Genomic DNA, 67,041 nt, shown 5'->3' on the forward strand with positions numbered 1-67,041 from the left:
GTGCATGAATAGTGAGTGGATGGATGGTGGGTGGATTGTCATGGCAGATGGAGAATGGTAAATAAATGCTCGCTGCTGTCTCTATACTCTGTCCTCAGCTCCTAGAACAATGTTTGGCACGTAGAAGGCAGTCAATAAATTTTTCTATGAATGGATGCTAGACGGTACTTGGATGGATTTTGGATGAATAGTGAATTATGGCTGGATGATGGGTGGATAGATAGAGGATGTTGTGAGATGGACAATGAATGAGTAGATACGTGGTGGATGTGGATAAGAGGTGGTGATGGTAGGCTGGGTGCGGTGCTCATGCCTGCAATCCCAGCACTTTGGGATGCCAAGGCAGGTGGATCACCTGAGGTCAGGAGTTCAAGACCAGGCTGACCAATATGGTGAAACCCCATCTCTACTAAAAATACAAAAATTAGCTAGGCGTGGTGATTGGCACCTATAATCTCAGTTACTTGGGAAGCTGAGGTAAGAAAATTGCTTGAACCTAGAGGTGGAAGTTGCAGTGAGCCGAGATCTCACCATTGCACTCCAGCCTGGGTGACTGAGTGAGACTTGGTCTCAAAACAAAAACAAAAACAAAGAAACAAAAAGAGATGATGATGTTAGATGGTTGGTGGATGAATGGAGGAATGCAGTTCATAGAAATATGAATGAATGAATGGCAAATGGTGAGCAACTGGTGGGTGAATTGTAGATGGGTGAATTGTAGTCGATTGGATGGAGGCTAATGGATAAATTGGGATAAATGAATCGTAAATAGTAGATTGATAATTCACAATTAGATACGTGGATGGAGATGTGAATGGTAGATGTGTTAAATTTTTGATGGAAAGCTGTTTTATAGTGAGTGGTAGATGGATAGGTGGTGGATGGATGCTGAATGAATGTCGGACTGATGGATATTTAGTGATGTAGTGATGCTTGGTAAATGATGGGTGCTGTGGTGAATGGACGAGTGCATGGTGGATGGGTGGTGGTTGGATAGGGGATGGTGCCTGGGGATGGATAGTTAATGGACATTGGATTCTGGACAGTGGTTGAGTGCTGGATGGTGAATGGATGACTGGTGGTTGCATGGGGGAAGGTAGATGGTGGGTTATGGATGGGATGGATGTTGGGTTATTGATGGTGGATGGTGGATTGTGGATGGGATGGACATTGGGCTATTGATGGTAGAAGGTGGATTGTGGACGAGATGGATGTTGGGCTATTGATGGTAGATGGTGGATTATGGACGGGATGGACGTTGGGCTGTTGATGGTGGATGGTGGATTGTGGACGAGATGGATGTTGGGTTATTGATGGTGGATGGTGGATTGTGGACGGGATGGACGTTGGGTTATTGATGGTGGATGGTGGATTGTGGACGGGATGAATGTTGGGTTATTATTGATGGTAGATGGTGGATTGTGGACGAGATGGATGTTGGGTTATTGATGGTGGATGGTGGATTGTGGACGGGATGAATGTTGGGTTACTATCAATGGTGAATTGTGGATGAGATGGATATTGGGTTATTGATGGTAGATGGTAGATTGTGGATGGGATGGATGTTGGGTTATTATTGATGGTAGATGGATTGTGGACGGGATGGATGTTGGGTTATTGATGGTGGATGGTGGATTGTGGACGGGATGAATGTTGGGTTACTATCAATGGTGAATTGTGGATGAGATGGATGTTGGGTTATTGATGGTAGATGGTGGATTGTGGATGGATTGGATGTTGGGTTATTATTGATGGTAGATGGTGGATTGTGGACGGGATGGATGTTGGATTATTAATGGTGCATGATGGATGCCGATGGTGGGTCTCAGATGGTGGTGGGATGGCAAAGATAGATGAACAGCTGTGAATGGTGGCTGGACAGTGGCTGGCCTGTGGATATGGAACAGAAGTGGGATGATAGATTAGTGATGATGGAGGGTTCCCGGTTGCAGGCTGGGAATTACACCCACCATAGATTGTGCACCTTGGTCTCAGGTGTCAGGTCTGCCACTGGACCGAGTGAGACAGCTTGTCCCAGGGCTCTTTTGTTCCTTTTTGGGAATGGAGCTGGAAGTGAAGATGAGAGGAGCGTTGCGGGGTGACCCCCCGTCCTGCGGCCCATTCCAGTTTGGGGGCTTTTTTGTCCATTTTATTCCTCTCTTCTAGTCCCCAGCCCTCTACATGTCTGGCCCCAGTAAATTCTGCACCCCAGATTCCTGGACGCAAATCTTGAGGCTCAGTCTCAGGTGGCCAGGGGCAGGTCCTGGGGGAGGGGTCGGCTCAAGGGAAGACGAGGCCGGGGCTGTACCCGGGGGCTGGCGCTGGGAGGGCGGAGCGAGGGCGGAGCAAGGGCCGTGGCGGCCTCGCGGAGGGCGTGACTGCGAGGTAGGCCGAGAGAGCTAGTGTGGGCGGGGAGCGCGGGGCGGAGGGTGAGCCGGGCGCGCGCGGAGCCCGCGGAGCGCGGAGGTCCCGGCGCCAGCAGCCGCGCGGGCGGTGAGTGTGAGTGAGTGTAGGGTAGGGTCACCCCCTCCCCAGCCTCGCCCCAGCCGTGCGGGGCCCCAGCCGTGCGGGCCCCCAGCGCGAGCGCGCCCTGACGACCAGGTGCGGGGTGGGTGGGAGTGGGAGGAGTCTGGGGGGATTTGGGGAGTTTTGAGTCGAGCTTTCTGCGGAAGGGGAGCGCGTGGGTTGGCGGGGTCAGCCCGGCTGTGGGACGTCATGCTTCTACGGGCTTGTGCCCCTGGGGCCGTGCTCGGCAAGACCTGGGATCCTGGGCGCTGGGGGTGGGGGGCGCCCTGGATGTGCGGTGCCCCGGCTGGCGGTGGACCCTGGCGCTGGGCAGGGCAAAGCAGCCCTTGGGCACTTGCTCCCTGACTGCCTGCCCCGCCCCCATGGCTCAGGGTGACAGCTCTATCATCTGCCTCTGTCATCCCTCTCTCGGCCCAGTGTCATCTGCGGGTCTGTTTCTATCTCTCTCTGTCTTCTGCTCTGTCTCCAGCTCAGTCACCTCTTGCCTGGTCTCTGTGGCAGTGTTTTTCCTGCCTCTCCCTCTGCCTCCTTCCCAAGGCTGGCTGGGTCTCTGTCCTGGCTGCCCTGGACTCTTGGATTCTGGGTCCTGGGATAGGATCCAGGAGAGGCTCGCTGGAGGGCCAGACCTGTGAGCAGCGGGGCACTGAGGCAGCCCGGGGCTCTGGGGTTGGGTGGAGGAGCCAGAGGGTGTGGGTTCGCTGCCCGCAGCCCCGAGAGGCCTCCTGCATGTGTGCCCCTCAGCCTTCCCTGGGCCTCAGTAGGACCACAGCTGACCCGAGCAGGGTGTTTGGTGAAAGAAACCTCACTTCCCAGAATAGCAGCCCTCTGCTTTGCTGACAGCCACAGGACCACCCTCGTCCACCCCAGCAGGGCGTAACAGGTATTCCATTCTGCTGGTCTCTGCTTTTCCACTGCCCAGTCCCCTTCCTGCAGGGCTGTCCCCGGCCCGAGGCCCCTGCTGCCTGCATGCCAGCCACCACCAGACTCCACCCCCATTTCTGCCTCTGACCTGGTCGTGGCCCCAAGGGAGCCCACACAACCTGAGTGCAGGTGAAGGGTCTGCGGCTGGCGCCGACTCCTGGCAGCGGCTCTCTTTCCAGAGTCCTTGCTGCCAGAGCGCCCGCAGGCTCCCTCTGCTGTGGCCAGCCTGCGTGGGCGTGGCCAAGTGCAGGCAGGATGTCAGTTTCCCTGGGGCTGTGGGTGCTGAGGGCCTGGCCCAGGGTGTGCAAGGTGCATGCTCTCGAGGAGGAAATGGGCACCTTGGTCTCTGGCTAACTTGAACCCAGTCTGTACCACTCCCAGCCTCCTGTCTCAGAAACCTGTTTGGACCCCTTGGATGCTCCGTGTCCTTCCTGCACTGTTCCCTGTCTCAGAATGTGCTTCGGTCCTCCCAGCCGGCCTGGCTACCTCCTGCTCATCCCTAAGCCTTCCCAGATCTCCCCTCCTGCCCGTGCCCTCTTGCAGGCACATTGTGTGGCCACGGTCCAGCGCCCCCTCTGGCAGCAGGCTCCAGCAGGGAGCAGCCGATAGAGGTCCAGCTGGAGCCATGGGCACTGGGTCTGGGTGGAGTGGAGTGGGGTGGGCTCAGCGCCTGAAGCCTTCGGAGGAGGGTGGATCCAGCATCAGGCCAGCAGCAGACACCCCATTTCTGCTTCCAGTCCTTGTGCAGCTCAGTGGTGCAGTGGCAGCAGCAGCATGAGTATTCCCCGGCCTGCTCCGCCACAGCCAGGCCCTGCCCAGGGGGCTGGAGGCCCCGAGGGGAAGGTATGTGCTTGGGGCCCTGGGGCTCAGGAGGGAGCCAGCCTCAAACTCTGTCCCATGACTTGGGGCATGCCTTGCCTTGCTGTTGGCCTCAGTTTACACATCTGGGTGGGGGAGGTTGTTGCTTATTTATTTTTGACTCGGAGTCTTGCTCTGTCCCCCAGGCTGGAGTGTAGTGGCATGATCTCGACTTACCGCAACCTCCACTTACCAGGTTCAGGCAATTCTCCTGCCTCAGCCTCCTGAGTAACTAGGATTACAGACGCCCACCACCATGCCTGGCTAATTTTTGATTTTTTGTAGAGATGGGGTTTTTGCCATGTTGGCCAGGCTGGTCTTGACCTCCTGACCTCAGGTGATCCACCCACCTTGGCCTCCCAAAGTGCTGGGATTACAGGCGTGAGCCACTGCCCCCGGCTCGTTGCTCTTTTATAAAAGTATAATGGATAAAACAATTGAAGGCCAGCATTCCTGTCTTACTTAGCACCCTTGCTGATCTGAGGACCCCAGGGATTGCTCTCTGCTGAGAGCAAATGCCAGGGTCGCCTGCCCCTAGCACCACCTTTTCATGGAGGTGTTGATGAAGCTAAAATAACAAGCTCCCTACACAGGGTGGCAGCCTCAGTGCTCCGAGTTCTACAGCCCAGCCATTCTCTTTGTTGGGGAGCAGTGGGGCCAGAGAGGGGGACCAGCCTGGAGTCACGCAGGGACCAGTCTGGAACTTGGGGTTGCAGGCACAGCCTCCCAGGCAGGCAGACAGTGGCGAGCACCAGGCCTCGGAGCAGCAAATTCTGCTGGCCTGGGCCTCGCTCACCCCAGTGGGCAGACGTGGAGACCAGTGCCCTCGGTGGGGCAGGAAGGAGAATGGCACTTGGGGAGTGAGACCAGGCTGGGGAATGAGCCCCTGGGCTGGCAATGCCAGCATGAGGGGTGGTCCCGGGAGGGTCCAGCCTGTGGGGTAGGGGCGGGGGTCCCTGCTCTGCTGTCCTCTGACAGCACCTTCATTCCACAGATGTCCCAGTAACATCTATTCTCACACGTGAGGGTCACCTGTGGTCCTTGGTTCTAAGAGACTGGGCTGGAGCCCAGGACCATGCACTATTCATACCATTCAGCCAAGTCCTGCTCGTGGCCTGGCTGCCCTTCCTCATGACCCTCATGCTCTTTCGGGAAGGTGGACCCAGCCGCTTTCCTTCTCGGTGAAGAGATGGGAGACAGGGAGCTCCAGGCAGGGGCATCTGCCTGAGCACAGATGTGGAGGTAGGCCAGGGGGGCAAGTCAGGGCCACGGGGCACTGAGGGACGGAGTTCTGCACATAGCACTGCAGCCTTGAAGGCCCTGAATAGGGGGCGGAGATGCTGCGGGCACCGGGAGGGCCTGGGGACGCAGCCCCCGCATGCTCCTGTGGGCACTCAACAACGAGCCAAGAGCAAGCCCAGAGCCAGCCGATCCGGGGTTGCCATGGCAACTGCTTCCCAGCTCCTGTGAGCCCGGAGGAGGCCACAGGCCCAGCAGGGAAGACCCCAGGAAGGGGCTGGGAGGAATCCAGGTGCAGGAGGCAGTGGGGGGTGTGCAGAAGCCTGCGCTCGTTCCTGGTGACCTTAGTGTCTCCGGCCTCAGGCTCTGGCTGTGCAATGGGCTCCAGGGCTGAGCACAGCTGTGTCCTCCGGTGCCTTCTGAGAGCTGTGACTGCAGGGGCTGAGCACCCTACCCCCCAGGTTGGGACCGGGTCGGGGCTGGGAGCCCTCTCGGGGATGTGCCTATGCAAACACATGTGCCTACCCCTGCCCTGGAGACTGAGTGGGAAGGCTCCCTGAGCCCCTAGTGGGGCAGTGCACAGGACAGGGCTGGAAGACAGGAGGAGTGCCAGGCCTGGTATGACCATGATCCTGCTCACCCTCCCTGTAGGCTGTGGCAAGTGCCCAGGAGAAGGGCCCTCGGCTGGGCCAGCGGCTGCCATCAATTGTGGTGGAGCCCAGTGAGGTGGACCCTGTGGAGAGCGGGGAGCTGCGCTGGCCCCCGGAGCGTGCCCAGAGGGGCCCCTCTCAGAGCGGGGCTGCTGCTGGTGAGTGAGGGCGCCTGAGGGGGTGCTGAGAGGAGGAGGAGCCACTGCCAAGGTCAGAAGCAGGGCGTGGGTCCTTCGGCTTCAGCTGGCAAGGCCTTCCCACCTCCTGCCTGTTCTCACCCCGTCCTCCACCGGCCCCTGGAACCCCTGCCTGGGGCCCTAGGTGCTGCCTGGCCTTGACCCCCTCCCTAGCACCGTCCTCCCTCCCACCTGCAAGTGAGGTCCCTCATCCACTCTCAGCCCCAGGCCTGGGCAGAGGAGGTGCACGGCGCGTTCTTGCTGAATGAGTGACGGCACATTCTCATCCCTTGTCACCCAGTCCTCCCCCGTTGTCATCACCTTTGAAGCAAGTGTGCCTTGCTCACTAGGGCCTGGGAGGCTGTGAGGTGCAGGCGCATGTGCTGGGGGGATGGACTGGCCTGTTGGCAGGCCCCGTCTGGCTGCAGGTGCCCTGTTTAAAGGCTGAAGCAGGCTGGGTGCAGTGGCTCATGCCTGTAATCCCAGCACTTTGGGAGGCTGAGGCGGGCAGATCATTTGAGGTCAGGAGTTCGAGACCAGCCTGGCCAACATGGTGAAACCCCATCTCTACTAAAACAAAAATTAGCCAGGCATGGTGGCAGGCACCTGTAATCCCAGTTACTCGGGAGGCCGAGGCAGGAAAATCGCTTGAACCCTGGAGGTGGAGGTTGCAGTGAGCTGAGGTTGCACCACTGCGCTCCAGCCTGGGTGACAGAGTGAGACTCAGTCTCAAAATAAATAAATAAGTAAAGGCTAAAGCTCCGAGAGGAAGACCACGTGGGCAGGAAGGCACAGCCAGGGCCAGGTCCAAGGCATAGGAGAGGCAGCAGGCTGGGCTGTGGGGGCCTTATGGACGGCTCTGAGGGCCACTTCGGGCAGGGCGAGGGATGTGAGCTGTGCCCTGGGAGATCTTATCCCCTGGAGACCCCTGAGAGTCTGTTCCCTGAGGAGGAAATGAACTCGGCCGTCACTAGAGCTGCTCAGCACCCTGCCTGTCCTCTCCCCATCCCCAGACCTCAGCCTGTACTGGCCAGGAAACCCCTTTCAGAAGGGGTCTGTCTGGACCCATAACCTCCACCTCTGCCCAAAGGCCCCTCAACCTCTTGTCAGTTTCTGCCCAGGCCCCAGGACAGCATCAGAGACCACCCCTTGGGTCAATCCTGGGACTTGGGCTCTGGGAAGGCCCTTGAGTCTGCCCCGGACCTCCATTCCCTCTGCCACCCCTTCCTCTGGTGGATTTGGGAGCTGCTGCTGCTGGCAGAGCCCAGCCCCATTCTACCTCCCTGGCCGAGCACTCCTCCCCTTCTCATCACCCAAGGGGACCTCCTGGCCTGCCCCGGCCCAGCTGCCTGCCAAAGGTTCATCTCGGACCGCTGGGATCCTCTTGGGCTGCAGTCCTCCAACCAACACGGCCGCCTTTATGTTTCTGCAGCCCACTCCCCGAGACCCCTCGGAGAACCAGGGAGACCTGCAGATGATGCTGGCAGCAAGTGTGTCTGCTCTGAGGACCAGGCAGCCCCGGCCCGGGGATAGGACAAGGACGTGGCCAGGGTCTGCTGTCTGACTGCTGAGGGCCTCTGCCACAGGGTGGCTGGGATGGTGCACAGGAGGGCCGGGCCTGCCCCGACACCCTGCAGGCAGAGCCCAGAGGCTGCTTCCTCTCACAGGGTCCGCCAGGACCGCAGCCCTGCCCTCTTCTGCCTGTGGTCCAGGTCTGGATCACACCCCGCTTTGTTCCGTGGTTTGACGTAGAAATAAAGACACTTCCTGATGGCCAGTGGGCACACGTGGTGGGGATGCAGGTGCCTGAGAACAGTTTGGGTTCTGCCCGTGGCCTTCTAGGTGGGGGCCTCAGCTCCCAGCCCAGGCTGGCCAGTCCAGAGCACCTAGTGCGTGACCACTTAGGTGTGGCACTGGGGCAGGCTGGGCAGGGCTGAGCTGGCGCTGTGGCTGGTGCCTCTGCCCAGGGACCCTCTCTCTGCTTTGGCCAAGGCTGCCCAAGGCAGAACCAGCCTCCTCCAGGTGGCCTCCCAACCCTCCGTGGGCCTGCCTTGGGGCCAGGGTGAGACCCTGAAGGCTCTGCTACCTGCTTCCCCTGGGTGCAGGAGGGCACAGCGTGTGGCAGCCTGGCGTGGGCTGCCCCGTTCCAGGTTGGATCTCGTTAAATCCTTGTGAAGGTCCCATTTTACATGTGTAGGAACTGAGGTGCAAAGCGAGGTGCCCGAGGCGAGAGGCTGCCAGGGGAATCCCTGAGGTCAGGAAGCCACCAGGCTGCCACAGAGCCTATGTGGGAGGCTGGGTAAGCAGTCATCTCTTCCTGCCCTATGTGGGGGTCCATCGACATTATCTATGGGCTCTGTTCTACTGCAGAAGGGGAGCCCTGCTGCCTGGTTGCGGCTGGCATGGGGGGCAGAGCCTTGAGCGTGGCCCAGGGCCCACTCCCAGGGTGTGTCCCCCAACCTGGTCCCCTGCCCTTCGCTCATGTGCCAGGCCGAGGAACCTTAGGGCCAGGCAGTGGGACACCATAAATGCCAACTTCACCAAGTCGAAGGTCCGGGCAGGCGTGCCGGGGACCGGGGACCCGTGACCCTGAGCGAGGGAGGCAGGGGGCACTGCCCCTCTGTGCTTTCCTGCTGCCTCGCCAGCCTCCGGGACAAAGATGCACTTTCTCCTACCGCCTTCCTTCTAAAAATAGCCGTCCCTCCCGCAATGCTGGAGAGGTGGGAGACAGGTTCGGAAGCTCGCCTGGCAGCCTGCTTTAGTTTGAAACCTCAGGACCCCGTGGGCCCTGCCTTGGACTATAGCTCAGGCGAGGGGTGGGGCGGGCCTTCGAGGTCCTCTCCGTCCTCCTCCAGCGCTTCCTGCCGGTCCAGGATCGGGGACATGGGGCAGTTTTGTGAATGGGAACAGACATTTCGCAGAAAGCGCTGCGGACACGCGGGGTGTGGGGTCCAGGAGGCCGGCACGTGGGTGGGCTACGAGGCCCTTTACTGAGATTTGATTCCCACCACTCCGCTCCTGGGCGAGAATTACGGTACCCGTCTCAGCGCGGCTGCCCCGGACCCACACCGCGGAGCGGACGAGCTCGGGCGGAGTCCACCACGCCCCGTCCAGCAGGGCTGCCTTCGGGTGGAGGCGACCCCACCACAAGTCCCAGGACCCTGCGTACCCTGGAGCCGTGAGCGGGGAGGCGCGACCGCGGGGCGCTGCTCCACCCGGCCGCCCTCCCCAGCCAGCCGGCGCCGGGACAGCCCAGCCACGCCCAGAGCCCGTGGGCGGAGACGACAGGGGGCGGGGGCCTCGCTGGCCCCGCCCCCGCCCCGCCCCGCCCCCCAGCACGCGACGACTTGGGGGCCCCTGCGGGAGTTACCCTGCAGCTCCCCAGGATGTCGGCTGGGGCTCCCGCCCGGCTCCCACCTCAACCCTGCAATACGGGATTGGGGCAGAGAGGCCTGCTGGGCGCGGCCGGCAGCCTCGTCAGGGCCGGGAGGGAGCCCCGGCTTCTGGTTCTCACGCTGCGCTTCGCGCTGGGTCCTGCAGCACTGAGGGTGGAAGCCGCCGCCTCTGGCCTCTGCATCCCGGGTGGGGCAGCCTGGCCTCCCAGCGACCCCCAGGTCATGCAGGCTTCTGGTGGTGAGGGGCTTGCTCCCTGGCCTTCCCTACCTGGGAGCCAGGTCGTCAGCCAAGGCGAACCCACTTGATCCCGACGACAATCCCATTTTCTGGGGGAGTACCTACCCTGCCTTCTCCTGACCCCGGATCAACCCTGTGCCCTAGGGTTCTCTGAGACAAGGCTGGGGCTTTTCCAAAGGGATTTTACTGAGAAATTTGGGGGAAAACATGGACATAGAATGAAAGAAACATTGCAACCTTAGCTGAAAAGTGGGCACAGGCTCAGGTGGCCTTAGGGTGCAGATAGAGGTTGAGGGGATGTCCAGGAGCAGTCCCCAGGCCCTGGCCCCACCAGATTTTCAGGCACCTATGTGTTGAATGAAGTGACCAGTAATTGGAGGTCCTGGGACCCCGACATGCCCTGTGAGCTATGGGGTGGGAGAATCAGACCGGGAAGTCTTCAGTCCACCAGGGCCTGGCTCCATGGGAAGACCCAGTGCACAGAGCCAGAGGCATCGGGTGCAGTCCTGGCCTCTCTGGCCAGCTGTGTGGCGGTGAGCAGGTCACTGAGCCCCGGGAAGCCCTCCACCTTGGCCGGGCTGTCTCTGTTCAGTTATGCTTATTCCCTGTCACCCCTCATCTCTGCCTGTTGGAGACAGGTGGCGTGAGACTCAAGCCAGCAGGTGGGACTGGGCTGGGAGGAAGGGCCTATGGACTGCTGGGCATCTCTCGGGCTTGAACTGGGACTCTTAGCATCCCACTTCACAGAGGGAACCCAGGGCTCAGAGGGTAGTGACTCAAGTGGTTAATTGGTGGGCTTCCTGGAGGAGGTGCTGGCATCTTTGAGTCTAATCTGACCCCTCTGCAGATGCTGCTGCAGCATCTCAGGCACCTTCCAGTCTGTTATGTGCTGTTTTTCCCTGAAAAAATTCATATGTTGGGCTGGGCACGGTGGCTTGCCCCTGTAATCCAAGCACTTTGGGAGGGTAAGGTGGGCGGATCACCTGAGGTCGGGAGTTTGAGACCACCCTGACTAACATGGTGAAGCATGTCTCTACTAAAAATACGAAAACTAGCTGGGATTAGTGGTGGGCGCCTGTAATCCCAGCTACTTGGGAGGCTGAGGCAGGAGAATAGCTTGAAACTGGGAGGCACAGGTTGCAGTGAGCTGAGATTGTGCCACTGCACTCCAGCCCAGGTGGCAGAGTGACTAGGTCTAAAAAAAAAATTAGCCGGGCATGGTCATGGGTGCCTGTAGTCCCAGCTACTTGGGAGGCTGAGGCAGGAGAATGGCTTGAACCCAGGAGGTGGAGGTTGCGGTGAGCCTAGATCACACCACTGCACTCCAGCCTCGGTGACAGAGAGATTCTGTCTCCAAAAAAAAAAAAAAAAAAAAAAATTATGTGTTGAAGTCCCAACCTGAGAATGTGACTTTATTTGGAAAATTCCTTATAAAAATGCTTATTACCTTTAAAGAGGTAATACGTTGAAATTAAGTCACTAGGGTGGAGCCTAACCCATATGAAGAGGAAATATAGACACAGACATGAAGAGGGAAGACCCTGTGAAGACCTGGGAAGAAGAGGGCCACCTACAGCCTAGAAGAGAGCCCCGGGAGAAGCCTTGCTGCAGACCTCTGGCTTCCAGAACTCGCAGAGAATGAATGTCTGTCATTGAGGCTCAGTCCCTGGTCCTGCTGTGGCAGCCCTAGGACGCTGGGTGCACGGGGACATCCCTGCCCTGAGTCCTAGGATGCTGGAGCACAGGGCTGTCTCTGCCCTGAGCCCTAGGACTCTGGAGCACAGGGCCGTCTCTGCCCTGAGCCCTAGGACACTGGGTGCATGGGGCCATCCCTGCCCTGAGCCCTAGGACACTGGAGCACGGGGCCACCCCTGCCCTGAGTCCCAGGATGCTGGAGCACAGGGCCATCTCTGCCCTCAGCCCTAGGACGCTGGGTGCACGGGGCCACCCCTGCCCTCAGCTGGAGGATGCTGGTGCAGGAGGCTTTTTCTGCCCACGTCAGCACCCTGCAGCGGCCCTGTCACATACCCTGGTGGCCCCAGCCCAGGTTGAAACAGGTCTGGATCTGTTCTCCTTGGATTTTCCCTGATTTCTTTCCTAAGACGCCGGCTGCGGAATCCCCCTGTGCAGGGGTGAGGCTGCCTCTTCTGGGAAGTGTCAGTGGCCCTCCCCACAGCAGTTTGCCCACCTGACTCCTGTGTGGGCAGTGGGCCCCACCTCCACACCTTTGCCCCTGCCCAGGATGCTGTCCCTGCTCACTCCTGAGTGTGCCCCGTCTGTCCCCAGGGCCCTGTCCCTTACTCTAGCTCCTGAAGCCCCAGGGAACGGCACATGGCTCTCAACATGAGCGTCCCTGATGGGGGGTGCAGGATCTCGGGATGAACTCGATGAGCTGGCCTGTTCTCCTGCGTTAGCCTCCTGAGTAGCTGGGATTCTAGGCACCTACCACTACACCCGACTAATTTTTTTTTTTTTTTTGTATTTTTGGTGGAGACGGGGTTTCACCATCTTGGCCAGGCTGGTCTCGAACTCCTGACCCCGTGATCCAGTAGTCTCAGCCTCCCAAGTTATGGGATTACAGGTGGGAGCCACTGAACCCGGCTGAGTGATCCCATTTCTTAATCAGTGTAGCCCCAGGAAGGCTGGGGCTATTTACCAGGGTAGAAAAAGGAGCCTACCTCCCGCCTTTGGTCCTAAGTTCCTGCCCCCTCCCCTTCACACCATAACTAGGTAACAGTTTGATAACTAGAGAAGAAAGCAGAACAGTTGAGCAGCTGCCACATCCCCGCCAGTTGGGGCCTCACTCCAGGAAGGGGCCAGACTGACCCTCCTTTCTGCTATGGTGAGGAAGCTCCAGTCCTGCTGTCTGCCCAGCCCATCCTGCCTCCATGCTCCCTCTGGAGGCCTCTGGGCCTCCTCTAACGGGGGCTGGTGGGCACCAAGAACCAATGGAGTAGAGCCCTGGCTGGTAAGGGCCAAGTACCACCAGCTGCTTCTGGGAAGGGGTTTCTAATACTGGTCCATGTGCTATGGTTCCTGGGGTGCCCCCTCCACTGTCCTCACTTCAGTAACTGGGCCTTGCTAATCGGGTTGTCACTCAACAAAAGTGCTTTGGATTTAAGTTACTATCCTGGCTTTGCCCAACCTCAGCAACTTGTAAGACTGATAATGAAATAAATCATGTTAATCCTAAAAAAAAAAAAGATGAAGGCAGGAAGCACAGACAGACAGACACAGACCCAGCCCCGCTAGGGCACACTCCGGGCCAGCGTCACACACGCAGGGAGATGCTCTCAGCCCGACGCTCAGGTGTGTGAAAGCCGTGCACTCAAGTGTGCAGGGGCCAGGCGCTCACGCCCAGCATCGGGTTCGCTTTCCTGGTTTCCCCCGGAGACTGCAGAGTCTAGCCGTGGCTGGGGGCTGAGTCAGGCCCACCCCCTACCTGGGGCTCTCCTGGCCTCCAGGCTCCGTAACTGTCCCTCCATCAAGTCAAGGCCGGTGTGCCCAGGCCCGGAGCAGGAGGGGCTCACTATGGTAGGGGCTCAGCTGGTCAGGGAAGGCTTCTCAGGGGAGGAGCCATTTCTGCTGAGCTTTCAATACGTTGACATTGTAGGCAGAAAGGACAGTGCAAAGGTGTGGAGGAGAGGTGGGTACTTCTGAGTGTTCAGAGTGGAGGAAAGCTAGATGGGTCATTTTTTTTTTTTTTTGAAATTCAAGTAACTTTATTTAAATTCAAAACCAATTATTAAAACTGCATTTAGAGTCAAGACCCTTTTGTATTATAAAAATCACAAGTTTTTTTTTTTTTTTTTTTTTTAGGCAGAGTTTCGCTCTTGTTACCCAGGCTGGAGTGCAATGGCGCGATCTTGGCTCACCGCAACCTCCGCCTCCTGGGTTCAGGCAATTCCCCTGCCTCAGCCTCCTGAGTAGCTGGGATTACAGGCACGAGCCACCATGCCCAGCTAATTTTTTGTATTTTTAGTAGAGACGGGGTTTCACCATGGTGACCAGTATGGTCTTGATCTCTCGACCTCGTGATCCACCTGCCTCGGCCTCCCAAAGTGCTGGGATTACAGGCTTGAGCCACCGCACCCGGCCTACAAGTATTTTTAAGAGACAAAAATACTTCTAGGTTAATTAAACTGGATCTGACTTTGCAGAGATCTTTAAACAAACTGCAGAGAACAGAGAAAAATAGGTTATTTACAGATAACAATATCTACATATGTACTTAAAGGTACCAATTTGGTGACAGAAAAGACTTCAGTATATGCTGGCATCTCAGAAGCAGTCCTTAGAGAGCTTAGTTTTATTTTCTTGAATTTTAAGAATGCCTCTGATCCTTCATCCTCGATCTTGGGAGCCAGGTAGTACTTTAAGTGTCCCATATCAGCAATTTTATACTCTACAAGGGGTACATCTGCAGACATACTGAGTGTCACTGTGGCAGAGAGAGGAGTGGCTTTTGTGAAGAAGTTCGGGTACCTCAGTGCAAAAGTTAACTGAACTGGTTCATTCATCTCTATGGTAACAGCTTCCTCCTCTTTATCAGCTTCCCCTCCTCCAGGGCAGGTGCTAGAGCCTCTGCCCTGGAGGGGGGTCCTTCTAGGCTCAGGCACTGTAGGCTGAGTGTCCCCCCCAGGCCAGTGCCTGCTTCTCCTGGCCTCTGAGCAAAGGAGGGGCTGGTGGTGTTTTGAGGTCGCAGGTTCGTCCTCCGCTAGCTCTCCCCTCCCTCGTTCTCTGACCCTTGGCCTGAGCCCTGCGTTATCTGGAGTGGAAAGCTGGAGTGACTGCCTCTGGAATGAAAAAGAAGTGGGAACCTCTCTGAAAGTGAAAGTATGGGGTCCCGATGGAGGGCAGGGCTGTGGGTGGGGCCGGGTGGGCCTGGCAGGAGCTGACCATGGCTGGGAAGTCCCAGCTGTTAGTCACTTGCTTGGGCTGCTCCGGAGGCCCCATGGCCAGGGCCCGACTCTGAAGGCCCCAGGGGCCAGCTTCTCAGGCGGCTGCATTCTCCCTGGGCCGAGGCTTCGTGCTCAGCAGGTATGTCCTGGGAAGGTGGAGCAGGAGGGCATGGGGTGCTGTGGGCGGGTGGGGGCGACTCTCAGGCCTGAGGACCATTCCTGTTCCGCGTGTGGCCTTCCAGACCAAGGGCCTCACTCAGAGCCCAGGCTGCCCGGGCCAGAGCGGCAGCACAAATCACAACGGACACACACGCCCACACTCACCCCCGACACACAGGCAGACACACTCAGGCAGGAAGCACAGACAGACAGACGCAGACCCAGCCCCGCTAGGGCACACTCCGGGCCAGCGTCACACACGCAGGGAGACGCTCTCAGCCCGACGCTCAGGTGTGTGAAAGCCGTGCACTCAAGTGTGCAGGGGCCAGGCGCTCACGCCCAGCATCGGGTTCGCTGTCCTGGTTTCCCCCGGAGACTGCAGAGTCTAGCCGTGGCTGGGGGCTGAGTCAGGCCCACCCCCTGCCTGGGGCTCTCCTGGCCTCCAGGCTCGGTAACTGTCCCTTGTCAAGTCAAGGCCGGTGTGCCCAGGCCCGGCGCAGGAGGGGCTCACTATGGTAGGGGCTCAGCTGGTCAGGGAAGGCTTCTCAGGGGAGGAGCCATTTCTGCTGAGCTTTCAATACATTGACATTGTAGGCAGAAAGGACAGTGCAAAGGTGTGGAGGAGAGGTGGGTACTTCTGAGTGATCAGAGTGGAGGAAGCCAGATGGGTCATTATAAGAGGCCTTGAATCCCAAGCTAAGGAGGGCGCCGTGCCTCTTCCGAAGGTGACGGCAGCTCAGGGGGCTTATGCTCTGTTGCCCCTGGGAAGGGAAGTGTTGTAAGTGGCTCTCGCAGGCTTTGCTAGGGTATGGAAAAGTGTTGGCTGTATTTACATAAGCAACGCACACAACTTACTAAGCCTTTTTATTAGCTCCAATAATTTTGAGTCTCAGATTTTCTAAGTCAATAATCATATCACCTATGAATAACGACAGTTTAATCTGCTCCTTCCCAGTGTTTATAGTTCTTATTTATTTCTCTTTCCTTATTGCCTTAACTAGTTCTTCCAGGCAAATGTTGAGGAGCAAGCATGGTGAGACGACATCTCCTTGTCATTTGCCTTATTTTGAGGGGCTGGAAGGAAAAGAAAAGCTTGCAAGGAAAGTTTTCAAAGGCGGTTTATAGGGCCAGGCATGGTGGCTCACTCCTGTAATCCCAGCACTTTGGGAGGCTCAGGCAGGAGGATCACCGGGGGCCAGGAGTTTGAGAACAGCCTGGGCAACATAGTGAGACCCTGTTTCTACAAAAAATAAAAAAATTAGCCATGCATGGAGTTGCGCACCTGTAGTCCCAGCTACCTGGGAGGCTGAGATGGAAGTACTGCTTGAGTCCAGGAGTTCGAGGCTGCAGTGAGCTGTGATCGCACCCCTGTGCTCCAGCTGTGGGTGAGGTGACACAGCGAGACCTTTTCCCTTAAAAACGATAAACAAAGGAGGTTTACATTTTGGCAAGATTCTTAAGACTGATCATAGGAGGCGGCATTGAGGGCGCCTGGGAAGGAGAGCAGCTCGGAGGCTGTGATCAGGGGAGGTGGTGGCAGGTGGGGACATGAGGGGACCAGCCCTGCCAGGGCTTGCGCCCAGGGTGCAGTACAGGCAGTCACCTCAGAGGCTCCTTTTGAGCACTAAGGAGTGGAGTGATGGCCAGTCCCAGCGTAGGTGGGAGGCTGGGGAGTGGTGAGCACGTGGCCGGAGGATGAGGAGCGGCTGCAGGAGAGAAGGTCCAGGGGAAAGCAGGGAGGAGAAGCCGAGGCTGGGGCAGGCAGGGTGGGGAAGTCCAGGCTTGACTTCTCGGTCACGGCTAGGGTGGCCCAGGGTGGGAGCTCTCAGTGACTGTGTCTCTGGCTGGCTTCCTGCCCCTGCTGCTGGGCCAGGGTGTGTTAGCCTGACTGGGGAGAGTAGGCCCTGGGGCTCAGGCCGGGCTTGGTCTCCAGGGCCTTGCAGTCAGGGAGCGGCAGCACGGGAGCCGGGCCCCCTGGACCTTCCGGGCACTGGGACAGACAGACCCAGAGAGAAAGAGCCAGAGAGAGTCCATGGGTTATGGAGAGGCAGGCACAGGGACAGGCCAAGCGAGAGCCTTGGGAGGTGGAGGCGGGAGTGGAGAGAGGCCTTCAGGTCTCAGCCTGCAGGTATTAGCGCGGCAGCAGGCAGGCCAGCCCGGGGCGGGGGGCGACCCTGACATCGATGTCCCCCTTTCTAGGCTGTGCTCTGCGGTGACAGGGGTAGATGGACAGAGGCTGCCAGGCCAGGGCAGGGGGCCATGTCACCACAGGAACAGTCCCGAGTGCCCACTGAACAGACAGATGGTGACAGTGGGTGGTGCCAGGAATCTGTACCCAACGTCCTGAAACCCAGGTCAGATGTGAAGAACAAACAGGGGAAGGCCAGGACGGGGGGCAGCCGGAGGGGAAGCCGGAGGTCGGGCGTGCAGCTGGGAGGACAGAGGGAGGGCTGGGTGGGGTGCGGGTCATCCCTGAACCCTGGGGGAAGCTGCTAAGGTGGGGTCAGCGGGAGGTGGAGGTGGAGGGAGCTGGCTCCAGGATGGATGCACGGCTGTGGGGCTTGGGCAGGTGGGAACCACGGAACGGTTTAAAGTAGGGGAGTGACTTGGCTGGACTTCTGCTTTGGGAAGGTCCAGAATGGCTTGGGAAGCTGTCGGGAGCGGCTGGGTGGAAGGTGGCATGGCTGGAGGCTGAGGGGCTATCTGGGGACCTCGATGGCCCTTCAGTGCAGTTCTGGCTTGGGACAAAGGCAGGCTGAGCGGCTCTCAAGCCTCGGCCTGTGTAACCTCCTAAGACATTCACCGGCATAGCTGCCCCTCCTTACCCGGCCTTCCTCAGGGCCTCCTGGGAGAGGACCTCCACATCTGACCCCACTCTGGGACCTGCTGACACCCTGGGGTCTCAGCTGGGAGAAGGGGCTTCTGGGCGGCAACTCTGACTCCCTGGGGGTGGAGATATGGCGGGTCCCACTTCTGCTCCCGGCTCTGAGCTGTAGACTGGGAGCTTCAGGTTCCTCATCTGTGAAATGGACAAATGACACTGCCTATCTTTGTTGTCGCAGAAGCTGATCTGTGTCGGGCCTTGAGCTGGGCACACAGTGGGTGCTTACTAAGTGTGAGCTCTCCCAAACAAGAAGGCAGAGCCTGGCTCGCCCTTGCCCCACAGCCCGGGCCCCGCCCCCTCGACAGCAGAGGGTGAGCTGTGTGCTGAACCGTTCTCTTCACGACACCCTGCCCTGCTGGGTCCCTGCCCTGCTGGGCACCAGCCCCCATGCCAAGCATGGAGGGCACCAGGGAGAGAGGGGAGAGTGGAGGCTGGGACAGACGGTGCCCTGAAATGTGTGGGTCATGTCTGAATCAGGCAGGGTCTCTGAAGCCTGGTGCTGAGGGAAGTCGCCGACCTGTGGCCAGGGCAGGGCTGATAAAGTCCATTAACCACCTGGCTGTCGCTCCCACCTTGGGCCTCTGTCCAGCTGCTTGGCCGCTTCTGGGAACCTCAAGGAAGGTAGGTAGGCACCTTGCTGGAGGGTGAGGGTGAGTGGGGTCTGGGTCCTGCCCACCTTGGTGTCCTTCCACCCTGGCAAACTGGGGCCTGGGGAGACCCACTTCCTGTCTGATGTCACCCAGCAGTTGGGTGCTGGGTCTGGCTGGGGCTTTCGTCCTGGCACCTGGGTGGGGGGGCCCTGGGGCTGGGCTAGGGGCAGGTCCAGCTCTTCTTTGGCCCCAGTTTCTCCCAGGGGAAAGTGAGACTTTGCTGGCCTAATGCCCTCGCCTGCCCACGGCCCAGCTTCCACAGTGGGGTGGGCGGGAGGCCCCTCCTCTCTCCCAGCCTAAAGCCAGGAAAGCAAGCACAGCTCTGAAGGCTGGGGTGTGGGCAGAGCCTGGCAGGCCAGGTGCTGAGGCCATGGGGACAGGAGCAGTCCAGGCTCGGCACCCCCATGTCCCTGGGATCCCCCCATTCCCTGTGTCTGGGAGGGGCCAGAGCACACTGTGGTGGGAGGTGAGGGGGAAAGGCAATGGGGTGGGAAACAGTGTTGAGAACCTCCCCAGTCCCCAGTTAAATATAGACCCGAGGCTCCTCCTGCTGCTGCCCCTGCAGCTGCAAGGCCATGATAAGCCGCAGAGTGGCCTCGGCCAGTGCCCTCAGGCCCCACACCAGCTCCGCAGGCTCTGTGACACCCAGGGCAGGGGGTGGGCTCCCATGGGGATCCCTGCCCTCCCCTCTGAGCTAAAGTAATCAGGCCTTTTGGGCTGATGGGGGGTGAGCTGAGGGACCCGGAGGGCAGGGAAGGGGCTGGTAGCAGTTGGGGGAGGGGGTCAGGGATCCGGGAAGGCCTAGACGTGGCTGCGGGTCCTGCCCTCGGTGCTGTGAGCTGTGGCCTGGACTGCACCCCACAACCTGCACATCGACTCCCTCCTCCAATTCTAATGGGAGAGTCCCACCTGGCACTGGGCACCTGGGGAGACACTTTTTGGGGACGGTCTCGGGAAGGCTCCTGATGGCAGCAGCCATGTGTATCTGCATGCCCAGCTGTTGCCTGGTACACTGAGGGCTCTCGCTGAGTGGCCTGGTGACGCCGGTGGTGACGCTTTCTTCTGACAGCCTGAGGGCTGCCTCCTCTGGGCAGCCTCCCCTGACCAAGCCCCTGGGTGTGGCCAGGCCGCAAGGGCTGCACACAGTTCCCGGTTCCCTGCGGCTGCTCCTGGGCTGCGCCTCCAGGCCTGCTGAGCCTCCTTCTTGCCCCAGCTCTCCTGCTGCCAAGATGTCCTCACCGCGGACAGAGACTCCTGGGCCGGAACTGCAGAGCTCCAAGGAGGCCGAGGAGCCGCAGACTCCAGCGCACAGCTCCCGGCGAACAGGCAGCAGGAAAGAGCCCAGTGGCCACCGCGTTGATGGCACAAGGCTGGGCCTGGGCGCCCTGAAGCAGGCCTTCTCCCGGGCCAGCCAGCGGGCTTCGACCCAGGTCTCCAAGGAGGATGCAGGTCTGCTAAGGCGAAGCTCCTCCTCCCTGTTCCGGTCCCTCCGGCGAGCCCTGGACGAGGGCCCAGCTGCTGGCCATTCCCAGGCCACTCCTGAGGTGCCTTTGGAGGTCATGAATGCTGTCAGCCAGCAGGCACCTCCTGGGGCAGCGTCTGAGGAACTGAAACCCGAGGCAGGTAAGGAAGGCCCTCAGAAACACTAAGCATGAAAGGAAACGGGCCAGAGGTCGGGGCAGCTGAGCTGAGGCTTCTGGAAAGGCTCTCCTCCCCAGCTCCCCAAACCCTGGCCCGGACACGGGCACTTATTTATTTATTTATTTGAGACAGGGTTTCGCTCTGTCACCCAGGCTGGAGTGCAGTGGTGCAATCACAGCTCACTGTGACCTTGCCCTCCTAGGTTCAAAGAATCCTCCCGCCTCAGCCTCCCAAGCAGTTGAGACTACAGGCATGAGCCACTGCACCCGGCTAATTTTTAAAATGTATTTGTATTATTTTTGTAGAGGTAGGGTTCTTGCTCTGTTGCCCAGGCTGGCCTCTAACTCCTGAGCTCACCCAGTCCTCCAGCTGTGGCATCCTAAAGTGCCGGGATTACAGGCATGAGGCACCATGCCCAGCTGGACAATTGCACTTGAAATTCTTGCAGCATCCCTGCAATGGGAGCCCCCCCTCCACATTGGGCAGATGAGAAAAGTGAGGCTCAGAGAGGTGCAGTGACTTGCCTCAAGTCTCACAGCATGAAGAATGGGACTTGAACCCAGGTCTGCACGGCCCAGATCCCCAGCCTCTCCACGGCCTTTCACCACCGGCTCCGGGTCAAACTAGGGCCATGCGCACAGCTGGTCACAAGGTTGTAGACGGTGCAAGGCTCGCAGAGGTGCCAGGAGGAAGGTCAGGGGGATTGTCCAGAGGAGGATACACTGGCGGGGAGGGAAGAGGGGCCACCATAGAGGTGGAGGGCTCCTGTGGGGTGGAGGCTGGCAGAGAGCCGGGAGTAACAGGAATGTAAAAGTGCACACAGGCAGGACACGCCCTGCCTGAGCTCTGACCTTATTAGACCTGCAATCAAGGCTGTGCATGAAGCTATCAAGTCCTGCTGAGCCGGGTGTGGGAGCCAGGTGGAAGGCAGGGCTGATAAATGGCTCTGCTCAGCCAGGCTTGGGGTCCCAGGTTCTGCCTTTTCAAAGGTGGCTCTAAGGGAGGGCTCTGGCAGCTGCAGCCTGTTATTCCTGGAGCAGGCCTTCAGCTGGCCCAGCCTCGCGCAGAGGTCAGGCAGTCCAGCCGCGATAGATGGAGCCATGGCCTGCAGGTCTTCGTCCAGGTCGGGTGCTGAGGCGGTCCCTCTCACCACCCCTCTCACCGCCGCTCTTCTCGCCTGCCAGTGCAGAAGGTAAATCCGTGGCAGACCTCATTACTGAACGGCAACTGCTGGCAGCCTTGGAACAGCTTTTGCACCTGGAGAAGCGGCTGGTGGCCGAGAAAGCCTCGCGCACCTTTGAGCAGGACCCCACGGCCTTCGCCCGGCGCGCCATGGACGTGTGCCTGCATTACGACGGGCTGGCAGCTGAGATCGGGGCCATCGTGCGCGAGACGCTGGGCGCCGACGGCGTGGACGCCACCGTGCTGGCCGAGCTGGCCCGCGTGGTGCGCGCGGAGGAGGAGGCCCACCCCGCGCCCCCAGACGACGGCGACTTCCTGAGCACGCCACGCCGCTGGCGCCAGCACTGGGAGGAAGCGGTGAGGCGCAGCGCTCAGGAGCGCGTGCGGCGGCTGGGCACGGGGGAGGCCGAGGGCGCGTCGGAGGCCGAGAGCGCGTCGGGCCTGGCCCAGCTTCTGGCCGAGCTGGGTGGCTTGGTTCGCCGGGACCTGCAGAAGGTGTGGCAGGAGGTGCAGCCCGCGTACTCGGCGGCCGGCTTTCCGGCCTGGGAAGTCTACCTGCGTGCCTTCCACGGCGCTGTGGCCCAGCGCCTCCAGGAGCTCGCGCGCGATGCCCGCGGCTGCGAGCAGCTCTATCTCCTGCTGGACTGGGCGGCCAACGTGTACGGCAGGTGAGGCTCGGCCAGGGCACCAAGCGGCGAGGATGACTGCCGCTTCCCCCGCAGGCCTTGGGGAGCCCACTTTGAGGAGGATGGGGCCTTTCTTCTCCGTTCCCTCCCTGGGGGAGGGTTGAGAGCCGAGGATTTCGACATGCTTTCCTTCGCGGTTCAGTCCATGGGGAGCTGCTGCCCCAGGTTTTCTAGGGGTCACCCATACACAGTTCCAGAATTTGGGAAGTTTCCGCGGGGAGGTTCCCACGGGAGCAAGGCCTGTTCTGGTTCACCAGGTGCCTTTGGGCGCATCAGAAAAGGGCGCACCTCTTGGCCAGGCGCGGTGGCTCACGCCTATAATCCCAGTACTTTGGGAGGCTGAGGCTGGCGGATCACCTGAGGTCAGGAGTTTGAAACCAGACTTGCCAACATGGTGAAACCCCATCTCTATAAAAATACAAAAATTAGCTGAGCATGGTGGTGGCGGGTACCTGTAATCCCAGCTACTCGGGAGGGCGAGCCAGGACAATCGATTGAACCCGGGAGCTGAGATCTCGCCATTGCACTCCAGCCTGGGCAACACAGCAAGACTCCAAAAAAAAAAAAAAAAAGAAAAAGAGAAAGAGAGAGAAAGAGAGAGGAGAGAGAGAGGGGGGGGAGAGAGAGAGAGAGAGAAAGAGAGAGAGAGAGAGAGAGAGAGAGACCTCTCTAGGGTGGACTCGACCCCTACGGGCTCACAGCGCTTGGCGTGGGTTCACCAGCGCTTTCCCTTTTGGACAGGCATCTGGGTTCAGGGTACAGCTCGCGGGGAGTGGCCACTTCCCTCTCTGCGAGTGGGATGAGGATGAATTGCTTTCCCCAAGGAGTGGATCCCAGCCCCACCAGCAGGAGTGCCCACGGTGGGGGGTGTGGGGTGTGGGTTGTGGGGGTGTGGGGTGTGGGGAGGTTGCCTGAAGTCCCGCACTCCTTAAATTGGTCCTTAAATTGTGTGGCCTTCTTAAATTGTGTGTGTGAGAACAGATGCCCAGGTTCAGGGTTACACTGTGAGCCTGGCCAGAAGAGGGGCAGCGGCTGCAGCATCAGAGCCGCGCACCCTCAGCCCCCTGCCCTGCCTTCCAGTCCTGACTTCCTGGACGCCCCAGGCCTGGCGCTGCCCGCCGAGCCGCTGCCCCCGCTCCTGGCGCCCGACGTGTGGGCCCGACTGGAAAGTGACTACACTAGCTTCCTCGAGGTCAGTCCTGGTGGGCCAGGCTGGAGGGGGCAGGCTCCGGGGGGAGGTGCGGCGCCCAGGCGCGCGGCGGCCAGAGCTAGCGCTGGTTCACCCTGTGGCCCCTCGGCGCGGGCTTGTGACAAGACAGGGCGGCCCTCATCCCGGACGGCGCGCGCGACGGGGTCCGGGAGGGTCTCACCGCGGTCGTCCCTTCTCCCTGCAGGCCAAGATCGCAAGCTGCTTCGACCGTATCTTGCAGCTGGAGGAGAGTCGCTGGGCGACGGCCAAGGGCCCCGAGGTGCTGCAGGGCCTCTACCGGGCGCCGCTGTCCACGGACGTCCACATGGTGCGGCCCAGAGCAGGGGCTGGGAAGGGGCGCGTGTTCAAGCCTCACACACACGATGGGGACACCCAGAACGGTCCTAACCAACCCTTCCGTTAGATGGGAGCCTGAGGCCCCGCGTGGGGTAAAATCGGGACCTCGGGCACGTCGAGGGGCTGGGGGCAGCTGGACGGGGGTTTGCGGGAGTTGACTCTCGGGTTGTGCGGCTTTCCGACTGAGCGACACATCGGGGCTGGCTGAAGGCGTGGTGGAGCCGCCGGGTGAACTGCGGCCTGGGGTCGGCGGCTGGGACGCGCGCTCAGTGCGGGGCTTGGTTCGCAGCTCGTGGCCGAGCACGTGAAGGCGGCCGGCGCCATCTCCGCGGAGCTGGAGGCCACCACCCTGCGAATCTGCACGCGGGCGCTCGGCCTCTTCGTGCCCAGGTGCGGACTCATCCTCGGTAGGGGAGCGACCCGGCCCGGTGTGCTCTGCAGGTGGGAGGGAGGGTTCTGCGCGGGGACCTGATGGGAGGGTGGACCCAGGGTCATCGCGCAGCCAGGAAGGGTCCCCAAGGGCGCTATGTATCCTGCCCCAGGTTTGAAAAGGCTTTTCTGGCGTCGGAGGCGGTGAGCGACTCACACCTGGGCGCCTACATCAACGCCTGCGAGGAGCTCAGGTAGGGCTGGGCCGCTCCTGCGCAGGCGCAGCGCGGCCGGCAGGAGGCGCGCGAGCGCCGGGAACCCGGGTGAAGGGGAGTGCGCGCGCGTGGAGGGGGCAGAGGTGAGGAGTGTGTGTCTTTGTGTCCTGTGTTGGTGGATCTGAGGGGTGTGTGCGCGTGTGTGCATGTGTGTGTAGCAGAGTTGAGGGGTGTGTGTAGTGGAGCTGAGGGTGTGCATGTGCGTGTGTGCGTGTGCGGAACTGAGGTGTTTGTGTATATGCGGTGGAGCTAAGAAGTGTGTGTGTGCATGTGTGTGTGGTGGAGCTGAGTGGTGTGTGTGTGTGTGTGTGTGTGTGTGTGAGAGCTGAGGGGTGTGTGTCTCTGGTGTGTGTGTGTGCATGTGTGTGGGGTTGAGCTGAGTGGTGTATGTGTGTGTGTGTGTGTCAGAGCTGAGGGGGGTGTGTGTCTCCGGTGTGTGTGTGTGGGGGTGTGTGTGTGCCCATCCAAGCGGAGGCCCTGGGGGAGTGTGGGCAGCTCTTCGAGGCGGAGCAGAGGCCGAGGGTCCCAGCTCCCTGCCCGCTGCCTCCGTCTCCATTTTCCCTCCCTTCCTTCCAGACAGCATTTCTTCCTTTTTGGGACACCTCCTCCTCTGGGAAGCCTCCCTGAGCCTGAACCCTGGGCTGTGCTGGGGTGGGGTCTGGGTCTCTGTGCCCCTAGTAGGTGGAGGCCCTCCTTGTGGGTTGGCAGCGGCTGTCAGCCTTCTGTGCCCTCAGCTCCAGGCCAGGCCTCAGCAGATGCATCAGTGCTGAGGGCGGCCAGCACCGGCGGGCACAGACCGGGCCACCCACCTGGGTTCATCCTTTTTTTAAAGTTTGTAGATGTTAGTGTTCCGAAGTGCTCACTTCTCATTTATCTGATTTCAAAGAACAGCTGTGCCACCTGCTGGCTGTGTGCTCTGGGACAAGCCACATCCCTTCTGTCCCTTTTTTGCCACCTGTCAAATAGGATGAGAGCAGCTGCTCCCTGGGGCAGTGTGGAATGCTGTGCCTTAGGGGACTCAGCTCCCCTTGTCTCTTTGTGGGCACTTGTGAGTGCCAGGCACTGAGCAAGTGCCTCCCCTCCCTGATGAGTCTCATCCCAAGCACACACAGGTGGGTATACAGGCCTGGAAAGGAGGTGCTACTTGCCTGTAGTCACGCAGCCGGTAAGTGGTGGCGCTGGGACTTGAACCAGGCCTGCCTACCTCCAAAGCATGACCAAGAGGCACTGCTCTAACACTCTCTTGTCCTTAATCTGTGCCAGGCCTGTCCTTGGCACTGGGACCCTGGGTTTCAGCTCCAGGGAGCCTTCTCTGCCCGTTGGTAAGTCAGGCAGCCTCTGGCCAAACCCTTGATGGAACTCCAGCCTGGCCTACTGTGTCCCTGGCTGTGGGAACTGGGCGTAGCCTGTACCTTAGTTTCCTCAACAGTGAAATAGGGACATTGTCGTCTTCAGGGGGGTAGTTATGAGGCTGAAGGTATGGCTATGCCACACTGTTTATCACCAAAAGGGAGGGAAAGTCCGTCCCAGAGCTGCCAGAGGGGAATGGGCCAGCCGCCCGCTGCCCTGCCCTCTTCGACTGGCTCCGTGGCTTCTGTGCTGTCCCTCACTTGACTCTGCTCCCAGGCAGCTACACTGCAGCCCACAGGCTGCCCTTCACATTGCAGTCTAAGCGAGTGGAGCTGGAGCTTGTGCCCGGCCTTGTTCCCCAGCCTGCCCTCCCTTGCCCACCTCATTGCTGGTCCTGGCCCCTCCCCAGGACCAGTCTTCTCTCCAGGTTCCCAGGAACCCAAGAGGAGCTGGAGAAGCCCCTGGTGGCGGCCACCTGCAGCTTCCAGAAGCACCTGCTTCAGGGCCTGCAGCGTGACTTGCAGGTGACTGACAGGCCCTCTCTCCACACTGTCCATGCCCAGCAGGTACCCTGTATTCCTAGAGCCTGAGGGCCCAGGTCACAGCATTCATTTATTCCAGGGACCAGCTCATGGGTGTGTGTGAAGGGTAGTGGGCAGGGAACCCAGGGGAGGTCCCAGCTGAGCATGACGACTGGGAGACGCCTGCCTTCTCACTTCGGTCTCCAGCTGTTGGTGGTCACCCCGAAGCCTGGGATAGTGGGTCCCCGGATCCAGGCCTAGGCCCCTCACCCGGTCCCTCAAGGCATCCCTGGGGCACACCCTGAGCAAATCTCACTGGACAAAGTCAAACCCTGCCCCTGGAGCTTGGGGCCTGGGAGAGGCATTCTGGAAAAGGGCTCCTGACATCACCTGTGGCTAGGAGAGGGGATGGCCCCAGCCCAGAAGGGAAGGTGTCAGGAGTGTGCACTGGGCTTCGAGGGAGGGCTTGGGTCGGGGGAGTGCTTTGCAGACTCCCACCCACTCTGTCCCCAGCCGCTCTTCAGGGCCGTGTGGACCAGGGGCTGGCTGGCAGGGGACTGGCTGCAACCCCTCATGGACAAGGTGGTGGTCTTTGCTGGTCATCTCCAGCATGTGGCCCGGCCATGGGCACAGGTACCCCAAGGGTGAGGGCCCCGGCAGGGCTGTGCCCAGGGTTGGGGCTGCTGACCCTGACCCTGACCCTGACCTTAACTCTGGGCTGTCCAGGAGACTCTGCAGGAGGTGCACCGGTTCGTGGTCCGAGAGTACCTGGCGCAGGCGCTGAGGCCGCGGGAGCGGTTCCGGGGCATGGAGCGCTTGCGGGGCTCCCAGAAGATGAGTCTGGATGCCCAGGCCATCGGTGACACCTTCCAGGGCCTGGTAGGAGCGGTGTCTGCTGCCCGTGGGCATTTGCCTCTGTGCGCGGAGGGGGTGGCAGTGACTAGGGTCCTAATGCCAGGAGGGCTTTTGGCGGGAGCGGTTCTCCCCACTCTGGATCAGGTGGAGCAGGGACTGGGGAGCCTGTGGGGTTGGGGTGGGACCAGGTGGGAGGATGTCACTTTGCATACATGTGCATACAATTTGCAGGGTCATGGGGAAGCCGCGAGGGTCGCAGCCCCATCTCACAGGCAGGGCCTGTGGCAGGTGTCCCCCATTCAGGCCAGAGCCCTAAAGCGGAGGCACAGAGCCCCTGCACACCCCTTGTCTGGCCCGAGCACTCCCAGGCTGGCCTCGGTTTTCCTGTCAGAGCAGAGGCGGGAAGATGCCTGTGGAGATGGGACTGGAGGGGAGACGAAGGCTGAGGCCCTCGCTTTCGGCACACCTCCTGTCCAGTTTGGGGAAGGCAGTCCCAGCGCCGAGTTGCAGTGGCTGCGGGAGGGCTGACTCACACCCCTGGAGGAGCTGGAGCAGGGGCGGGGAGAAGTCTCCTGGGGCACGTAGTGGCTCTGTCTCACAGGGTTCTGAGGCCACATGGCTGGACCAAGCCATCCAGTGCGTGGCTGAGATCTTGGGCGAGACTTATAAAGACGACATCCAGCGGCACCTTGAGACTCTCATCCGGAGCTACCCTGACATCAGGTGTGAGCCCCATCTGCTCCGCTAACTTCAGGGCCAAGGGGGGCTGGTGTTGGAGGGGCCCTGGCCTGGACCTGACTGCCCAGGGGCCTGAAGACCAGCGGCTGGCGGTGGGCCTCGGACCCTCAGACCCTCGAGGCTGGAGGGGAACAGAGAGCACCCCTTCTCCTAATCTGTTCTCAGCCATCCTCCATCAGCCCCGCTGGGGGAGGGCATGCCTCCAGTCCTAGAATCTGAGGAGGGAGGTGACCCCGAACCCTTGGGGAGAAAGCCCTCTCTGAAAGCAAGGGGATTCTGAGACCGGGCCAGGTGGAAGGAGGCTTTGATCCCGGGGTGCGCTGGGGGGACAGTGAGTCATCCAAGTGCTTGGAAATCCCAGTTTGAATCTCCATTCCTTTGGAGATTCTGGGACGTGGAGTATACAGAAAGGTCCTGGTTCAGCCCCTTCTCTGGGCCACCCTGCTGTGGGGTGGGGGAGAATTCCTCATTCCCAGCCAGGCTGCCTTTTGGGCTATGGCTCAGAGGGAGGACCCTGGGCGTGTCCCTCCAATCCCCCCTCCCCGTTGCCGGCCCTGTCACCCACAGCTGCATCATCCCCTCCGTCCCTCTCCACCACCTGTCCCCGGGTCTCCCTCTGTGCCTCTACGCCTCTGTGTGGGCTGCTTCCCCACCCTGCAGACCCCTCTCCTGTGCCCCCTCAAGCCCAGCTGACCTGCCCTCCAGGCCCATGCTCCACTCCTCCCCTAGCACAGCTCTTCCTGGCCTCAGTCAATCTGACCCTGACGGACTCCTGGAATGCAGGGTGACTCATACTAACTCCCACGCCCACGAGTTCCCCCATCCTGGGGCTGGGGGTGCTGCGGAGGTGTGGGTCTCAGTGAGCGCCTGCATGTCTCTGCAGGCAGGACCACATACTGGCCATTCTGGCGCTGCGCCGCCTGGGTCGCCGGCGGAACCAGCATCTCTTGCAGCACACCCAAGATTTGCTGAGAGCTGCGGCGGGGGCTGCGGGTGTGGAGGCCCCCCGGGGCCGCGTGCTCTTCGAGGAGATCAAGGTGCCCAGTGCCATGGCGGTGCTGATCACCTGCGTCTAGTGCTCTCCGGCCAGAGAGGGGGCGGCCATTGGTGGGGAGCCGTGGGCCGTGGGGGTCAGCCAGAAGCCGAGGGAGTCACTCTCAGCCCTGCTCCCAACTCTGACACCACAGTTGGGGAATTTTTGTCGTCAGCAGCTGAGCACAGCTGCCAGGCCAGAAGGAGCAGCCGTGCTGGAGGCATTTCAGGCATGGGGGGAGTATGTTGTGTCCCAGAGCTCCCTTCAGTGCTGCCCGGCAGGGAGGGCCTCTGCCCCACTGCCCAGCTTCACCCTCCAGTCTGAAAGTGAAGAGCAGAGAATTTATTTTAAAAATAAATGTGAATTAAGATGGTGCCTCCCTAAGGAGTGGGCAGGGAACGGGAGGCCTGGGTCCGCATGTGCCAAAGGGTCGGGCCGGAGGCTCTCTGGTGACACCATTTGGTGGGTGGCCCTCTTCTGCCCGTGGAACTCATGGGGAGACTGAGGCAGGTCTGGAGCAGGGCAGGCGCATACCAGGGGCTGCCTCCACCACTGCCTGGGTCCGCTGGCCTTGTACCCGGTCAGCCTTGTGCAGCAGGGCTGGGCGCTGCTCTGTCCCAGCCAAGGCAGACTCAGGGCTTCCTGGGGACAAAAAGAGGCTAAGGCTGCTTCTGCAGCTTGAAGAATTCAGGTTAGATGTGGGAGGGACTTCCCAGCAGTGAAAGTTGTCAAGTTACTGTAGAGGGGGGTCCACTCCTGGCGTGTGTATGCGGACAAGCGCGAGCAGACTGCACCTCCGCTGTCTCCCACAACCGGCCACTGAAGCGTGGCTGTAGCCTGCGGCCCGCCGAGCTGCTGGGAAATCCGTTCGCGTTGGCAGCCAGGCTTGCTGGGGAGGCTGAAAGTTGAGATGGGGAGATTTCCAGGGAGCAGCTGAGACAGGTGGTGACAGATGCCCCTCCCGGCCCTCCGCAGTGGCCCAGTAGCGTCTCTGGGCCTGACCCTGACCCTGACCCTGGCGAGAGTCGGGGCCAGGTGACTGCAGGGGGGCCAGGGTTCCAAGAGCTCAACAAAGTTGGGTCCCCTGAGGGCAGGGTAGCGGGCCTGAAGGGCTGTGGTGCCAGGCAGGCAGGGCTGTGTCTCTCCCTGCTCCCTCCAGGTCCCCTCGTGGCACTGTGGACAGCCAGGGGCCAGTTCCCCAGGCAGCCCTGCCCCAGTTCCCCTGCCAGGGCTGGGGGCTGGTGCATGGGGGTCGAGTGCCCAGGGCTTGTCTGTCTCTTCTAGGGGCAAGTGCTCAGGCCGTGCCCTCCTCCATGGGGGCACCAGGGCTGGAGGCCAGGAGCAGGGCAGGCCGGGGCAAGGGAGTATCCAGAACTCCCTGGCAGGGTGGGGTGGGTGGGGCAGGAATGAGGAAGTGGGAGAGCTGGGGTTCCCCACCTCCAGGGCTGTAGTAGGGGCGGGTGTGTGATGCTGGTGCCGATAAGCGGTCTCTGAACCTGATGGGAAGACCGAGGCTGGCAGAGAACAGGTGGGCATTGCTTCATGCCCGGAATCTTCCCAGCCGGGGGCCAGAGGGGCATGTATTTTCCTAGGGGAGGGGCCCAAGAGGATTGACAGGTCAGTCTGTCCCCTGCTTGACCCCACCCCTGACCTGGTGGCCATCAGTGTCCCAGGCAGGGTGCATCGGAGGGGAGAGAGGAGGCGTTGGTGTGGTCTGGTCCTGGTCAGGTTCTCCCCAGGACCCTTCCCCACCCTTCTGTCTGCCTGGATGGAGCTGGAGGGTCCTGGGGCTGGGCTGTGGGGTTGGGGGGGCTTCCGTCCCGGCTCTGCCACTTCCTGTGAGGACGCAGGCACGTTCCTTTATCTCACTGTGCCTCGTTTTTTTCCAGCTGTGAAATGGGGGTGCTGTCGGTGCCTCCCAGGCTGGGGAGGGTGAAGTCAGAGTCAGCCATAGAGCCGGAGCCCTGGCCTCCCTGTGACCCCATGTTCCCAGAGGCCCTCCCAGGCCATGGGTTGCAAGGAAAAGCCGAGAAGGCCCTGAGGTTGCGGTGGTGGGTGCTGAGGCTGGAGCAACACCTGAGTTGAGTGGAGGTCACTGGGAGGCCCCAAGGGAGGCTGGGAAGAGGTGCCGAAGGCTGAGCGGCTGCTGGCCGAGGGAGGGGGCCCGGCTTAGACCCTGAGAGTTCCTCACCCAGAGACAGGAAGTCCGGGTTTTCCTGGCAGGAACTGTGTTCCCGTGTGCACTGGTATCTCCATGCCAGGAGGCTGTGTGCGTCGTGTGCGCGGCTTCTCACAGGCCCAGCGGTGGCTGGGGCTGGGGGCTGCGGGCTGGGACTTCCCAGGACAAGCCAGGCTGAGCTGGGGTGGCAGCTCCTAGAGGGTGCAGTCAGGGAGGCTGGGGACAGAGCGGGGCCGAGACCCCTGGTCTCAGTCCCTGGGTGCCTCAGTCTCGGGGTCTGGCCACTGGCCTTTCTGCCCCAGGTGGTGAAGGCTGAGCCCAGGAGACCTGGCAAAGAGCCTGGGGTGCTTCCTGGGGCCTGTGCTGTCCAGGCCAAGCCTGCGGGTGCTCTCAGAGAGCTGCTTCGGCTCTCCCTGGCAGGTTGTCTGGCTGGACAGCCTGGAGCCGTCCTACCTGCCCTCACGCTCTCCCCAGGCCCTGCCTGCTGGTCCCTGGTCTCCAGCCTCTGCCTGCCACCTGTTCCCTGCTGTGTGGCTCAGGTCTCCTCCCTCTTCAGGACCAGCTGGGCTTCCCCGAGTGCCACCGTGGCCCGGGGCTCCTGCATGTCCTGGGGGTCCCTCTGGCCCTGTCCCTGAGCCTGGGGTCATTGAGGCAGAGTCTGCTCTGAGAATCTTCTGGGGCGCCTCTCCAGGCCCAACTGGGAGGACAGTGAGAAGACAAAGGGGGCCCACATACCCCAGGCCCGCACTCTCTGGTCTGCGGAGATGATCCACTGTGTGTATGTGTGTGCATGTGCATATGTATGTATATGTGTGTGTATGTGTGCATGCATGTGTATGTGTGTATGCGTAAGTATGTATATGTGTGTATGTGCGTGTGTGTATGTGTATATATGTGTATGTGCATGTTTGTGCACATGCATGCATGTGTATGTGTGCATGTGTGCATGTACATGTATGTGTATTGCATGTCTATATATGCATACTGTGTGTGTATGTTCATGTGTATATGCATGTATGTGCACATATGTATGTATGTGCACATTATGTGTGCACATGTGCATGTGTATATGTATGTATATGCATGCATGTGTGTTATCTGCATGTGTGTGTATGTATGTGTGTGCATGTGTTATCTGCATGTGTGTGTATCTGCATGTGTATGTGTGTATGTGTATGCATGTATGTGTGTATCTGCATGTGTGTGTATCTGCATGTGTATGTATGTGTATGCATGTACGTGCGTGTTATCTGCATGTGTGTATCTGCATGTGTATGTATGTGTATGCATGTATGCGTGTGTTATCTGCATGTGTGTGTATCTGCATGTGTATGTATGTATGTGTGCGCACATGCATGCCTGCTGGCCCACAGACAGTGTGTTTGGGGTGAGAGGAGACTGGAGAGCCCCCCGAAGCTCAGGCTGGGGCCGGCAGCCTTCCATGGCATCTCTCCCTCCTGGTGTCCTGGCGTCCGCGCCTGGCCCCTGCTTGAGTGTGTCTTGTGGGAGACACACAAGGCTGAGCCACGCAGGCCTGCGTTCCAGTCTCTACTCTGGCCCTTCTAGCGGGTGACCAGCCCAATCTTGTTTGCAATGTGGGAGGGAGTGTCCAGTAGGGAGCCAGTGAGCCTGTCCACAGTGGTCCTGGCAAGCGGCCGTGCTGTGAGCGGCGGTTCATGTGTCCCCTCCAGGCCTGCACAGACAGGCCTGTCCTCTCTTCCTTCCTTGCCTGGTGACCTTGGCCCCTTCCTTTCTGGGTTCAGTACTCAGCGGGCCCCTGTACGTGGGGGCAGCACCCCCAGCAGCTGGAAGGTGACTGCAGGACCCCTCACCACTGCCTGCATTGGGAGAGGAGGCTGCAGTACCCAAGGCTACCCCTGTCCCCAATCTCACTTCTTTCCTTTGCTGTCACAAAGAAGCTCCAGGGCCGCTGTCAGCTCACGCAGCTCACAGTCCATCATGAGGCCCCAGGGGAGGGGGCGGCCAGGGCTGGGCTGCCCCACAGCACTGCCTGTCCCCTCCCTTCCGTGCGGACAGCTAGTCAGTGGGCACCTGCTGGCCACTGTGCTGTGCCAAGGCTGTTTGCAGAGGGCGGGTCCACAGCGCCTGGGTCACAGGATCAGATCTTGCTGGGAGCCACCCGAATCTCAGCCTGGCCTCCTGGGACCCTGTTCTTGTGAAACACTTGGAGGGAAGTGAAACTTGGACAAGTCACACCCACCCCTCAGTCCATCCTCTCCTGGGCCTCTCCAGCGACACCCTCACTTCGGTCTGCATTTGTGCCCACCCATCTATTAGCAGCCTTAAACATGTGTTACATGCTTACTAATGTTTGGGGTAGCAATACAGTTACATAGGTCAGAATTTAAAAGATACGAAAAGGGTCTAAGGTAAAAAGTCTCCTTCTTATGGTGAGTGCTTCTGCCCCCATTCCCAGAGTAACTGAGGTGCCTTGCAGGACACTTGAATTGGTAAAAAGTGATTCTTGCCCAAGGAATTTACATGAATAGTGACATTCTGGGCATTGGTGAAGAACCTGTTTTTGCTGGAGGTCATTGGGAGGATAGGGCAGTCGTTTTTTTTTTTTTTTTTAGATGGAATCTCACTCTGTCGCCCAGACTGCAGTACTCATTACAACCTCCACCTCCAGGGTTCAAGTGATTCTCCTGCCTCAGCCTCTCCAAGCAAGTAGCTGGAATTACAGGCACCTGTTACCATGGCCGGCTAAGTTTTTGTATTTTTAGTAGAGATGGGGTTTCACCCTGTTGGTCAGGCTGGTCTCAAACTCCTGACCTCAAGTGATTCTCCTGCTTCAGCCTCCCAAAGTGCTGGGATTACAGGTGTGGGCCACCGCACCTGGCCTGGGCAGTCGTTCTTGATCCCTGTAAACATCAAATGAGGAACCCAATGCTCTTAGATGGATAGAATCCGCAAATAATGAACTCTTAGGATCTTGGGAAAGACAGATGTCATTGTCACTGATAGAGGGTCATGACTGCAAGTTGTCTAGGTTCTTGAACAAAGAATTGGACAAAACACCTAGCAAAGCAAAGAAAGAATGAAGCAACAAAAGAACACAAGCGGGGACTGACTGAAAAAGAAAGGACACTCCACAGAGGTCCGCAGTGTGGGAGCAGCGGCTCAAGAGCTGGGTATGAATCTTCTGGGGTCTAAACACTACCCACAGGTTTCCCATTGGTCACTTCATGCTCACCTCATGTGGTGGCCTGCAATCAGCCTGATTGGTTGCAGAAAGCAGCCAACTAGAGGCTAAAGTTACAAAGGTCACACTCCCATGCAAACATCTGATTGGTTGTAAAAAGCAATCAATCAGAGGCTAGGAAGAGGCCAAGCACTTTGGGAGGCCCAGGCGGGCGGATCATCTGAGGTCAGGAGTTCAAGATCAGCCTGGCCAAAATGGTGAAACCATGTCTCTACTAAAATTACAAAAAAAAATTTAGCTGGGCGTGGTGGCAGGCACTTGTAATCCCAGCTACTCAGGATGCTAAGGCAGGAGAATCGCTTGAACCCGGGAGGCAGAGGTTGTAGTGAACCAAGATTGCGCATTTGCACTCCAGCCTGAGATTCGGTCTCAAAAAAAAAAAAAAAAAAAAAAAAAAAAAAAAAAAAAGATTAGGGTGAAGTTACAGTTACTCTTTTATGCAAAGGAAGACTGGCTGCAATCAGTCTGATTGGTGTGGACAGCAACCATTCACAGGCTGGAGAGAAGTTACAGAGTTGCACATGAAGACTTTACGGACAATCACAGTCTACCAATTTCCCATCTGTCGTACAGAAAAGTTCAGGGAGGCTGGGCACGGTAGCTCACGCCCATAATCCCAGCACTCTGGAAGGCTGAGGCAGGTGGGTCACCTGAGGCCAGGAGTTCCAGACCAGCCTGGCCAACATGGTGAAACCCATCTCTACTAAAAATACGAAAATTAGCTGGGCGTGGTGGCAGGCACCTGTAGTCCCAGCTACTCAGGAGGCTGAGGTAGGTGAATCACTTGAACCCAAGAGGCAGAGGTTGCAGTGAGCCGAGATTGCCCCACTGCACTCCAGCTTGGATGACAGTGTGAGACTGTCTCAAAGAAAAAAAAAAAAAAGGAATGGAAAAGGTGAGGGGTTTGCAAAGGGAGTAGTCGCTGGTCCTGTGGTTACTCAGGTGTGGAAAGTTAGGGTATTCCTTTCAGTATAGGTCTAGGAAGTCGGTGTGAAATAGTCTAGGTTCCCTGCCTCCACACCCTATTCTCCTGCCTCATCATGAGAAGTCCTACTGTTTATAGGGTACCCACTGTGTGCTGGGCTTTGCGTGGTGGTGTATGGTGTTCCTGCTTCCCCTGGACTCAGAGCTGGCATTTCGAATCAGCCTCTGGACTCAGACACCGATGGGCTGGAATCCCAGCTCTGCGCCTTCCTAGCTGTGTGACTTGTGTGAGTTACTCCACCTCTCTGGGTTCTGTCTCCCTATGTAAACTTGGGAGCACTACACAAGAAAAATGCAAGAGTCAGCTGGAGGAGGGCCTGGCTGTCCGGGAGCATCCTCCTGCCTGTGGCATTCATTGTCATTTATCTGCACTACCTCCTTTAAGCCATCCCTGCCAACCCTCTGAGCATGCCAGCACCACCTCCAGGAGGTCCGCAAGAAATGGCACTGTCCCAAGCCACATGTGGAAAGACACAGCTGCCAGTGATGGAGTGCCAGGGCCCAGGTGGTCACACGCGGATGCCCTCCTTCCCCAAAATCTGGAAGTCAGAGCTCCTGGCTGGCTGGCAAGGAGGAGGCTCTCAGCACCTGGGCTGGACACCTGGGCTGGACACCTGGGCTGGACACCTGGGCTGGAGGCAGTGGCAGGCCCTGCAGTGATTTTTGAGCAGCCTCTGTTACAGCAGACAGACACGAGCAGGAGCAGAGCAGGAGAGTGCCCAGGAATGCCATGCGACCATCAGGTGGTGATGGTCAGGCAGTTGTTACACTGTCTTTCTAAAATGATCATTGGTCGCCGCCAGGACCAGGGAAAGGCAGTTTCCCAACATAGGCGTTTCTCCTACACAGAAGCACCTGAACCTAGTGATCAGCAACTTCCCGGTAAGATCTCACGAGGCCGGGGAGTGGGCTCAAGCGTGCGCACTAAGAGGCAAAATGGCAGAGCTTAACTGGTTTATGAGCTTCCTGGAGAAACACTCCCAGGTGAGAGAAGAGGGCCTCAGATAAGCAGGTGCACTGCGCCAGTAACCACGCCACGCATGGGGTGCCTACTCCATGTAGGAGGCTGGGGAGGATAACAGGGAGAAATGCCAGATATAGGTGGTGGGGGATGGAGGCAGCAAGTGCTGGCAGGCCACGGGGCATGCGGACAGCCCAGCCCAAGGAAAGAACCGGAAGAAGGAACACAGTCCACCCCCCCTCCGGAAGCGGAAACAGGTCAGCGTATAAAACCTCAAGTCAAAGGTCAAACCACACACTGGAATCCCTCTAGTCACCCAATTTCCTTCCTTTCATTCCTGCCCTAAAAGTTTGTTGTTGTTGTTGTTGTTTGAGATAGGGTCTTGTGCTCTATCCCAGGCTAGAGTGCAGTCGCACGATCTGGGCTCACTGCAACCTCCTCCACCTCCCGGGTTCAAGTGATCCTCTCACCTCAGCCTCCCGAGTAGCTGGGACCACAGGTGCCCGCCATCACACTCAGCTAATTTTTGTGTCATTATAATTTTTTAAATTATTTTTTGAGGTGGAGTCTTGCTCTGTCCCCCAGGCTGGAGTGCAGTGGTCTGATCTCAGCTCACTGCAACCTCTGCCTCCCGGGTTCAAGCGATTCTCCTGCCTCCTGGGTAGCTGGGACTACAGGTGTGCACCACCGTGCCTGGCTAATTTTTGTATTTTTAGTAGAGACGGGGTTTCACCATATTGGCCAGGCTAGGCTCAAACTCCTGACCTCATGATTCGCCCACCTCAGCCTCCCAAAGTCCTGGGATTACTGGTGTGAGCACCGCACCTGACCTATTATTATTATTATTTGGTAGAGGTGGGGTTTTGCCATATTGTCCAGGCTCCTTCTCTAAAACTTTAAAATAAACTTTCCCTCCTGCTCTGAAACTTGCTGCGGTCTCTGACTTTGCCTTAGACCTCTTGGCTGAATTCTTTTTCCTGAGGAGGCAGGAATTGGGATTGCTGCAGACCCGCGTGGATTCGCTGCTGTTGCTTCATGACTTGGATACAGTCCCTCTGGTAACACCTCCCCTCCCCTCTCTGCTTCCCTCCCATACCCCTTCTCTCCCCTCTCCTCCCTCCCCTCTCCTCCCCTCCCCTCTCAAAGGTCAAACCAAACCGTGCCTCATGAAGCCTTGCTGGGCCTCCCAAGAGAGTTCCTGCCTGATTGGCCTCTGTCATGGGGAGAACCCTGGGTGGACCTTGGCTCTGCAGCCATTTTCCTGGAAATCATGCTGGCGCTGGGAAGCATCCATGTTCTGCTCCCAGGAAGAAGGAACTGGAGCTGAACGCGGGCATTTTATATCACTACCGGAGAGCTGCGTTGAGAATGGGTTTTAGGAGCGCTGAGCTTTGGGAAGGCACTGGGGTTGGGTCCTGCTGCCCTGCTTTCTCTCCCCTGGCCCTTCTCAGGAGGACAGTGGCCAGCCCATGGAACAGTTGCGGAAGCCAAACCTACCTACCTCATCGGGCCTCGGTTTCTCCAGCTGCCCAATACCAGAAGGAGTCCTCGGCCTGGCTTCCTCCTAGGAGGAAGGGGCGGGGCTGTCAACAAGTCAACAGTGTCCCGTGGGGCTGGGGCAGGCTGGGGCACCACCTGATGGCGCATGTCTGGTCTGCTGAGGGTCCCCAGGCTCCCTCCTTTGCAGGAGGGGACTCACTGAGAGTGGCTCCTGGTCAGTTGTCTTGGCCATTCCATAGTCCCGGAGGAGGTCAGCAGGCTTCAGTCAGGGTGGCGAAGCTGAGTGAGCCACTGCTCCTCTTGGGGAAGGCTGAGTGGCAGCAGGGACCCCAGTCTTAAGGCCTCAACCTCTGTGCTCGATTCTCTAAGACTCAATTTCCTTATCTGTCAGCACGGGACACGAGGGCCCCACCCCACACGGTGAGTGAGGAGGGCATCCCAGGGGGAACTAGAGGCCCCGGGAAGAGACCCAGGTCTGGTGACAGGCTGAGAAGTGAAAGGGAGAAGCTGGGTGAATGTGGGGTCCTGGGAGCCAGGGCCGGAGCAGTGGGAAGTGCAAGTCATCGTGCAGAGGGAAGCAGCGGGGTGCTGGGGGAGGGGCTAGGGGACCCCCCTAAGGTCAACCCTGCTTTTGTCACCAAGGCTAGCAGCTGCAGCCATGCCCCTGGCCAGGCCTACTGCCGTGGCCAGGCCAACCCACCCGCAGGCCCTGTGCCCCTTGTGATCCCCCCATAGCCTCCGCCTTGCCCAGGTTACTCTCCTGCCTTCAACTGCTCCTCCTCCAGAGAGCTTCCCTCTGGGTACCCTGTACGCTCAAGAACCTCACGGCCAGCGACGCAGCTCCCCCTGTCATTCTCTGGCCCGTGCTAAATTGGCCTCTCCTTTGGCCCTCCAGGGAGCAGGTGGAGGTTTAATTAGTGGACTAAACAATGTAATGTAAAAGATTGGGAAATTTTTTTTTCAAGATGAAAAGGAAGATACCTCCCATTTCTTCATCTAAACTCCTTGGTCTGGAAGTCCTTTCTTGTGTCCGACTTAAATACATCAAGCTGAATTGTGGACGCTGAGCAACGCTGGAGGAGAAGCAGAATAACACCGTGCTTAGTGAAGGCCTCCTAGCTTCACCACTGGCTGGCACATGACTAGACCTCTTCGCCTCGGTTTCCTTATCTGTGGAAAGGGGATAGTTAGTACCACGCTGTTAGGTTGTTTGATAAAATTGACTAATGTATACAAAACACTTAGAACAGCACCTGGCACTGGTGGAAATCAACAGACATCAGCTGTCTACCCAAAAGAATTGAAAGCAGAATGTGAACAGATATTTGCATCCCCTTGTTATTTGGTTTCTTTGTTTTTGTTTTGAGACAGGGTCTTATTCTGTTAAGCAGGCTGGAGTGCCGTGGTGCAATTATGGCTCGCTGGAGCCTCAGCCTGCCAGGCTCAGGTGGTTCCACCACCTCAGCTTCCCAAGTAGCTGGGACTACAGGTGTGTGCCACCACATTCAGCTAATTTTTTGTATTTTTGGTGGAGACAGGGTATCACTATGTTGCCCAGGTTGGTCTCGAACTCCAGAGCTCAAGCAATCCACCTGCCTCGGCCTCCCAAAGTGCTGGGATTACAGGCATGAGCCACCACACCCCGTCCACACCCATGTTTATAGCAGCAGTGTACATAGCAGCCGAGAGGTAGCAGCAACCCCAGTGTGCACAGAGAGATGAACAGATGCTCACAGTGTAGTCCATCCACACAATGGAATATGGTTCTGCCTTCCAAAGGAAGGGAATTCCGACACCTGCTCCAACATGAATGAATCCCAAAGACATTATACTAAGTGAAAGAAACCAGACACAAAAGGACAAATGCTGTGTGACTCTATTTACCTGCAGAACCTAGACTAGTCAAGACCACAGAGACAAAAGGTAGAATGGTGGCTGCCAGGCCCTGGGGGTAGAGGAAAAGGGGAGTTAGTGGATAATGGGCAGAGTTTCCATTTTGCCAGGTGAAGAGTTCTGCGGGTGGAGGGTGGCGATGGTCGCACACCCTGTGAATATACTTAATGCCACTGAACTGCGCACTTAAAAGATTATAAATTTTATATGTATTTTCATACATATAAAGTTATGTGTATTGCACCATAATAATTAAAAAAAACAAAGTCAGCTGTCATTGCTCTGAGAGAGGGAAGGGAGGGGACATCCCATGTGTACTGGCCTCTGAAGCCCCGGCTTGCGTGCGAGGAGCTGACCGTGGCTCCTGGCCAGGTGCTGGCACACCTGCCTTCTAGGCCAAATGGAGATCATTGCCAGTCTGCTCCCGTCCGCTGCCCTCCTCCCTGCCAGACACAGTCTGCTCGCTCGTTGCCCTGGCCCCTGCCCTGAGGAGCTGGGGAATGGGACAGCCGTGGGCCGCTGGTCATGAACATTCCCACCCAGCATGTGATGCTGGCTTCCTGCTGGGGTGGAGCCCTGGGCTGGCTCTGGCTCCTCTGCAAGTCCCTGGCCTCTTGGGAACTGTTTTCTGCATCTTTGCTCCAGCCCTGTGGGTGCCACTGGCTGTCATCCCTTGGCCCTCCATGCTGCCCCATTTTCAGAAGACTGCACATATGTGACCATTGACCCTCATGCCTGAGCTTCCAGAGGGGAAGGGGCGGGTGCAGACACAAGCCCAAGGCAGGAGTCTCATTTCGCAATCACAGGCCGTGCTCTGCTGTTGTCAGCAGCAGGGGCAAGGTTAGCAGCCCTGCTCCAGCCCTGCAAAGCCCATGCAGACCAGGGGATGCCTCCCAGGGGGCAGGGGGTCCAAGGCCTGATAACGGCCTCCTGGATGCAGACTTCCAGGCGGCCTGTCAGATGCAGACTTCCCGAGCAATTTCCAGATCTGCTTGGAGCTGGGAGGGGAGGGGTGAGGGAGCAGAGTCTGGCAGGAGAGTCTCGTAGGGATTGCACAATGAGGCCACAGCAGCCAGCCTCGAAGTCAGGCACTGGCCAGGGCCCCTCAGCCCGTGTCCTCACGGCCCCTGTGTGGAAGAATTCCATCTGTGCTCTGCCGATGGAAGGATTCTCCCAGCCGCGGGACACTGTGGCTCTTGGGACTCATCTGAAAAGTGTCATCCTTGGAGCCCTAGGGAGGGAGGGGTTGGGGTTGGCAGCCTTAGCACCCCATCCTGGCAGCCTCCTGCATCCGCTCCCCTGCAGGTCCCCGAGAGACAGGATGGATGACGATCCAAGTGCAAGCCTGGCAATTGGCCACCACTCTCGAAGAGGAAGTTCTCAGTTCCCAGGGCACCTTGAACCCACAGCCACCCCCACTCTGCTGCCCCCCTTGGTCCTGGAAGACCTGTTCCCAGGCTGGAGAGGGGATGGCAGCCTGAGCAGGGGGCAGGGAAAGGGGCCAAACAAAAGAGGAGGGGAGCAGAGGCCCCAGTGAGGCAGGAGGGAAGCGGGTGCCCAGGGGGAAATTCCTAAATGACAGGGGCCTTTCCAGAGGGCAGGAATTCCTATCGTGTGAAATAAGGAAGGAAGTGAATCTCCTCTGGGTTCCCCTCTCAGTCCCCTCCTACCCTCCCCACATGCCCCACCCCCGCGTCCCCCAAGACAGACCCCGAGAGACAGGGTTTGGATGGGGAAACTGAGGCCTGGAAATGGTGGTCTGCGCTGAGTGACAAAGCCGGCTTGATGATCAGGACAAGGTCCTGGAGTCTGGCCCTTGGGCCCCTCCCCTTCTGCCCGCTCCAGCAGCCTGTGGGGCCCAGCCCCAGCCTCAGAGGGGAAAAGACTCCAGTGGGAGTCCCACAGGCCTGGCTGGGAGCCCCACTCTGCTACTTAATGCGGTGTGACCCGGGTCAGCCGCTTCACCTCTTCGCATTTACGCATTTCAAGCAAGGCTGGACGATGAGAGGGGCACCAGGCCCTGTGCACAGCGCGCCGCCAGCACCCTGGCCAGCCGTGCAGCCCCCCTAGGGCGCCTCCTCAGAGGGGCGTCTGGGGGAGTTGGGGTGGGACCGGGTGCCCCCGCAGCTGGCGCGGAGCCAGTCTGTGACGCGGGAACGCGGTCAAGCGCTCCCCTTTCAGGCGGCCTATCAGAAGCAGTCGTCGGACAATGGTCCCGCGCCCGCCCCGCCAGCCCGGTCCTTCCCTTGGCGTCCCCCGCGCCCCACATAACATGCGACGCGCGGTCGGACCCCCCCTCCGCCTGGTTGCTGGGAGGAAGTGACCGCGCCCCGCATCCCCCGCTGGGCAGGCCGGGCGCGCCGGGCCCCAGGGACGCAGGGACACAGCGGGGCGGCACAGCGCCTGGGCCTGTGCCCGCGGGTTTTCCGCGGTTGCAGGGGACGGGGCGGGGCGGGCGGGGCGGGCGGGGCGGGGCTGCACTGGGACTATTTCAGACTGCGCGGAACTGGGGCCAGGACAGCGGCGGCCCGGCCAGGACGTGGTGAGTGACCTCTGCCTCCACGCGCCCATGCCCGCAGCTCCGCGCGGCTCCGCGCCCGCCCCGATCCGGAGGCTCCCCCGGATCCTGTCGCGGCGGCGGGGACAGGAGGGGCCGGGACGCTCCCAGGGCCCTGACCTCGGGCAGCCCCATTGCCAGGGAAACTGAGGCCCTGGAGCCAAGCGTCCGCCTGTCCAGGCACAGAGGGGTCAAGGTTGGCGCTAGCGGCTGAGGGCTGGGTCCTGCCAGAGACAGGGAGGGCGGGGCCGGGGAAGGCACAGGGGTCTCCCCTCCGTTAGCAGCAGGGAGGACCAGGTCCAGCGTGACTCCCCGGCCACGCGACACAGGCCAAGCCACTTCCTCACCTGTGCCTGGGTGCCTCATCTGGGCATAGGTGCGCCTTCCACATCCTGCCCAGGACTGAAGGAACCGGGCACAGGGAGCTCCTGGGAGGTGCAGCCCGGGCGGGGAAGGCGAGCCAGGCCCGTGGGCCTGAGGAGAAGCTGGGCAGCGGCAGGCGGGGCGCTGTTGAGCCACTGGCAGTGTGCACACGACGAGCCTCCGAGCAGATCCCTTCTGGCCTCCGTGGGCCCAACCAGCAGCGAGGCTCAAAGGAAAGCCCCTCCTCCCCTTCTTCGCTCCTGGCTGCACCCCCCGCTCTCCCGCCTGCAGGACAGACTCAGGGCACAAAAGACTCACCCCCACGGCCGTGCTGTGCGGTTTGGTCACATCCCTTCAGCAGCACTGTGAGGTGGGGGTCCTCACCCCCATTTCAAAGATGGGGAAACTGAGGCTTGCAAAGGAAGGAGGTGAGCAGTCCACGCACTAGTGAGAGGTGTGCTGAGCCCTCACCTTAACCGTTTCTCTTTCCATGGCACCAGCTGCCTCTGAGAGCACAGACCTGGCGGCTACAGCAGGACCTTGAGGCGAGCTGGGGTTTGTGTCACAGAGGGGAGAAGGTGGCAATGTTAAGGAGTCCTGTAGGAGCTGGGCCTGGGGTCGGATAGAGCCTAGCACATGTGGGGACTGAGGAGCTGCGTCCTATTGGGAGGGGTGGGACAGGAAACGCTGAGGTGAGGCTGGCAGGGAGCACTGGTGGTAAGGGCTGCCCTCCCCCACCCCAGGAGGATGGCAGAGGTGGGGCCTGGGTGCCCAGGGTGGGGCTGAGCTGCCCTTCCAGACAGACCAGCTCCTGTGGGTGCTTGGCATGCATCTGAGAGGGGCTGGGAGGCGAAGTTGGGGCACTGGGTGGGGGGCAGAGAGGCCCTGTGGCCTTGCCCCGGAGGCTCCCTGGAACACACCCCTCTTGGTCCTGGAGTGGAACGCTCAACCCAAATGGCACCTGGGAGGCCAGTGCCATCCAAGAGTGTGTGACTCTGCCCATGGCTCCTGGTGAGCATGGGGGAGGCTGGGGTGGGAGGAGCCCAGGTTTCTCATCCCTCAGGAAGCTCTGGCCAAGCCCCCCCAGGATGGGGACAGGGTATCGGGGCTGGTGGAGGCAGCAGGGCCAATCTGAGCCCCCATGCCTGCTGTGATCGGGGCAAACACCTCCTCCAAACTTAACTTCAGTTTCTCCTCTGGATGGTGGGTCATCCTGCCTGCCTTATGGGGGTGTTTCAGGGGTCACTTGAAGTTAACATGATACACGAGACAGGTTAACATGATATATGAGACAAGGCTGCATGTATTTAGCCTTGGGGTGGGGCAGCTATGGCAGCATGGTCACAGGTCACCCCAGTTTTCGGCGAGGCCCAGCCCCTGACTACTTCCCCCTTTCAGGTCAGCCATGCTCACCTCCAGGGGCCCTGCCTTACTGTGACAATGGCCAGGTGCTGGGTGGGGACTGGGGGAGGCTTGGGTCTTGCCTCTCCGGATGTAGCTTGCAGGGCTGTGGGGGATGTGGAGACAGAGGGAGAGCTGGGCTCTGGGACCAGGTGACCTGAGTTCCAAACCCAAGCTCTTGACCATAGGCACAGTTTAAGCCAAAATAACACCCTTCCGGACGAGAGAGGAAGAGATGGGATGGGCACCCAGAAAGGCTGCAGAAACCGGAAGCTTTTGTGATGATGCTGTCATCCCATTTGGGACTGGGTGGTTGGGGGTGGGGAGCCAGGAAGCCTGGGTTCTGGACCCGAGTTGCTGGTGACCTCAGGCAGCCCTGTGCTTCGCTGAGCCTCTTGCCCCCAGTGGTGTGTGAAAGGCTCTCTGAGGTCCTACTCCCTGTGGTTTCTGTAGACCCACGTCAGGCTCTGCCCTTTCATGGCCCAGTTGGAGCCGCTGTGTTTCTGTGACTCCATGGCTGGATCAGAACTGGGCAAGACAGCAGAGGGGCTGCGGCTAGGGAGAGCAGGGGGGCTTCCAGCCTTGGGCCGGCTTCCGGTGTCTAGACTCTGGCATGGCCCTGACCTTTCTGGACCTCTGTTCCTGCGCTGTCCCATGTTGTTCCTCTCCCCCAAGGGTCCTGTGGGGTCAGGGAGGTGTTCACCCTCTGCAGTCCCTGCTCCCTGCCCAGAGGGTGGGCTGTCAGGGAAGGATTTGCCCAAATAAAGGGAAGGCCTCCCTCTGTCTGGGGGGCGGTTCTGGGGCTTTGGGGTACTGGAAGGGCAGCTGTGGGTGGTGAGGCGCTTGTGGCCAGGGAGGGAGCAGGGTTCTGGGTGCTGATCTGGGCCAGGGCACGGCCAGAACCCTGGTGCTCGTATGGGTGAAAACAGACGGAGCGCCGTCAGTGCAGCCCCCACAGCTCTGGGCTCCGGCCTGGGAGCCAGGGCCAGGCCATGGTGACCACTGATGCCTTCCCCTCGCCCCCGCAGCAGCCTGGAGGCCTGAGCCAGGGGGATGCTGAAGATAATGACCTGCTTCCAAGGCTTCTCGGGCCATCAGTCTGTGCCAATCACCCTCGACTTCCCCAGAAGCCCCCAAAAGTTGCCGTCCACATCAGAGGCGGAGTCAGAGACCTCCATGTCGGAAGCCTCCTCTGAGGACCTGGTGCTACCCCTGGAAGCTGGGGCAGCCCTATACAGGGAGGAGGAAAAGGCAGTGAAGAAGAAGAAGTCCAAAGGCCTGGCCAATGTATTCAGTGTCTTCACCAAAGGGAAGAAGAAGAAGAAGGGTCTGCCCAGCTCAGCGGAGCCCGAGGGCGCGGCCGGGTCCAGGCAGGGGCTGGATGGCCCCCTGCCCACAGGTGCGCTGGGACCCGGGTGGGGCTGGGTCGGGGGTTAGAGCTAGTCCGGGCCTGGACGCGGTGGGGCTCGTCCATGTGAGTGAGCCACCTGCACCGTGGGCCGGCATGTGGGGCTGGCAGGCGTGTCTGTCTCCCTGCTTTCACCTGTGCCCCAGTCTGGGAGGCTGGGACGGGGGAGACCAGGCCTTCAGCTCAGTCCGGGACACCGACGTCACCCTTTGGGGTGTCGGCCGCCGGCCCTGCGCGCAACTGGGGGAGGACGGTCCCGCAGGGCGCAGGCGGGCGGGCTGGGGCGGGGGCTGACGCGGCTGTGCCGGCGCAGTGGAGGAGCTGAAGGCGGCGCTGGAGCGCGGGCGGCTGGAGGCGGCGCGGCCGCTGTTGGCGCTGGAGCGGGAGCTGGCGGCCGCAGCCGCGGGCGGCGTGAGCGCGGAGGAGCTGGTGCGGCGGCAGAGCAAGGTGGAGGCGCTGTACGAGCTGCTGCGCGACCAAGTGCTGGGCGTCCTGCGGAGGCCGCTGGAGGCGGCGCCCGAGCGGCTGCGCCAGGCGCTGGCCGTGGTGGCCGAGCAGGAGCGCGAGGACCGGCAGGCGGCGGCGGCGGCCGGGCCGGGGACCTCGGCGCTGGCGACCACGCGCCCGCGGCGCTGGCTGCAGCTGTGGCGGCGCGGCGTGGCGGAGGCGGCCGAGGAGCGCATGGGCGGGCGGCCGGCGGAGGGCGCCGAGGTCCCCGAGAGCGTCTTTCTGCACATGGGCCGCACCATGAAGGAGGACCTGGAGGCCGTGGTGGAGCGGCTGAAGCCGCTGTTCCCCGCCGAGTTCGGCGTCGTGGCGGCCTACGCCGAGAGCTACCACCAGCACTTCGCGGCCCACGTGGCCGCCACCGCGCAGTTCGAGCTGTGCGAGCGCGACACCTACATGCTGCTGGTCTGGGTGCAGAACCTCTACCCCAAGTGAGCGGGCGGGGTCGCCCGGGCGGGCCGGGAGGGCGTCCTCTGCAGGAGGCGAGTGAGCTGTGCCCCGCCAGCTTTAGTGAGGCGGTGCTTGCAGAGTTTTGGGTCCGACTGTGCGGGGGTGGCATTTGGACTCCCTGGGGCAGAGCCTGGACGGGCAGAGACTGGGCTTGGGCGCAGGGATAAGGCTGGGGCTGGGTCCGCTTTGCTCTTGGAATCCTTAATTTTCTGGGCCTCAGTCACATTCTGCTGTTGGGGAAACCGAGGCACAGAAAATGGTAGGGATTTCATTCATTCACGAGTGCCAGTCTGAGGAGTGGGCAAAGCAATCAGTAACCATGCAGAGCTGGAAGGGCTGTGGCAGCGGAGGCCAGGCCCTGAGAACCCAGAGCAGGGACCCAGAGCAGGCCTGGAGAAGTCAGGGAAGCCAGTCTGGAGGAAGTGGAAGCCAGCGGTTCTTCTCTGAGCCAGGGAATCAGGTGGGGAGGCTGGAGGAGGGGTGATAGGGCAGGCAGGGAAGAAGGTGAGAGGAAAGTCGGTGTTCCTTAGCATGTCCTCTTCCAGGGCACTCTGGGGCTGAGCAGAGCTTGCCAGAGTGTTTGGATTTACTGGGGGGGCTATGCGGGCACCCCCAGGCAGGAGAGTCCACAGTGGGGGGGAAAGGGCCAGGTGTCTTGTTGGAAAGACCCCCATTGTGTGGGGTTACCGTGTGAGCCCCCAGCAGAGCTGGAGCCCTCCGGCAGGAGTCTAGCTGTGCAGCTGCTGCCCCCAGGTGCAGCCTCAGGCATCCCCTGACTCCATGGGTCCCTGGGCGTGCCCATCATGCACATGGTCTGCATGGAGAGAGGTTTGGACTGCTGTGTGGACAGGCCCAGGGCGGGGGAGTCCAGGGGCTGTTATTGTGGGGCTTGGCCTCTGCTGGCCCCAGATCCTAGTGCGAAGTCTTAGGAAGGAAGCCGGAGGTGTAGACAGTGTGGGCAGTGTCTGCCGCCTTGGGGGCCTTTGGGTGGCCTATGGGCTCAGTTGGTGTTGAAGGGTCAGCCTCTGGCAGGACAGAGAAAGGGTCCAGTGGGGAGGGTGGGACAGGGTGAGCAGGGCATAGGGGAACTGGCACAGGGCAGGGGCCGTGGAAGAGACAGCCTAGCCCAGAGCCAGTGCCCGCTTGCTCGTCCTGACTCACCAGGATGTGCTGGGTACCTGTGCCCCTTCCTGCCCGTCTTCCTGTCACAGCAGCCTCGGGGTCTGTTGGCCTGGGGTTAGCAAAACAGGTAGCAAAGGCAAGCTGGGCACGGAGTCCTGGTGAGAGGGTGTCCGGGGGGCGTCACTGAAGTTTCTGTGCCAGAAATGTGGGGAACAGAGGGACACAGCTGCGTCTGGATTTGGTTAGGGGCAGAGAGGAGGTCATTGTAAGCCTCTAGGCAGACAAAGGTCTCTTAGGAAGTGCCAGGGCTGGGCAGTCCCCTGGGAGCTCTGGGACCCTGCAGAGGTGTGGAGAGTGTGAGCTGAAATGCCTCTGTGGAGCAGTTTGGCATGGCCCTTCCTGCCCATGATGTCCCACCCCTGGGGTTGGGAGGTGGCTGGGGCTGGCACGCAGTGGGCTGGCAGCTGGCTGGATCCCAGGGCTGCTGTGACTAGGAGCAGTGTTTTGTCTGGGTGACAGGTAGCCTCAGAGCAGGAAGACCAGGTCTTAAAGATGGCTCTGGCTACTGGGTGGAGAAGGACCAGTTGGAGGTGAGGGAAGGAGCAGAGGCCAGGAGGAGGCTTGTGCAGTGAGCCAGTGGGGAGCTGGGGGCAGCCAGCCGGGGCACCTGGGTGGTTTGAGGCTGCCGACTTGGTGGGGGGGGGGTATTCTGGAGCAGGACCTAAAGAGCAGGGTGACAGTCAGAGGAGGCACGATGACTTCGGGGTTTCTGTTCCAAACCAAACTAGACGGAAGACCCATGGTCTGGGGTGGGAATCGAGGTGGGGGTGCGGGAGGGTGCGCTGGGCCGAGTCTGGGCCTGCCAGAGACCAAGGCTGAGGGCCTGGGCTCTTGCTTGGGTGGTGCTGAGTGGGTATAGCTGTCCTCATGCCAGCCTCCCCTACCTGCAGTGACATCCTCAACAGCCCCAAGCTGGTGGGTGAGCTGCAGGGTGTGGGGCTCGGGAGTCTCCTGCCCCCCAAGCAGGTCCGGCTGCTGGAGGCTACATTCCTGTCCAACGAGGCGGTGAGTCTGCACCTGAGCCAGGGAGGGGCAGGGAGGCGCCAGAGGAGAGGCTCAGAGACAGACAGAATGTGGGCAGGGGCTTCCGGGTGAGCAAGGTGAGGGGTCAGCACCGCCATGACCTGCCCTTCCCGCCCAGGCCAATGTGAAGGAGTTGATGACCCGAGCGCTGGAGCTAGAGGCGCAGCGCTGGGCTCAGGACGAGCCTCCCCAGAGGCTGGATGGCCACTGCCACAGCGAGCTGGCCATCGACATCATCCAGGTACTGCGCTCTGCCCCGGGGCACACACACAAGGAGCCGCACGCACATTCCCTCCTGTGTGCCGACCCACGCCCACCTCGGGCAGCCCCTCTGTTCCAGCCTGTGTCCTCCCCGTACCCTGCCCCTTGTCCAAGAGAGCCCTTGCTCAGCTCACCCACCGCCCCGCAGATCATCTCCCAGGCCCAGGTCAAAGCCGAGAGCATCACGCTGGACTTGGGCTCGCAGATAAGGCAGGTGTTGCTGGTGGAGCTGCTTGTGTTCCTGAGGAGGTGAGTGTGTGCCCAGGACGGGGTCCCTGTAGCCACCTCTCTCAGAGCCATGGCCCCTCCCTAAGTGCCCCTATCCCTCATTCTGAGCCAGGAGTCATTTCCCACCCAGCCAGGGCACTGAGATCTCAGGTGGTCCGACCTCTACCAGGATTCAATGTGGGAGGCTCATGTGTCCACCCTGCAGCAAAGCTCCCATCAGAGCAGCCTCCTGGCTTCAAAGATGCCCTGTGAGGGGCTGAGACCCCAGCACCCCTTCACACAACACCCCAGTCTGCACTGCCCGAATTCTCTCTGCTCTCTCCCTCTCCACCTCTGAGGGCTTCTCCACCCAACCATACCTACCCTCACCGCTACCTGGACTCCCAACTCTAGCGGGGGCCTGGGAGAAGAGCTGGGGGCAGCAGAGCTGGGCTGGGACCCTCTTCGGGAGCCCTGGTCTTAGCTTCTGACGCCAGTTCTATGATGCTCAGGGGCTAGCGGCCCCTCTCTGGGCGATGGGGAGCCAAACAGAAAAGCGCCCTGTGAACCCCAGGAGCTCTCGGCAGGGCGGCTGGGAGGCTGCTGCTGCCCCAGGGTCTGTGCTGGTCCTGAATGTGCCCCTTCTGACTTCGCCAGCTACCAGCACAACTTTAATGAATTTCTGGAGAGAGGCAAAAAGCTGAGAAGTTACAGGGCCAACGTCATTGCCAACATCAACAACTGCCTGTCCTTCCGGTGCGTGTTGGGAGGGGCTGGCGGAGCGGGAGTCACTTGGCGGGTAGGAGAGGATAGCTGGGAGGTGGAGGAGGAGGAGCTGCTCAGGCCAAGAAGTGGAATTCAAACCAGGACGTGAGAGGAAGCCGCTGGGGCCTGTAGCAGAAGCAGCAGCAGCAGCAGCTAACATTTCCCCAGAGCTGGCTGGGGCGTGCACACAGGCAGGTGTTTCACCTGTTACTTTATCCCTAAAGCAACGCTGTGAAGAAGGAACAGTGATCTGGCTATTAGGCAGATGGGCAAACCACTGGAGGAGGCTAACTCGCCCTCAGTTACAAGGGGATGCAGTGGACGGGTGTCGTGAGGGCATGGAGAACATGGATGGGAGGACTTGATCCCCAGGGAATGGGGAGCCATTGAGGGTTCCAGAGTGGGGAGGGGGCGCTGCCTGGCTCCCTGGGTACAGGGCTATAGGCTGGTGTGACCTCTCTGCCTCCATCTTCCAGGACGTCCATGGAGCAGAAGTGGCAGGTACCCCAGGACACCCTGAGCCTCCTGCTGGGCCCCCTGGGTGAGCTCAAGAGCCACGGCTTTTCCACCCTGCTCCAGAGCCTGTGCGAGGACCTGAAGGTAGCGGGAGCCTTTTTCCCTCAGGAGCATCTGGAACTCCATGTTGGGGGTGCTCGGGGAGGGGCTGGGAGGTGCCCCCCGGGAGGAGTGGCAGAAGCAGGGATGTGGGGGAGATATGCTGCAGGCCTGTGGACGGCACTGTGGCCAGCTCTGGTGCAGGGGTGACGCCTGGTAGTAGGGACCCCGCAGGCTTTAACTCCATCCGCCACCACAGGCTTGGCCTGAGAGGGGCCGCCTGGGGCTGAGAGGGCCCGGAGAAGGTTCACCGCCCCTCCCCCATTCAGACCCAGCCCAGTCCCAAGCCTGCAGCCCCTTTTCCTCCAGCCCCCACAGCCCTTCCTCCCCACCCCTGTCGCCACATCAGACTCCCAGAACTGAGGCTCAGGGCTCGCATCTGTTATGGGCCAAGAAATCCACAGAAAATGCTGTGAACACAAGTTAATTCCTTTAACAGGGGGTAAAGTGGGGGAAGGGGAGGGGTTCCCTGCCCAGTGTCAGGGACCAGAGGCCATGGGTGGCCTGAGTTTGGTGGAAGCCCGAGCAGTGACCCCAGATCACTCGGCACCGATCTCCCAGGCCCAGCCAAGCACAAGGTCCTGTTTATGCAGGAATTTATTTATTTAGGAGGCAGTGGACTTGGCCTCAGGGCCGCAGACAGGCTGTCCTGGCTCCTGAGCCAAAGCTGGGTGACCTTGGAGAAGGGTGCACAGAGCTGGCCCCCACTTCCTGTCTGTAGCAGAGACCTGAGCTCGGTCCGGGTTCCCTGGGAGTCCTTGCGTGCCCCGTGCCCCTCCGCCAGGCACGTGTGTTGGTGTGTGTATGTCTGCGTGTCTGTGGCTGGCAGCCCTTCCTCTCCAGGGTGTGACCACACATCCTGCCTCTCCTGTCTCAGCCGCTGTTCAAGAGGTTTTCGCACACCCGCTGGGCGGTCCCCATGGAGACCCTGGAGAAAATCATTGCCACTGTGGGAGTAAGGCTGCCTGAGTTCTCGGAACTGCAGGACTGTTTCCAGAAGGTGAGGAGGCTGTGGGCTGGTGGCTGGGCCTCGGGGAATGGGGGCAGCCGGATACGCACACTAACATGTCTGTGTACACTCCCTCACACGCGCCCACTGCTCGCCCTCCCAGGAGCTCGTGGAGGCCGTGCACCTGCACCTGGTGAAGGAGTACATCATCCAACTCAGCAAGCGGCGCCTGGTCCTCAAGACCGCGGAGCAGCAGCAGCAGCTGGCGGGGCACATCCTGGCCAATGCTGACGCCATCCAGCACTTCTGCACCGAGCACGTAAGCCCCTGCCCGCCCTCCCAGCCCCTCTGGAACGGCTGTCTCTTCTGCCCTTGTCCTTTCAGGTCAGAGACAGGCTGTTGGTGCCTCTCCAAGCCCAGCCCATTGCTGACCCAAGCCTCTGGACCCCTGGGTCCCTCCAACCACGTCCCTTCCTGCAGGGCTCCTGTGCAACCTGGCTGCAGCCTGCTCTCCCCACACTGGCCGAGATCATCCGCCTGCAGGACCCCAGTGCCATCAAGATTGAGGTGGCCACTTATGCCACCTGCTACCCTGACTTCAGGTGAGAACATGGGGCACCTCAGGACCACGTCACTTCACTGCAGCCGGGGCCTCACAGGGCTGGCATTGGGAACCCAGATCCTGGCAGCTGCCCGCATGCCAGTCACTGTGTGAACCTCACCAGGGGCTCACTCTTGTGGCCTTCGCCACAGCCCTATGAGGCCAATGCGTTCCATTCCCATTTCACAGGGGAGGCCTGGAGAGTTCCCAGCATGTGTCCAAGGTGACACTGGCTACATGGCCCACACTCTTAGCTCTGCCTGATGCTGCCTCTCGAAGGGGAGATTGAGACCAGAGAGGCCAGGGTCACCCAGCCTGGGGGCTTCTGGGGCCTGGGCCTATGCCCTGGGATCCAGGGCTCATATTCAGGAGTGGAGGCTTAGCCCCTGGCTGCCTGAGGGCCTGGTAAGCCAGGGACAATGTTTCTCCCTGGGCTGGGTCTTCTGACATGTTAGGCTCCATCTGAATGGGTCTTGACTGGGGTTGACCCCAACTGCCCCAGCTTAGCCAAGTCCAGGCCCTGTCTGATCCATTCCACCCAACCAATCATTCACCCACCCATACAAGCACCCATCTGCTCATCCACCCATTCCTTCATCCATTGGCTGGCTAGCTATCTTCTCACCCACCAATCTACCTATCTACCCATCTACCCACATGCCCATCTATCCATCCACCCACCCATATAAGCACCCATCCACCCACCCATGCACCCCTATAAGCACCCATCCACCCATCTATCCACCCACCCACCCATCTACCCATCCACCCTTCCACCCATCCCTCCACCCCTCCACCCATCTGGCTATCCTTCTACCTTCTCACCCACCTGTTGCATGTCTACCCACCCACCCAACAATCTATCCATCCATCTATTCATCCACCCACCACCCATATAAGCACCCATTCACCCATCTACTCATTCCTTCACCCATCTATCCCTTCACCCATTGGCTATCCATCCACTCAACCACACACCCATGCATTTATTCACATCCATGCACCTATCCCTCCACCCATCTGACCGTCTGTCCTCTCACCCACCAATCACTTGTCTATGCAACCACTCACCAACCTATCTACCCATCTATCCATATATCCATCCACCCACCCACCCATCCATCCATATATCCATCCACCTACCCGTATAAGCACCCACACACCCATCTTTCTACCCATCTGTTATTCCAACCACCCTCGTAAGTACCCATCCACCCATCTACTTATCCACCCATCTAGCTATCCAGCCACTCAAACTCCCACCCATGCATCTTTTCACACCCATGCACCCATCCCTCCACCCATCTAGCTCTCATCCATCTGCTCACCCACCCATCATCCATGTACCCGTCCCACCAACAAAATTATGGAGGAGCCTTCGAGGTGTCAGCCTCTGTTCCAGATACCAGGATGCAATGGGGTACAAGCAAGGCCAGGTCTCCATCCTCCCTTAAGTAGCTCACATTCTGCTTAGGGCCAGCAATAGTAATGACATAATCAGGCAAAGAAACAGACAACTGCAAGTTGTAAAGACGTTTAACCAAGGTTGTGAACGATGGGAGGTGCTGAGTTTAGAGACAAGAAAGCCTCTTGGGGGTGGACATCCTAGCAGAGATGTAAGGGGTAGGAAGAGACGATCATCTCACAGCCTGGGAAGAGCATCGCAGGGAGAACAGCCAGTGCGCAGGCCCGAAGCAGGCTGGGCCATGGCTGCTCTTGGGACCACCAGGTGGAGTGCATGGGCGAGGGAGAGGGAAGTGCAGCCCCCTCGTGGACCGGGCCGTGGCTGTGGGGCCTGTGGCACTGGCTGAGAGTGCAGGGAGCTGGCGAGCAGGGGTGTGGGTGTCAGGCTGGGCTAACGGGATGCTTTCCTCATCAGCAAAGGCCATCTGAGCGCCATCCTGGCCATCAAGGGGAATCTATCCAACAGTGATGTCAAGAGCATCCGAAGCATCTTGGACGTCAGCACAGGAGCCCAGGAGCCCTCCAGGCCCCTATTTTCCCTTATAAAGGTTGGTTAGCTTTTCCTGTGGCCTGACCTGCTTGTGAGTGCCCAGCAGGCATCCGGAACACCCCTCTAGGAGCTGTTAAGAGCAGCACTGGCTCTTGGGCCTCCTGCGCTCCGAAGCTGCTCTGCCTAGCCCTGGTGTAGGTGCAGGCCCTGGTGGCTGGAACTGGACAGACTTTGGTTTGTTTAGAAGTCCAGTGGGGGTAGGAGGCCCCATTGTGGGCAGCCAACCAGGCAACACCAAGGACTCTTTGTAAACGATAGCTGATCCTGCGCGCAAGGAAAGACCCAGCAGGGAGAGTGCGGCCAGGCTCAGGGACCCCTGGCCACCTCTGTCCAGCGCCCTCCACTGTCAGCCTCATGACTCTCCTCCCCGTGAGTGAGGCCGAGTAAGGCCGAGGGCCCTCTCCAGCTCCCTGATGACAGTGGCCGAGCCTCACCCATCTGTACTCTTCAGCCCGGAGCCACCCTGAGCCGGGTTCAGCAAGGCTGGAATGGAAGACAGAACCGGAAGAGAAAGAAGGAAAAGATGAACTCTCATCTGGCAGGGGCTAGTGGGGTCCCATGGCGAGTTGGGGGCACAGCCGGCATTAGATGTCACACCCAGACAGCCCCAACGCCCCTATAGGCTGGCCCTGCAGTGGAGCCCTGACCTCGCTCTGCATCCCCGCAAGGCCTCACCCAGAGGGTGTTCCCCAAGGCCTTGGTGTCCTCCACAGAAGGGCTCGGGACCTCCTGCGTCATCTCGGGCTCCCCATTCCCCCAGCAGGATTAGGCCCTGGGGGTGCCTCTGTGGGCCCTGCCACCCAAAAGTCTGGCTGAGGTCTGGGCAGGGACAGGACAAAGTTGACCTTTGACCTCTGACCCTTTGGCCTCTGTTTCCTATTGCCATGATAGGTTTCCACAAACTTCATGGATCGAAATGAGGTCCTCCACTGCGGGTCAGAGGCTGACCGGGGGCGCAGATCTGGGTGTCGGCAGGGCTGCGCTCCTTCTGGAGGCTCAGGGGAGAATTCATTTCTAGCCTTTTCATTTTTAGAGGCTGTCGTACTTCCTGACTTCAGACCCCTCCAACTCCAGAGCCAGCTGTGGGTGGCTGAATCCTTTTACCATCACCTGATCGAGGCCTCCCCTCTGCTGCCTCCCTCTACCGCTTTTTGTTTTGTTTCGTTTTGGAGACAGGGTCTTGCTATGTTGCCCAGGCTGGAGTGCAGTAGCCTGATCATGGCATCCAGGCTTACTGCAGCCTGGACCTCCCGGTGCAAGTGGTCCTCGCCTCAATCCCCGAGTAGCTGGGACTACAGGCCCACACCCCCAAGCCCAGCTACTTACCTGTTGTAGATACAGGGTCTCGTTCTGTTGCCTATGCTTATCTGGAACTCCTGGGCTCAATCGACCCTGTAACCTTAGCCTCCTAAAGCGCTGGGATTATAGGTGTGAGCCACGGCGCCCAGCCTGCTCTGCCGCTTTTAAGGACGCCTGTGATCACATCCAGCCTACCCAGAGAACCCAGGTCATCTTTCTATTTTAAGGTCAGCTGATTTGCCACCTTAGTTCCATCTGCAACTTTAGCTCCCACTGGCTGTGTGACCTAACGTAGTCACAGGCTCTGGGGACTGTCACGTGGAGGCCGTTATTCTGCCCACTGCAGCCTCTGTTCATCCCCTGTCCTGCAGGGCACCTCGCTCTACCCCAGGGAAACACGAGCTCTGTTTAAGGCCCTGCTCCTCCCTGGGCCTGAAAGTTCCCTCTCAGCCGGAGAGGGGGCCCTTCAGACTCAGGCATGACTCAGCCTCGATGAGGCCTCTGAAGTGCTGAGTCAGGGTCCGTCCCCTTTTCCCAGGTACTCCCTTATGAAGCTGTAGCCAGGAACCTGCTCGTATACGTGATGCGCAGTCTTTACATTTGTAGGAGTTGGTGTTTTTGATATTGTTAATATATATATATTTTTTATAGTACTGCTTTTCTATATGTGTGGAACAGGATCCAGGTTTTTATAGCTTAATATAAAACAATTCAAAATCGGCTGTGGAGTGGCTTATTTGGGGAGCTGCACTATGATGGGGGCTGGGGAGTGGCCTTAGCGGCTTTCTCAGCCTCTTGGTCTGGGCTAACCCTGTCTTCCTAGGCTCTGTGTCAACCCCCAGACTGTCCCTGCCCCCAGAGCATCTCCTGTGGTCCCAGCAGGACATGTCCCGCACCCTCTCATCCTCACTGTGAGCAAGAGCTTTGGAAGTGTCTGCCTGCAGGGCGTGGCCAGTCACTTCACTCTTCTGTACCTCAGTTTCCTCATCTGTAAAGAGGGGATCATGACCCCTTGGGGCTTCTTCCACCATCCATTACTGAGGAAGAGACTGGGGTGGACACAGGGCGTCCATTTAACCCCATGCATGCATCGCAGTGGGAACTGACTCTTAACGTTTCTGGAATTGACCTGAAAGCTACAGCTGTGATCACAGGGCCTCTGGTTTGCGTTGAGAGGGCCTCAGCTGCCAGGGAAGGAAGGGCCTCTTTACACCCCAGTCTGGCCTGGAATTTGGGAAGGAGCAGAGTGCCTGGGAGGGAAGCAGGGTACCTTGGTGAACGTTGCAGGAGGCTGGAGGAGGGCCCCAAGGGGAGCTGTGTGGGCCTGAAGAAGGGTCCTGCAGAGGGTGTGGGCTTCAGTAGGGCCTGGGGGGCAGGGAGCTGGAGCAGCAGGGACCTGGGGTGGCAGAGGGGAGGCTCTTTCTCGAGAGTTCCATTTTCGGGGCCAAAGGGGATGGCATGGGGCCCACCGTGCAATGACAGAAAAGGAGGGAGAGGAGGGTCAAGGGTCGGGGCAGTGCGGCTTGCCTAGGAGGGGGACGCCAGGAGACCCTCTGCCTGGCTCCTGGGCCTGCCCGTCCATGTGGCTGCGGGTCCTGGCCTGGTTGAGCCTCGCGGGGATCGGTTCTTAGGCCTCGGACCAGCGTGTCCTGCTCCTCCCCTCGGAGTGGGGGGCAGCACAATCCTCCCCTGCAGGGCCCCCTGACCCCGTGTGAGCTGGCGGGGTCGGGGGTGGGAAGGGGAGATGGGGCTTGAGCCCCAATGGAAGCTGTCAGTGGGCCCTGGCAGACATTCACCCAAGGGTGGGGGGGACTTAGTTCCCAAAGCGACTCCCAGCCTCGCGGGGGCCAGGGCGGGCCGAGTCTTCGGAGCGCGGCGGGACTCGGGGCCAGGTGAACCCCCCGGGCTGCGCATCCCCCCCACACCCCCCGCAGAGGGGCGGGCTCCCGGCGCGAGGTCCCGGGAAAGGAGGAAGAGGGTGCGGCGGCGCCTCGGAGGTTCCTGCTGTTCCTGCCTTTGGGGCGGGGCCTTCCGGGTCAGTGTCCTGCCGGCGCTCGAATCTGCACCCCCCACCCCATCACCCCGTAACTTCTCCAGGAAGATCTCCGGAGAGGAGTGTCTGCTGGGCCGGGAGGAGGGAGTCCCCGGGGCGGGGACTGGGCGGCCCGAGCGGGGCCGGGGCCAACGCCCGCTGCTATTGGTGCGAGGACCGGCCCCCGGCTCCTGGGAGCAGGGGGTGAGCGGGGAGGTCGCGGGCCCCGCGGGACACCGGGGCCCGGGCCTCCAGCAGTGGGGAGCAGCCGGCCAGGGTCTCCCTGCAGGGGCCAGGACCAAGCAACCGAGCAGCTCGGGTGCAGGCGCAGGGGACGGGCCTGGGGTCCCCGGGGCGAAGGGGCGGCTCTAGGGGACAGTCGCTGGAGCCCCGGTCCTGAGGAGCGGCCTGGACCAGACCCGGGCGGGGGGGTCCGGCGCTGCAGCGGGGGAGGAGCTTGCGGAGGCCAGCGGCGGGAATGGGGAGGGATTCCAGGTCTGAGGCAAAGAAAGAGGGCAGGGCTGGGGAAGGGAGGTCGTGGACCGGGAGCTCGCAGGAGGAAGGAGGGGGCTGTCAGGGCAGCTCCTTCCAGCTGTGGAGGGGAACTGGGAGGGGCTGGAGAGGTGATTTTCGGCTCATGGGATTTACCGCTTGGAAAGACCCTCTGCCCTTCATGGGCGCTGGGGTTCCCAGGGGAGAGATGAGGGCGGCAGCGAGGGCACCCCCGTGCAGTGAGATGGAGGGGGCTCTAGGTGGGCTGAGGGAAGGAGCCCGCCAGGGCCTTCTAAGAGACCCAAGGGAGCCAGGCTGGTGGGGCTGCTTCTAGGGACAGGGGAGACCTGGGCCGAGGTTAGGGGGACAGGTCTGTCTGCGGGTGCGTGCTGGCTCGCCAGGATGTTCCCAAAGTCTTCTCTCGTTTTCTTATTTTTATTTTTTCCTTCTTTTCACAGGTATTGACCCAAAGTATTTTCTGTCACGCCTGGCCATTGCCCTGGACCAGGCGTCCCCAAACTACAGCCCGCGGGCCGCGTGCGGCCCCCCTGAGGCCATTAATCCGGCCCCCGCTGCACTTCAGGAGGTGGCACCTCTTTCATTGGTGGTCAGTGAGAGGAGCACAGTATGTGGCGGCCCTCCAACAGTCTGAGGGACAGTGAACTGGCCCCCTGTGTAAAAAGTCTGGGGATGCCTGCCCTGGACCCTCATCCCGGCCGAATACCACACATCTCCAGAAACCCGGCAGGTGCCAGCAGCAGGGGTGGCCTTAAAACCCTGCTTAAACAGGAGAGCCAGGGCCTGCCCCAGTACAGCCAGCCTAACACCAGGGCTCATCAAAGACACTGCCTCATGCCTGCACCTATGCAGGATCAGCAGAGGTCTCTCCCAACCTCACACCCACTCCCAGAAACTCACTCTTCCACTCCCAATTCCACTCAGTCTCTGTGGAATTGGGGGCCCCTTCTTCTGGTATTATGTTTTCAGAACTCACAGGAACACAAAAGAAAAACTTACCCAGGAGAGAAAATTGGGTCAAACATTTAACATCTCATTCAAGTCTTGCAATGATGGCTATACGTGTTTTTGCTAAGTAAGTCTTCTATTTATTTATTTATTTTTTACACAGAATTTTGCTCCTGTTGCCCAGTCTGGAGTACAGTGGCGTGATCTCAGCTCACTGCAACCTCCACCTCCTGGGTTCAAGCAATTCTCCTGCCTCAGCTTCCCGAGTAGCTGGGATTACAGGCATGTGCCACCACGCCCCACTAATTTTGTATTTTTAGTAGAGAGGGGGTTTCTCTATGTTGGTCAGGCTGGTCTTGAACTCCAAACCTCAGGTGATCCGCCCGCTTCAGCCTCCCAAAGTGCTGGGATTACAGGTGTGAGCCACTGTGCCCAGCAGTAAATCTTCTATTAATCATTTATTTTTTAAAACTTTGAGATGTCTGCAGACCGGCCATGTGGTTCATGAGAGTGACCAATGCCTCAGTGAGTGATAACGCTGTGTGTGTGAGGCTGTCAGCCACCAGGGGAGCTCATCGCTTTGGGGGCATTATTTTGCACACCGCCTGTGAGCTCACGGTTCAGGCTGACAAATGCAGCAACTTGTGAGGCAGCCATTCCCCTTCCAGGAATGTACCTCTCCATGCGCTGGCAGCTATACAATGTGGCTTCAGCGCCGGGCTAGTCCCTTCAATTACAGTAGCAAAACACTGGAAACTCCCTCAATGCCCACTGCAGTCACCGGGGAATCACTACAGTGCACCCAGACAATGGAGTACTATGCAGCTGTAGAAAAGAATGAGGACGTTCTCTCTGTTCTGTTGTTGAAATTCAGGGCATACAATGTTAAATGAAAAAAACAGTGCAGAGCAGAGTTTGTGTGGGGTGTGTGTGTGAGAGAGCTAGACGGGGAGAGGGAGGGAGGAACAGCATTGCATGGGGACAGAGATTAGGCAGGAGCTATTTCACTGTATATCTTGTAACTTTTCGCTGTGAGCCATGTGAATGTGTTATGTTATTAGCATTTTATAACTGAACATTTAATTGAGGAACTGAAAGCAGTGTTGCTGGAGACTGGAGGAGACGATACTTCAGTGTCTGGCGCTGGGCTCGACTCGCCGTGGGCAGCGCCTCTTTGAAGCGGGTTTATCAGGAACCCATGACTTTCTCCAGCCAAGCTCAGCGCTGGTGTGCAGGCTGCAGTCACAAGGTTGGGTTTAATGAAGACTGGTTTTGCCAGGCCATCGCTCTGGAGGATCATAGCTGAGCCGCGGGAGCGGCTTGCCAGGAAGAAGTCACTGACGGGCTGTCGGGTCTCACTGCAGGGAGGGTGGGGGCATGTGTGAGGGGCTGAGGGCTCGAGGCAGCACAGGGTCAGAGGATGGAGGTTGTGGAGGTGGCTGGGACTGCTGGGTATGGCCACTGGAATCCATGAGTGCAGGGACAGGGGCTCTGGTCACAGAGGGAGACCCTTGCAATGGAGGCTGTGGAGGCGCTGCAGTTCCTGGTGAGGACAGTTGGAGTGTGAGCCTGGGAGGGTGTGGCTGACATCCTCAGGAGCTGAGGGCTCGAGGAACTGGAGGGGGCCTGTGGATGTTCATGGAGGGGTGGAGGGGGCAGTGGGCAGGGACTGACGTCCTCTGAGGTGGAGAGGAGAGGCTCAGAGGTGAGCAGATGACCACGGCGACGAGGAAAGCGGAGCTGGCTGAGAGGTGGCCTGCCCTGTGGTCGCTAAAAGGTAGTCGCTAAAAGGCCGCAGCCTCACCTGCTAGCGTCTGCCCCTGGCCCTAGGAAAACGGACAATCCCCAGATTTAGTGGCTGGATCTGGCTTGGGAGCCGCTGTGCCAGAGCCTCAGCTGGGAAGGCTGAGGCGTGGTGACTCCAGGAGGGAAGGAGCCCGGGGTGCCTTCCAGGTAGGTGGTATAAATGTCGAACCTGCTTAAAGGACTGCAGTGAATCAGAGGTCAGCCCCCCTCTACAGACAGTCATTGTCCCTGCAGAGACACCTGCAGGGCCTGGGACAATCCAGTGTTGGGAGGACGTAGGGACACTGTCTCAAGGGGTCCGTCCAGGACTCCATTCCCGCTGGGCGGAGGGCGAGTTGACTGATCGCTTGCGCTGCCCCCGAACGCGGGACCCACAGCCTCTCTATCAGCTGCTCCTGAGTACCCGGGTCTGCCGAGACCCCAGGGGAGGATCCTGGATGGCGGGAGCTGTTGGGTTCGAGAGGAACCCCTGGAGCAGTGGGTGTCCCATCTCCCAGGGCGCTAGCCTGGGCTGGGTCACACGGTGGTGGGAGAGGGCACAAGCACTTTTCCGGTTTCTGTTCATGTCACATTTGCTGATGTCCCATTGGTCAAAGCCAGTCACGCCACCAAGCCCAGGTTCAAGGTTGGAGAAATTGGCTTCCTGGGATGGGAGAAGCTGGAGTAAAGTGTGTACTCCCGGCCCTGCCCACCCGCCGCGGCTGCCCTTTGACTACAATTATTTACATCCCCACATGAAAAATATATTTACCTCCCTCCCAAGACCCCCCACAAAGTCTCTTCCCATTATGGACCATGGTTGCTGTTCACCATGCTGTGACCTTCCACAGGCCTGGCTGTGAATGGAAAGGACACACTCAACATAGGGGGTCATGACGGGAACAGACAGCAGCTGCCAGCAACGCCATCCAAAGAGGCAGGACGGGAGGCCGTGCTAAAGTCCAGCCGCCGCACGTGGCCAGGCCCCTCCCTGTCCCCGGAGAGACGACTGCCTCAGAGAGCCCAGCTCTGCCCCCGGGGTGCTCTAACCATCCATCGCTCCCGACAGCCCTTGGCTCCTCCCCGTCTCCCTGTGCTCCTGAGGGGTCCTTTCTTTGCGTAACAATCGGTCCATGTTTGTAGCCAAACAGCCTCCTCAGTCTGTGTCAGTCAGGGTGTCGTCAAGAGGCGGGAACCACACAGCAGCTTGAGCAGGGAATGTTTATGACGAGGAGTTACCGACTGCAACAGGGGATTGGAGTTAACGAGGGACTAGCTACTGAGAAATAAAGAGAGCTCTCAATATACGGGAATGGGAGAGCCCCCGGGTCGAGGCAGAGCTCCGTGGAAGGAGCAGGTCTGGAAGGGTGCCCCACCCCAAACCACGACCGGGATCAGGCCTTGCTGGAGAGGACACAGCCTTGGCGACTTCACCAGGTGCTCTGGAAAAAACCTGTGGGAAAGAACCAGCAGAACCTCCTGAGATGCCAGGTAAGCCATGCACAGCCAGGTGCTGTGCCTCCACACTTGCTGCAAAGTCCCGGGGGGCTGTGCAGGTGAACAGCCCGAAGCGAACAAGAAAACCTCCTCACTCTCTTATTGTCCCTCTAGCACCCTCTACTGACAATGCACAGCACCGTGCCAGCCGGCGAGAGGGAAAAGTTCCAGAATCCCCAAGCAGGGCGTGAAAGATGGGCTTGGGTCAGGGGCAGTTGATCGACAGCAGGCAGTTGCTCTCCATATGCACACACATCTAACCTTTTCTAAAAATTCCTTTTCTAAAAATGTGACACATGTATCCTTCCCACACATGAAGACGCACTCACCCAGTCTCCAAAATGAGGAGACAGTGAGGACGAGGTGCCAGTGGTTCCTGCAGCCACTGCTGGCTCTGTTAATTACACCACAAATTCAACCACAGTCCACTGAACTTCTTGTCACCTAAAGGCTGAATTGTAGCACTAACCTCCAAATAATTGTGTATACAATACAGATGGCAGGAGAGTAAACAGGACAATGGTTGGTATGTGCAAACAGACGTGTACAGAAAACAAGCAAAGAAACCCAAGCAAAGCTACCACAGTCCTTGCTCCCGTGACAGTCAGGAGCCGAGGCTTGATGGCCACATTCCTTCTCCCGTCACTCCTCCTGGATTCTCGCACCCTCAGCCGGGGCCTCAGCTAGTTGATGGTCTTTACTTGATGAAATGACCAAAACCTTCATTTCAGAAAGGTTTGAGCCCTCAACTTTCCTTCCTTTTTATGGCTGGGGTCGTTTTCCAGGAACCTTTTCTACTGGCCATGGAAGGAGTCAGAAGTGCCTCAGAGAATGAATGCCCCGATTTCCATGTGTAGTAGCGGCTGCCTGGTCTCCAGGAGAATCAGAATCTATCATCACAGTCAAGAGAACGATCATTTTTGAGGTCTGTTGGTGTCATGACAGAATGAGCCCCAGACGGCCAGCTGGCAGCAGCATCTTTCAATTGAATGAAACCACTGTTGTGTCCCCTGGTTGAAGAATGCTCCCCTCTGGGACTAAGATCTTCATTAGCAGAGCTCAAAATTGCCGGCACAGGAAGCAAAAATCCCGCAGTTGCTTATCAGGTGTAATAGTGAGCAGATCCCCTTCACATCAACAGATTGCATGGAGTTCTAATCAGGGAATGGGAGTCAGGCTGTGGGGAGCAGAGAAAGAAAAAAGAAAAGCAGATAAGCCTTAAGTCTGCCTTTCCGCATGGCCCGGGACACAGAATCCACCTATGCAAATAACACAATCTTCCTGTGCCCAACTCATCACCAGCCCCTTGGCCGACCGACAAATGCAAGTTAGCTAACTGCAACCTTGGCGTTATCAGTTCTGTGCATAGCCCTCTCCAGCACAGGCACCATCCTGTAAAATCCCCAAGTCTGTTTCCTTGCAGTCAGCTCCCCTCTTGCTGATCTGCCCGTTGCTTTCTTGCAACGTATTTTCCTACTTTCTCTAAGAAGCCTGCCTGTCTTCACCTGCAACACTCTTGGTAAATTCCTTTATTGCATGCAGCACTGGTCCCAGTCAGTCACCACCTGTGACAGCTTCATTCCTGGAGCCATGCATTTTGGCTGTAAGGGAAGCAGAACCATGTGCTGGTCCCTGATTCAAAGCGTACATAGAATCCTGTAAAATAGAGTCCATCCTTCCCGGATTGCCACTCAGCTTTTGCTGAGGCTAGCTCCTTCTGGGTGACAGAGTAAGCAGTAAGATGAGTTAATTCCATGGCCACGAGCCACTGTGGCATCTCCTCGGCAGTGAGCTGAGTTCCTCGGTCAGAAGCAGTGCTGCACGGATGCCACGATGGTGGAAGGCATCACGTGAGGCTCCAAGCCACAGCACTGCGGAAGCACTCTGGGCAAGGTAGGAAAAGGTGTCCCTTCCAGGATGGCGAGTTGGTGTCTTCTCCATGATGGAAGAGATCAGGATCCACCTGCCACCAGATGCTGGCTGCTCTCCGTGGGGGAAGGTGGCTTCTGGCGCTCCGTGCTGCTCTTTATGGTTGTGAGAGTCAGACCAGCCTGGAGAGGTGAGCCTGCGTTGCTGGGCCCATGCATAGCGTCCATAAATACATTGGTCATCGTAAATACATTGCTTCTTGGTTCATTGAAAAAGCACTGATGGTCAGGTGCAGTGGCTCTCACCTGTAATCCCAGCACTTTGGGAGGCCAAGACAGGTGGATCACCTGAGGTCAAGAGTTCAAGACCAGCCTGGCCAACATGGTGAAACCCTGTCTCTACTAAAAATACAAAAATTAGCCAGGTGTGGTGGCGGGCATGTGTAATCCCAGCCACTTGGGAGGCTGAGGCAGGAGAATTGCTTGAACTCAGAAGACGGAGGTTGCTGTGAGCCAAGATCGTGCCATTGCACTCCAGCCTGGGTGACAGAGCAAGACTCCTTCAAAAAAATTTTTTTAAATAAATAAAAAAGAAAAAGTGCTGGTGTGGCCAGGGAATTATGTCCCCACAACTTCACCCGAAAGTCCTAACGCCCAGTACCGTGGAATGTGGCCTTATTTGAAGAGAGGCTGTTCACAGAGGTCATCACATTAAATGAGGTCATTGGATGGGCTCTCATCCAATAAGACTGGTGTCCTAAAAAGGTGAAATTTGGAGACAGACACAGTGGGAATGCCGTGTGAGGATGGAGACAGATCAGGGTGCAGCTCCAGTCAGAGACATCTGAGCCACAGTGACTCCATCTTGAACAGGGGCTAGGAAAAATGGGGCTGGGGCCTGCTGGGCTGCATTCCCAGGAGGTTAGGCATTGCCAGTCACAAGATGCTTATGGCTGAGGGAGCAGATTAGTAATGTTTACTAACAGACCCAGGAATGTCCTGATGTCCCAATATCTTGAGAACGAAAGCATTCCTAGTTTAAGAAGTTTTGTTTTAAAGAGAATAATATTGATTCTTGTGAAATATTGATTCTTGTGAAAAATTGTAATTACAAAGATGAATCCTTTATCACAAACCCTTGTAGTAAAGCACACCTCCCATGATTTTCTTCTCTTAAACAGGCATTGTACTTGGGCTGGGCCTGGCCCTCCTTTTCCTTTAAGGAGTGCCCTACTCTGTCTATGAGTAGTCACTCTCTTTTTTTCTTTAAAAAAAAATATGTGGCCAGGAGTGGTGGTTCACACCTGTAATCCTAGCACTTTGGGAGGCCGAGGTGGGCAGATCTTGGCTCACTGTAACCTCCGCCTCGCAGGTTCAAGTGATTCTCCGGCCTCTGCCTCCCAGGTAGCTGGGACTACAGGTACATGCCACCATGGCTGGTTAATTTTTTTGAATTTTTAGTAGAGACGGGGTTTCACCGCGTTACCCAGGCTGGTTTCAAACTCAGGAACTCAGGCAATTTGCCCACCTCGGCCTCCCAAAGTGCTAGGATTACAGTTATGAGCCACCACGCCTGGCAGTATATATATTTTTAGGGCACTATTTTACAGGATACTCTCTCTCTCTCTCTCTCTCTCTCTCTCTCTCTCTTCTCTTTCTCTCTCTCTCTCTATTATTTTTATTATTTCTTTTTTTTTTTTACTGGATACAAATATATATATATATATTTTATATATATATATATATATATATATATATTTTAAGACAGATTCTCACTCTGTCACCCAAGCTTGGGCGCAGTGGCTCACTACAACCTTCGCCTCCCAGGTTCAAGCAATTCTTGTGCTTCCGCCTCTCAAGTAGCTGAGATTACAGGTACGAACCGCCACACCTGGCTAATTTTTGTATTTTTGGTAGAGACGGGGTTTCACCATGTTGGCTAGGATGGTCTCAAACTCCTGACCTCAGATGATCTGTCTGCCTTGGCCTCCCAAAGTGCTGGGATTAAGGGCATGAAACACTGTGCCTGGCCGAAAAAATATATATATATATTTTATAGAGACAGGGTTTTGCTATGTTGTCCAGCATAGTCTCAAACTCCTGGGCTCAAGCAATCGTCTTGTCTTGACCTCCCAGTGTGCTGGGATTACAGGCGTGAGCCTCCACGCCTATCCAGGGAACTCCTTTACTCTCTTAATAAATTTGCAGCTGGGTGTGGTGGCTCACACCTATAATCCCAGCACTTTGGAAGGTCAAGGCAGGCGGATCACGTGAGTCCAGGAATTTGAAGTCAGTCTGAGCAACATGGTGAAATCCTGTCTCTACAAAAAATAAAAAGAATTAGCCGAGCGTGGTGGTGTGCACCTGTAGTCCCAGCTGAGGTAGGAGGATCACCTGAGCCTGGGAGGCAGGGGTTGCCGTGAGCCGAAATCATGCAACTGCACTCCAGCAGTGAGACCGTGGGTGATAGAGTGAGACCCTATCTCAAAATATAAAATAAAATAGAATACAATTGGCTGAGTGTGATGGCTCATGCCTGTAATCCCAGCACTTTGGGAGGCCGAGGTGGGCAGATTACCTGAGGTCAGGAATTTGAGATTAGCCTGGCCAACATGGTGAAACCCTGTCTCTACTAAAAATACAAAAAATTAGCCAGGCATGGTAGTGCGCGCCTGTAATCCCAGCTACTCAGGAGGCTGAAGCAGGAGAATCGCTTGAATCTGGGAGGCAGAGGTTGCAGTGAACCGAGATCGTGCCATTACACTCCAGCCTGGGCAAAAAGAGCAAAACTCCATCTCAAATAATAATAATAATACAATTAAAAAAAAACTTGCTTTCACTTTGCACTGTGGAATTGCCCCTAATTCTTTCTTGTGTGAGATCTGAGAACCCTCTCTTGGGGTCTGCACTGGGACCCCTTTTCAGTAATACTTCTACAAGCCAAGAAAGGCCAGAGGTTGTCAGAAAACCACTGCAGCTGGGAGACGCCGGGGAAGGAGGCGGTTCTGCTGACACCTTGACCCCAGACTTCTAACTTCCAGAACTGGGAGACAGAACCTTTCTAGGGCTTAAGCGCCCCCCACCCCCAGCTTGTGACACTTTGCTATGGCATCCCCAGGAAACACACGGGGTCTGGCTGATGACTTCACAGAGCTTCCTTCTTTTACTTGATTCGGCCTGTTCTGAAGGGGACACCCTTTGGCGAGCATTTATACGATGCACACATGTCTCTACAGTCTGTGTCCATTTTGAGAGGTTGTCTACAT

At 58.8% G+C, this 67,041-nt stretch overlaps 3 protein-coding genes and 1 long non-coding RNA gene across 10 annotated transcripts; 3 read left to right on the top strand and 1 right to left on the bottom strand.

Moving 5' to 3' along the window:
* The first annotated feature begins 2,411 nt into the window (after positions 1–2,411).
* LBHD2 (LBH domain containing 2) lies at positions 2,412–8,262 on the top strand. Of its 3 annotated transcripts, XM_039462891.2 has the most exons (5): positions 2,412–2,493; positions 3,340–3,406; positions 4,185–4,290; positions 6,196–6,352; positions 7,803–8,262. In XM_039462891.2, the coding sequence occupies exons 3-5, from the start codon at positions 4,222–4,224 to the stop codon at positions 7,901–7,903; spliced, it is 327 nt and encodes a 108-aa protein (XP_039318825.1). In that variant the 5' UTR covers positions 2,412–2,493; positions 3,340–3,406; positions 4,185–4,221; the 3' UTR covers positions 7,904–8,262. The 3 variants fall into 3 exon arrangements, with proteins under 3 accessions (XP_039318825.1, XP_039318826.1, XP_074250444.1); XM_039462892.2 differs by lacking the exon at positions 3,340–3,406; XM_074394343.1 differs by lacking the exon at positions 2,412–2,493 and having other exon boundaries at positions 2,686–3,406.
* Positions 8,263–14,094: 5,832 nt separating this feature from the next.
* EXOC3L4 (exocyst complex component 3 like 4) lies at positions 14,095–28,836 on the top strand. Of its 5 annotated transcripts, XM_074394347.1 has the most exons (14): positions 14,095–15,043; positions 17,263–17,417; positions 18,425–18,568; positions 19,811–20,220; positions 21,428–22,088; positions 23,187–23,298; positions 23,501–23,623; positions 23,942–24,042; positions 24,195–24,275; positions 26,056–26,170; positions 26,681–26,800; positions 26,894–27,046; positions 27,624–27,745; positions 28,644–28,836. In XM_074394347.1, exons 4-14 carry the CDS (start codon positions 19,827–19,829, stop codon positions 28,834–28,836), a joined length of 2,175 nt encoding a protein of 724 aa, XP_074250448.1. In that variant the 5' UTR covers positions 14,095–15,043; positions 17,263–17,417; positions 18,425–18,568; positions 19,811–19,826. The 5 variants fall into 5 exon arrangements, with proteins under 5 accessions (XP_074250448.1, XP_074250445.1, XP_074250447.1 ...); XM_074394344.1 differs by lacking the exon at positions 28,644–28,836 and having other exon boundaries at positions 26,894–27,704; XM_074394346.1 differs by lacking the exons at positions 26,681–26,800; positions 28,644–28,836 and having other exon boundaries at positions 26,894–27,704.
* Positions 28,837–29,637: 801 nt separating this feature from the next.
* LOC141583673 (uncharacterized) lies at positions 29,638–38,460 on the bottom strand. Its single transcript, XR_012516436.1, has 3 exons — positions 37,840–38,460; positions 37,642–37,704; positions 29,638–29,691 (listed from the first exon to the last, which is right to left on the bottom strand). It is a non-coding gene; the product is annotated as an uncharacterized LOC141583673 (long non-coding RNA).
* A 3,536-nt stretch (positions 38,461–41,996) lies between these two features.
* On the top strand, positions 41,997–54,305 carry TNFAIP2 (TNF alpha induced protein 2). Its single transcript, XM_039462931.2, has 12 exons — positions 41,997–42,075; positions 44,883–45,253; positions 45,576–46,200; positions 48,292–48,406; positions 48,543–48,665; positions 48,834–48,934; positions 49,550–49,648; positions 50,134–50,257; positions 51,150–51,272; positions 51,385–51,540; positions 51,702–51,823; positions 53,702–54,305. The coding sequence occupies exons 2-12, from the start codon at positions 44,908–44,910 to the stop codon at positions 53,841–53,843; spliced, it is 2,076 nt and encodes a 691-aa protein (XP_039318865.1). The 5' UTR covers positions 41,997–42,075; positions 44,883–44,907; the 3' UTR covers positions 53,844–54,305.
* Positions 54,306–67,041: the final 12,736 nt, after the last annotated feature.

This window comes from Saimiri boliviensis, chromosome 2, assembly GCF_048565385.1.
Source record: "Saimiri boliviensis isolate mSaiBol1 chromosome 2, mSaiBol1.pri, whole genome shotgun sequence".
NCBI classification, from domain to species: Eukaryota; Metazoa; Chordata; class Mammalia; order Primates; family Cebidae; genus Saimiri; species Saimiri boliviensis.

Excerpts from the sequence above, each read along its gene's own strand:
- LBHD2 (XM_039462891.2), top strand. The coding sequence starts at position 4,222 with ATGAGTATTCCCCGGCCTGCTCCGCCACAGCCAGGCCCTGCCCAGGGG. Across the intron at positions 4,291-6,195 it reads CTGGAGGCCCCGAGGGGAAG|GCTGTGGCAAGTGCCCAGGA; the intron begins GTATGTGCTTGG and ends CCCTCCCTGTAG. Across the intron at positions 6,353-7,802 it reads TCAGAGCGGGGCTGCTGCTG|CCCACTCCCCGAGACCCCTC; the intron begins GTGAGTGAGGGC and ends ATGTTTCTGCAG.
- EXOC3L4 (XM_074394344.1), top strand. The coding sequence starts at position 19,827 with ATGTCCTCACCGCGGACAGAGACTCCTGGGCCGGAACTGCAGAGCTCC. Across the intron at positions 20,221-21,427 it reads GGAACTGAAACCCGAGGCAG|AAGGTAAATCCGTGGCAGAC; the intron begins GTAAGGAAGGCC and ends CTGCCAGTGCAG. Across the intron at positions 22,089-23,186 it reads GCGGCCAACGTGTACGGCAG|TCCTGACTTCCTGGACGCCC; the intron begins GTGAGGCTCGGC and ends CCTGCCTTCCAG.
- TNFAIP2 (XM_039462931.2), top strand. The coding sequence starts at position 44,908 with ATGCTGAAGATAATGACCTGCTTCCAAGGCTTCTCGGGCCATCAGTCT. Across the intron at positions 48,407-48,542 it reads CATTCCTGTCCAACGAGGCG|GCCAATGTGAAGGAGTTGAT; the intron begins GTGAGTCTGCAC and ends CTTCCCGCCCAG. Across the intron at positions 51,824-53,701 it reads ACCTGCTACCCTGACTTCAG|CAAAGGCCATCTGAGCGCCA; the intron begins GTGAGAACATGG and ends TTTCCTCATCAG.